Genomic DNA, 68,256 nt, shown 5'->3' with positions numbered 1-68,256 from the left:
TCTCTCTCTTCCAATCACCCTGTCTAGCTCCTCTGTTGCCTTCTTGAAAACCTCCGGCTTCCTTAGCAGCTCTGAAATTGCCCATTCGACGGTCACCGCTGAGCTCTCAGTTCCACCGGCAATTAGGTCCTAATAGAATCCATCAATCAACAAAAGCGTGAGTAAGATAAGTAAAACCAAAGTAAACCAAAAAGTTTTCAAATCCCAAATAAGCGAGTAATTGTGAGCCGTTAATGCATATAAGACTCGCTCGCTGTCATTGACTCAAGAGTAGAGTTTGGGAAAATTTTACTGCTTCTATCATTATTGCATAAATGAATCAATCATACCTGGGTAAAGGCCTTTATTCCATGTCTTTCAAGCTTAACTTCAAGGTTAGGATCATCAGCAAGTTGCAGAAGCACATCAACCATATCTTTTGCAACAAAGTCTTCACCACCTGCCTTCCTCTTTGCAATATGTACATCCAACACATGCTCCAAGAACCTATCCAACTTCTTGCTCAAAGTCTTCATTCTCTTTATGTACCCTTGCAAGTCCAAGAAATCAAGCCACGGTATTGAGTCACCAATATTCAACACCCCGCTCAGCAAGAAGAGCTCATCCAACATCTTCTTGAACTCATCGGGGCTCACGATCGAGTCTTTCGACTCGTCCGTGTACTTCTTTCCGAGCACCATGCGGCTTATAACATTAAGACTCACAGTTGAAAGGTGATCTTTCAGCAAAATGTTGGTGTTGGAGGACTCAAATAAGCCTCTGAGCAATGCGTTCATTTCCTCCTTTCTGATATATTCATATGATTCTAGGCGTCTGGCACTGAAAAGCTCCATTACGCACATTTTACGGGCCTGGCGCCAATATGAGCCGTAAGGGGACCAAGTAATGTCCGAGTAGTTGTATGTGGTGTGCTTACCGGCTGCGAATTTGGGTCGTCCGGCGAAGATAACGTCGTGGGTTTTCAGGAAGGCCTTAGCCATGTCAACTGAAGAGCCCACGACGACCGGATGGGACCCAAACTTGAGCTGCATGATGGGCCCATATTTTTGGGCGAGTGCATGGATAGACCGGTGGGGAAGTTGGTTTATGAGGTTGAGGTTTCCAATGATGGGCCAGGGTTTTGGACCGGGCGGCAAATTGAGCTTGCGGTGGCGGAGGCGGCGGGAGAGGAGGATGAGAGCGAGTGCTCCCAGCCATGCGGCAGCGTATGCAACCCAAGAAATGGATTCCATCATTGTGGAACTTGTTGTGCAGTGGGTTTGTGTGGTGAAGTGGTTGATGTGTGTTTTGAGGTGGTGGGAGGGGGAATTTATAATTGAAAGAAGTCAGGGCACAAGTCGACCCAATTTGAATATTTTAATATCAAACAGTTTTTTATCGTCAATATCCTCGATTTCAATTACACCAACTTGATTCATGCTTTAGTTCAATTATAAACTGACCATGTTGTCCTTATGCATCTTTGGTCTTTGTATTAAAGAAAGACCCGTTAGTCAATGGTTACTAGTTTCATACGGCAAGTTAAGCGTTTTCGCGTGAAACTTATAATTCGAGTGATTAAACATTTATTCACATCACATCCAAAATTAGAATTTGATAGTGGCCTTGCGGTTGAATCAAAATAATATTGATAACTAACTTAGTCGTTGGTGGTTGTTTAAGGCCAACTTGATAATTTGAATTAAATTTACTTGAAAATAAAGGGCATTTTGCAGAGGACTATACTTGGTCAATGATCAATATGCTTAGTTTAAAACAAAGAAAAAAAAGACCCTCTCTTAGTCTTGGTGAAATTAGTAGGAAACCCACCAAAAGCAAAACAAGAAAAAGAAAAAAGGAAAAAGGAAAAAGTATTTTCTGAGTTGGTTGTTGGGAAAAGTTTGAAGGACTTGACCATTGACTTGCCTTGGAAAATCACTATAATTTCTTCTGAATTTCCTCGGAAATTTTAGAAATATTTTTGCTCATCACAGATGCATGCACATTATTTTTTAAAAATATTTGATATGTGTTCATAGTATAATTATGGTTAATTTTTTACTTTAATTTATATAACTATGGTTATATTTATAGACATGTGTCAAATGTTGAAAAAGATAATAAACATACATATTTAATTAAAGTGATAAATAAAAATACTCCCGAAAAATTTGATATCATTAGATGCAAAGCACAATTGAATAACGGGTTTTTAATTTTTATTTATTTATAAAGTAGACATTTCAATCAATGGTTAGTAGACTCAATCAAAACAATATTAAATGTGCCACGTCAAACAATATTGAATGTTATACATTTTTGTACTCACTCGTTTTTCTTGAGCTCTCTTTTTTTCTTTATTCTTTTTTGGAGCTCCATGCATAATAATTCAGATTTTATACAGTAAGTTGAAAGTTGCAGCGAACAATTATATAGAATTAAGTACATCAAGATCAAAGGCAAATCAAGTAACACATAGCGTGTGTCATGTGTACAAATAAGATATTATATGAATGATATTACTTTTGTCCATAAAAAAATCTCGGCAAAACGCTATTTCTAATCGATGTGGTTTACCATTGTGATTTCAATTTGGTCATTTTTGTCAAAGTGGTTTTTAATTTGAAACAATTCAAGAAAAATCTTCAATTTATGTTACTTATTAAGGGGCATTTCGGTCCAAGCTGGCAGCTCTTCCCCAACCACCCCGCATCCCTGCCCACAACCACCCAAGAAGTCTACTGGTTCAGGCTCAGCCTCCAGGTTCTTAATCTTCAAGGTTTTTGGCCCAAACGTGGTCCCTTGGATACTGTCCGACGGCTGTGGTAACTTGCAGCTTTGAAAGGGAAAAAGAAATCAGGGGGAGATGAGTAGTGTTTCTAGCTGCAAGAAATTGGACCACTAGAAGAACTCGTCTTCCAACAGCATCCCCTCCCTTGGTCGAGAAGAGAGAAGCTTGGAAGCTTGGAAGCTTGGAAATAAAAAACTTACCAATCACATTTGGTGCATCTCTATCTCTATCTGAAAGTCTTATGATCATAAAGATAGAGAAATAATTTATAAGTGCCACTTGAAAGAGAAATAATTTATAAGTGCCACTTGAGAGTAAGGACTATAGCATGTGATGTGAGTGGAAAAGAAGCTCCATGACTTAAGCATATCTAGCATGCATAAACAATGTGAGTCAATAGAAAGCTTAGATGCAAGATATCTTATCAAAATTTAGGCGGCATATGCTCCGATGTACTAACATTTGCACATATTCCTGACAGTCAGAGTGTGTGTGGCCCTAGTGATTCAGTGAGTTGGAGGAAGCAATTTGGTTGTTAAAGGGAATAAAAAGGAATTTGAATTTTCCAGATTTATTTGGCTCTATGCAGTGAATGATTTACAAGAAAAAGCTGTTTGCTTTATCTGAGTGGGGTGAACTTGTTTCTTATAATTTGAAAGGAAAGTTCGAGGACAGATAATTGAAGGTACGAACGTGTTGCGTGTCTGCCCATACTTTTGAGGACCAATAATGATTCCCAGGAAAATTTACAACCCACAAACTCCAATAGTATTTCTGATTTTTACGATTTGGTTTTTGAGTGAATCTGAACTGCATATTCAGTTTATGAATCAACTTAATCAATACTTCGAATTCTAGTCTCATATATGAACATCGAGGTTTACAACAACTTCTCTAACGTGACTCTTCCGTTGTGATAGGTAAAAGGGCGTTCTCTTTAAGGGCGGCACTAATAATATAATTTAGCCCATAAAAACTTAGTAGTACACCAAATGTAACCTAGTAATTCATTGTTCACTCAACTTTGTAGGCCTATAATCATCTTATTAGATTAATTTGTTTGCTCAATTAAGAGACATAATCCCTTAGTAAATATTCACGACTTTTAACTCTCTACATTTTCATATGCAATAACAAAATATTTCAATTCTCTCAAGAATCGTAGGGCACAACATGAATGGGTACAATTTCAATTTTTTGGTGTTGAACAAATTTTGATTTTGTTAATGTGCTTTTTGGTTGCATCTAATATGTATTTGTTAAATGTTAAAGCTTATTAGGAATTAGTCAAATGAGCTATGAACTAGCGTGATTTATAACTTGACGACATATAAGGTGATGTCGTCTTGTTCACCTCTTTCTTTAGCTTTTGGATACTATCTGAATTTTTTTTTTTTTTTTTTTTATACAAGGGATGATTTACTTTAGTTTAGTCTAAACTATGAAAATGGATATTCGAATTCAGGTGCAGAGTGGCTTGCATATATGTTCAATGGCAGATCCATAAATTTTTCAGAAAAAAAATAATATTTAAAAGCCTAAAATCTTCAACAACAAAAAAATTACATACATAGATAGATCATAAATTATCAAGCAAGTCAATTAAAAATATAGGAACAAGCAATACAAATGGTTAAAATGGTCTACTATCCATTAGAGAATTGCATACAAAAACCAGTGAAAAAGTTGGAATTTGAATACTAGTGTGGCAAACCAAATCATTATAATTTGAAAACACACCTATACCATTATAACTTTAGTGAACTGACATATCTCTCCATTGAAAAAGTGACAACATTTAGAATCTGGCCATCATGATTTGTTGACATTGCTCGGACAGCCCCACCAACGACAAGAAGATCCTCCACTTGGTGAAAGACGAGGAATTACAGAATTTCCCAAATTGACTTTAACCCAATTGGTGGGCTCAAAATTAGAAGGATGGGCCGCAGCCCATTAGGTCCTGTTAAAAGAGGAGACTGGAACCCAGGCAGAAGACAGTGTTGATGAAGGACCAAAGGATGAATTTAACACAAGTTACAAAAACTCTTTGCTTTTGATTCCATACTTCTCCTTCTAGCTCTCTCTTCTTTCTTCTGTTTATTTTCACCCTAATATTTCTGTCTATTGTTCTACTTTGTCTTTGTCCATGATCAATCTGGTATTAGAGAAATTTTACTATACATACATAGGTGCCGAAATTTGAGCTCATTTTGAGTATAGGGTTGAGTTTCATGTGTTGGTTTCATATTTTGCATATGAAATATCAGTTGTTTTGTATACTGCTTGCCTCCTTTTCTGGAAGGAGTCCCTACAAATTACATTTTGACACATGTGCAAAAATAATTTATCAAAACTACAAAAGTAAAAAAAAATTCTACACATTTATCATATTATTATTGACATAAATGTAAAAGTTTCTACTGTACAGAAGAATGAAGTATTTTCCTTTATTTTTTTTATAGTTTGGGTAAGATGTTTTTGAGATTCCCATATTCTTCTAGAATAAAAAAAAAAAAAGCAACATTTTTTTGAGAAAAATGTCAATGACAAAGTCAGAATAGACAGAAGATGAGACCAATTTGAAGAACATATTAATTCATTACGATTAGCTGTAGGCGCCCAAGTTTGAATCTCATGTGTTGGTATCGTATTTTGCATCTGAAATAACGTTTTTTTGGGTAATTCATGATCTGTACTGGTAAAGTGGAGACTATACCATTAAGCCAACTCATGATTAACGCATTCGCAGTGTCTTTATGCCATGTTTCATATGGAGGATTATATTAGACCAGTAAAATGCTTAAATTTCATGTGGAATCAACAAGGAATAATATGGGTGTTGTCTTTTAATTTGGATGATTAGAATGAACTATTCATAAGAGGTTGATGTCTAAAATTTATCCCTACTAATCCAATCATTTTCAAGGGAATTAGTGAGGATAAGTTTTAGACATCAACTTCATATAAATAGTTCACCTTAATCCTTTAAGTTAGAAGACAACATCTATATTCTTCCTTCATTGCACATGAAATCTAGTCATTTTACTAGTCCAAGCTAGTCCAATCCAATTCTCCATACCAAACATGGCCTCAGAGCATCTCCAATAGCCTCTTCAACCACTTTGGGACTCTCAAATAAGTGTGCGATCATAAAAAATCTTTCCAACAGCCTTGTCAAACTTAGTTATCAAAGCTGCAACATTTTTCTCTCGTTTCAGGATTGGTAAGTTGACTTTGGCTCTTCAAAACATTTAATAAAACTTTGGAAAAATAAAACCTACCTTGAAAATGTTAAAAACATGCATTTTTTTTCTTTTCAGATAATAAATGTATGGACATTTTTCACATGTTTTCATATTTTTCATATTTTTTTCATGATATTACATTAATTGAATTGAAGAGTCTATTTAAGAAAAAATTATTCAAGTAGCAAATAAACATTTTCAAATTGCCACATAGGTCAACAAACTTTAATTTGAAAAGTTTAATTTGCTATTGCTATTGGAGATGCTCTTATTGTTTTGATAATAAACTAACACCTTAAAACGATGTAATTATAAAGATATTCGGATTCTAATTTGCTCTAGCAAAAGTAAGGACCAATAAACCAATGAGTCTAGCCTAGTGGAAGGGCCTTGACTTGTAGACCAGTGGTCTCTGGTTCGAACTTCTATGGAATCTTGGTAGTGTGCGTATGAGAAACCTATTTTCTCTTTATATATTTTTTGGATTAATTACAGTTTAGTACCCTGTACTTACAACGTTAAGGTATGTTAGTACCTCACTTTTCAATTTTTACAATCGCATACCCTGAGCTTGTAAATTTGTTACAATCCGATTCCACCATTAGAGTTTCTGTCAAATCTCTCTGTTAGTTGTCTACGCAGCATTGTGGGTTCCACATGTTTCACTTTTTTTAATTTTAAATTGATTTAAATATGAATAAATATTTAAAACCAAAAAACCAAAAAAATAATAATAATAATCTCTCTCTCTCTCTCTCTCTCTGTTCTCCCGATCAAGCTCCAACACCCAACCTTCAAACACATGCCACAGCCACCCTCCACCGCATTGCAACCTCCCAGCGCCCCCTTCCCCATGACCACCGCCTTCCAACCCCCAACGAACCCAGTACCCCAACTGTCGGTCTTCATCTCTCTCTCTCTCTCTCTCTCTCTCTCTCTCTCTCTCTCTCTCTCTCTCTTATCTATGCTTTCTACCCCATGCACCACCACCTGCAAACTATACCACGAACCCAGAAACCCAGACCCAATTTCTTCCCCCCAACCTAGATTTCTTCTCCCCCTCAATTTCTTCCCCCCTCCCCCCCTTCGATTTCTTCTTCCCCACCCTCATCCCAGATTTAAAAATATTAGAAAAAATTAAAAATAAATGAAAATGGAAATGAACACCAAAACCCACAAACACCCACCTTGTATCTAATCCGTCCTCATCAGCCAATTCCTCTCTTCAATTTGATCAGCGCATCCGCAAATATCTACGGACTATGGCACCCGCAAATATATATTTTAGACTGACTTTTTATCAATTTTCCCTTTTTTATTTTTATTTTTTTCGGTTTTCGGTGTCTAAACAGACCATGGCATGGATCTTAGATGAGTACCCAAAATTTCATGGCTACTCATGAGTGGAAACAAGCAAAACCAAAGAAAGATAAGCTAAAACGTAGAAAAAAAAGAGAGACTGAGTGAGATGTATAAGAACATATCCCAAATGGATGTTCTGGCATACGATAAGACAGTGAGTAATAACTATTACAAATTCAAGCTCAGCTCATTCAGAGTTGACAAATAGAGGATCAAGAAGACTCTTTACAGCACCAGTTCCACAGAGAAACCATGAGAACAAATGATTATACATGAACACGGAACAAAAGCACCAAAAGTGAAAGGACCTTACCGTTCAACATCCACTTGGCCAAAGAAGTTCACAACACCTCCAGCATCCCACACAAGGGCGAAGCCAGGAATTTTTCGATAGGTAAAACTAGCTAAATTTTTTTAATTCAAATAAAAGTATACATTAAATCATATGTTCAAAAATAATTAAAAGTATACCTATTGAAGTACTTTATAAAGAGTAAATGAATAAAAAAATTAACTTTCACATATATATATATATATATATATATTAGTTGTAAACACAAATACAATGGAGTCAATTGAATGAAAAAGATTAAATTGAAGAATTATGGCTAAGAATTGTACCTTTATTATGCATTTGAACAATGAATTAGACTTTGGTAGCACGGAATACAAAACGTTGTAGATATCCTTTTGGGACTGCTAGGGCTATTTCACAAATATCGTTTTTTCTTTTGTTGAAGATTGACTAGGATACTCATTGCGAAGGACAAACTAGGCTAGGATACTTTCATCATGTCACACTAGGATCCTTAATTAAATGGGAAACTGGCAAGAGAGACATTTTAAAAAAAGAATAAAAAAGAAAGCAGGACTCACACCCATATTCCCAGAATGAGGGCCGAGCAAGAAAGGTGTGCTCAAAGTGAGAAAGTTGTGTTGATGGGCTATAGCTATAGGTCTATTCTTTAAATTTCCGACCAAAGAAATTTTTTTAAATAAATATTAAATCTACCATAGCTATATGTCTATTCTTTAAGGGGAAAAAAAAATCCTACCTAGGCTACAAGGTTGTAGCCTAGCCTTGTAAGTAGTTCCGTTTTTTTTAATCTCAAATGATCTCACAAGAGCCAGTATGAAAGATCCATTTGGACAAACTAGGGAGAAGCAAAACCTAGCATAAAATTAGGGAGGAAAATCTCTATAACATGACGGAAGAGACAGTAGCCTGATTTATTAGTCGAAGGGGTTGGTTCCAGGGGAAAATTCCTGGAATCAAAGGAGGTTGCAGGAGACCAAAAACAAACGTGCAGGGCCACACTAGCTCTTATCACATTTAGCCCATAAAGGTGAGTAGAGATTTCCATATTGTTCTAGAATACAAAAAGTAAGATGTTTTTATATAAAAAAAATGTCAGTGAGATAGTCAGAGAATAGACAGAAGATGTGACCAATTTGAAGAAGATCCATTAATTACGATTAGCTGTAGTATTTAACATATTCATCATCCGCTAGATACCAAAAGACAAATTACATTATGATATAAATTATAATTACAAAATAATAAACTAATTCATGAGCCCTCTATTTTGGACTCAAATAGAAACACTATTAGGCACACCCCTACAAGTGATCCCAGGTTCAGAACTTGGAGCAAGCAGCTCATAAGGCAAAACACCAGCCCCACACCTGTGCTTAAGCTCTGGATCACTGTTCCTCCTTTCGATCTCCTTCTCAATCTCCATCATCTCTGCAGAAAACTTGTAAAATGCCTCAACAATTTCTGCATCCCCTGACCACGTAGAGGGCTGCTGCCTCTCCCCAAGGTACTCTTCATCTGGTGAATGTGTGGACAATATATCCACAACAGCCATGTACTTGATGGCTTGTAGGACACTAGGCAGTGAAGAGAGGAAGTACTTTTGTGGGTCTGATATGAAACTTGCATATTCAGGGTCATTTTCTTCTGGTATCAGCCTTCTCATTAGGGGTGGCCTGTTGGGCACATACCCTCCGTAAGGGTACTGGCCAAAGTTGAGTGCAGCATGTTGTGCTGATGCTAGCCAAATTAGAGTGCTGAGGATTGAGACTAGGTCATCTGCTGAGGACAATGAGGGCCACCAGTTTTCGTGGCGGAGATCCGCGTGGCCTACATTGATGGACTCTGAGTACCAATTTTGTAGCTCTCTGTCGTTTCGTATCAGGCTCGAGTCTGGGTAGTAATGGTGCACATAGGTTCGAACCCAGTTCTCAATTGCACCCCAGATTAGCAAACCATCACTGCCATATGGGTAATCTTCGAGCACAAGTCTCACACCATGGGGTTGTGTTGGGTCAGGCACTGCCATGCCCCTGCATCACAAAAATCATGCACCAAATAAGATTAGCCAGAGAACCCAGAAAGACAACACACAAAATGGGAAAAAAATTTTTGAGAAAAAAATAAAAATAAAATAATAAAGCTTATTGGGGGAAGGACTTTCTTGCCCCATGACCTGACAAAGTACCATCGAGTTAAAACATAACATGTGTAAAAGAATCTTGCTAAGCTCTTGGTATCGTACCTTTGTATGAGATCTGCGGGAAGGCTTTCACGGTCGAAGCGCCAGTTTTTGTATGCAGAAGAACTAATTTCCATGGCATATCGGCCGGGAGTGAAGCATGACTCAATAACACCATCAGCGTTGATTAAGATCTGGCGAGCCAATGCATTGATCTCTAGTGTATATCTCATGTGAGGATCCAAAAGCTTGTAGATTGGGTGCATTGCACTCAATTGTCTATGTGCTGCCAATATAAATGGTTCTAGGGTAGCATGGGTACGTAGCCTGCAACCAATGAAACAAATATTCAGTATAATAAAAAACTTATATATTATACAAGAGTTAAGCAAGAATATCAACTGACACATAATGTGGTCAACTAATATTATCGCGACAACTTTACTTACCAATGGTGTACGAGTTGGTGGACCCCGGCATCGTTGGCGCAGACATGCGCCTTAGCAAGCTGCCATATCCAATTGGAAGTAGCATCAGTTGCAGGTGTCAAAACACGCTTTGATCTCGAACTTGGTCCTGAATTTGGGAGGCTAAGCTCTATGGCAATGGGCTTAAGAGCTCCGGTTGGTGTCAAGAAATAAAGGGTACGAGTTGCATATGCTTTTCTCCCATCCAGAGCATTAATTCGATCAAGAAATGGAAGGTAAACGTCGTGGTAATCCACTATGTACAACTTGTTCTCATCCAATGCCTGCACAAAATATAAAACCAAAATGAGAAACGGAAGAAAACACAGTTGATGATTATTTTATATTTTCCGAGTGTAGTAGATTTACAAACTCGGAAGTGTGAATAGCAGTTCTTAGAAAACATCAAAAGTATTAAAATAGAAAATGGTGTAATTGGTGGTACCTGTTGCACAGTCATGCCATGGATATTAGGTGTAATGTGCTCTTCTTTGAGTGCAGACTCTAAAGGCCCATAGATTTCAGGATCAAGTTTGCTCACTGGTGGGAAAACTTTGAGCCTCTCAATGCTCGATGGGTTAACCCCTGCTACTGCTTGACGGGCAAATTCGTCATCTCTCAACCAAGCTAGCTTGTCCTCTGCACATGGAATCAGATCTTAGTTAATTAAAAACCTAATCAAATGATTTAAATTAAATAATTACTTAAGGCTAATTATATTCCCACACACAATGACTTCGCACTGCATGGTGGTAGTGGGCACATGGTGGGATTATAATTTTTATAATAATGTATAGTGATTAATTAAAAACATGATGAAACTCACTGCTTAGAATCTTGGGGGTGTCATATTTGAGAATGCCCTGGTTATAGTCTTGGAACTTGCTGACCATATTTGGCAATGGAAGCTTCTTTAGGAGCTCATCTTGCAGCCCCAATTTAAGGAGGATTCCTTCACTGTAGAGGCTGTCGATGTCGCCGAATACCCGGAAATCTTTGTCACCCTTGAAACTAGACTTCAAGGAAGGGATCAAGTTATGAAGAACACCCTTGAGCCTCCCAAAAGAAAATGTGTCCATTTTTGACTCCTCAAACTGTTCATCTCTAGGAACATACATTGGGAGTGGCTTCTCAACCCTGCTCTCTGCTGACATATCTGTGCCACAAACAAAGCAGAACAAAAATTAGTTACATCTTACAATAATAGATTTTCAGATCCTCTGACAAGAGAACATGTATTAAAATATTTGAGCATAATTTACCAGTATCAGTTGGGAGGCGACCAGTGCGACATCTTCTTGGATAGGGTAATTTTTGACCACCAACTGTAGGCCTAGCTAAGTCAATTCCCTTATCAGGGTTTCCCAAATCATTATACAAAGCATAGTCATAGATCCTATCAGATAATTTTCTGACTCCATTTCCATCACCCCTCAAATTCTTCAGCTCTTTCTGTCTCAGTTCTCTGAGCCCCTCAGGAGTCTGGTTTGGCAAATATGGCTGCTCAAAACAAAAAATTACGAAAAGTCAATATTTATTTAAACTTGCTGCCAAAAATATTAGTTCTGTAATATACAAGTATAAAACAAAAGGACGGAATGATATCATGGTAGGTAGTCGGTAGGCTTTAAATATGGGGCCCATGACCTAAACCAACTAATGACTGGCTCGTCAAGGGAGAAGACAGACAGAAACTCAGTTCATGACAGAAGGGGAATAGACCAGGTAATTAAGTTAATAATAACAATAATATTAAGCTGCTAGCCATGAACCATTCAACTTTTCTGACGTACCAACTTAATTATCGGTCACTTGCAGATATTCAAAACCTAAAAAATTTGACGGTTTGACTTCCCCATCTAGGCAAACCATGATCAATGGAAAATGGAAAAAATGAAATCTAATCTACCTTGTTGCAGAAGACTATTCTTTTCTCAGGGTGATCTTTCTTAGATTGCATCCAAGAATTAACAGGGAAATGTAATGGACCGCAGGCAAAACCTTCAAGGGTTATAGTTTCCAAAAAAAACTCTTTTTGATGCTTGTTTGTAACTGTGATTGCTCCTGGGATGCCAAAATTTGAGTCCACCATAAACTCAGCTGTGTAATTAACCCTCTCTGCTTTGAGATTAGATTTCTTTGACCAGTCCTTGAGAACACCTTCACTGCTTTTCTTGGGTGCCTTGGTTCCTATAAAAATTTGAGGAAGAACCCAATTAGCAACAATTTAAAAAAAGTACTAAAATTCTCAGTTGGGTCCAAAATATTAGCAAAGTATTTCATTTGTGACAACCCCAAATAAAAGAAAGTTGCTTACTTGGGTCTATTTCAGTGCTGATGAGCTCCAAAGCAACATTTCTACCAATTTTGTCAGTGAGAGCATCCAAGTGTTTGGAGATGGTCTCTTTCAAGTCCTCCTTGATCTTGTTCCTCACAGTCACAACAGCTCTCACCTTGAACTTGACAGGCTTCTCTGCAGAAAAAACAGGCACAATCTTCACCAAATCTTCACTGATGGCAGCCACAGTACGCCTGTTAGCCTTCCTCAAATGCTCCCTCCTCCTCTGTGAAGGAACCAAACTTGGTCTGGCCAAAAACTGGTTCTGACTCAAAAACAATTTAGATGGTGATGAAACAAATTGAGACTTGTCCATCAAAGAATTACCCATGATTTGTTTAGTCAATGCCATCTTTTCTGCCTTAGTTCTCTACACAAACAGAGTCACTCTGAACCTTAATTAGTTCAGAAAGTTTGAGTCTTTTTGCTTTGTGGTTTGTGCAGAGAAAGAAAAAAAAGAAAGAATGGTGGTTGTAAAAGAAGTGAGTGCAGAATATGTTGGTGTTTGTGCTTCGTAGTGTATATATACAAACAGAATATCATCATGGCAGAGAAAAAGTTGGGGTACTGTTGATCTCACCGTCCACACGTTTTTAAGAAATTGTGCTTGTGAAAAACACTTGGGTTTTACTTTTTAATGTTGGCTTTCTTTGTTTTTTGTATTTTTGGTTTGGGGAAACATATTTTTCATTTGGGACTTTGGAGAAGTTCAAAGGGAGGTCCCGAGTCAAAGCGAGTTCGTGAGTTTCCGAGTAAACACGCGGTGTGCGGGAAGGCAAAGAGAAACTGGGATATGTTGGGTTCAAAGGACATGTGTCCCCTTGTCTTCTCCAAAAATGGCAACTGTGTCCCTGTTCATTGGAAAGTTTCATGAGTGAAATCGTGTAAAAGCGATCAACTTTACTAGTCTACGGTCCATAATCCATGGTTGATTTGACCAAATTTGAAGTCTTTGAAAAATATTTTAAATTGAAGGTTCATTCTTTCATTGAAGTTTGCTTCTTGTTTAAAATTTCCTCAAAACAAAAGGTTTTTTTGGGTATATGTGAAATTTTTATTTCATTTTATAGTCAATTTATAGTTTTTATTCCTTTTCCAAAAGTTTCTATATGCAAAATCCTATAAGATAATTAGACAGAAAAATTATCATATAAGCGTTAATCAATTCTTGAGAATTAAATAACTATTAATTTAATGGTATTTTCTTCTCAATATTCAAATATATCACAATTTTAAATATCCCCTCTCTCAATAATAAATGAATTGTGAGAATGTAAGGAGACAAGATTCAATTTAATATTAGTACCTTGTTAATGATATGAATGAAAGCACGGCCTCATTTGAACGGAAGAGATTGAGGGCACTACCTAGTGTCATAGTCTCCGAAAGAAAAACGAGATATTGCATTTATAATTTAAGTTTAATGAATTTGGATAACTGAGGCTGTTGGACAAAGATTTTCTAATGTGGCTCACCTATTTTAGAATTTCAAAAATATTGAAGAAGTTGTTGAAGATACTCTAATAATCGGATGAATTCAAAACAATAAGCATCACTTTGAAATGGTGATGACCATATTTAATTAGTAGCTCAAAAATTTGATACAAATATGTAACATAGTATAGGTATGTAAATATTATCCAACATATGTTATGGGGATCCAATGAAAAACAATATTGAATTGAAGTTTGCACTTCCAATTTAATGAGCGGATGGGATTTGTGAATAAGATTTGCTAGTGGGGATATGGACCACAGTTCCAACTCAAACCCAAGCCATGTGAACTTTTGGGTGGTTCCATAATCTTATGAATTAAAAAAAAAAAAAAAATATATATATATATATATATATATATATATATATATACAAAATAAAAACTTTTACAAAATGCAGGGACATGGTGATGGGTGTTATTAATGTTTTGGACTGCCACTCGAGCTACCGAGAAGTTGCTAAAGAGAATGAGCCTCAATTGACTATGACCACATTGACCACCATGACATTTCCAAGTGGAATAGAGGACTACTTTGGTCACTTACCAGATTTATTTCTATTCTGCTTCTATATTTTAATCTTTTATTATGAATAGTTCTCATTCATCCTTTAAGTTAGACAGCAATATTCATATTAATTATATATTGATTGCACGTGATATGTAAGTATTTTGCTGGTCTAATTCAGTCTTATCCAGTTTTCCCTAACAAATGAGGCCCTGAAGACTAGGAAAAAAAATCATAATTTGGGAAGCTGCCATAATTAGAGTTTTTTTTAAATCTTTTTCTTTTGGTTACCAAATATAGGTTCATATGTGTGTTTGTCCATGTGCACGCATGCACACAATCACATCGATCGTGTTTAGGGTGATAATGTGTCATTATCTTAATGTTAATGATGCACTAATACGCATCCCAAAGTTAATCCTCATATGTTTAAGTAGTGATTAAAATAATTAGCCACGGACAGGGACATATATATATTGCCACTAAAAGTGCATGGGCAGTGGGGGCATCTAATTAGTGGGTTGTAATGGAAATTGGCAAATTCATATCGTGCTGCAATTGTGACATTTTGTGTATAAAGGTCACTTGCCGCCAGTTTGGCAACTATTCCTAACTCGAACCTTCCTCTCTACTGCTCCTCAAAAGAGAAGGGGTCTAATCTAAAATATCATACCAGATGAATACATGGCATGGCAGCCCAATTGACTCAAATTCCAAATCAACTTCAAATTATCTTCCTACTTATGAGACGTGCATTGATTTTAAGGATTGTTTTAATTTTCTGAGAAACTTTAGTAGATGGCTGCATTTTCGTTTTGACTTGAGGCTGCAGATATTTCTTTAATTATTGGGAACAATTAAATTTCTATAAATATTGATATCAAGTATATAAATTGATCCCACAGCTTTCCAATCCACTACTAGTCTAATAATTCCTACGTCTATGATGACTTATTGTGAATCTCTTGAGATCTTTTTCCTCCTTTGTTAGTACAAAATGTTTTGCCTTTTCAAACCACTTTTCCGGGAGAGCAAGTAAAGCTATAAACTTACATCATTGTAAGCATACACTATTGTGTATATATATTAACAAACAATAATCTATTTTAAGGGCATTTCCACCCGTTGGGATTGTCAAGGCAGAAGGCCCCTTGGTAGATGGTGGGCTCCAAGACTAGGCAAGCTCGAAGGCAAAAACAACTCCAGCAGTTGCATGGGGGGCACTGATGTCAGCGCTGACATCGGCGAAGAATTTTTTTTATAAAATAAATGGAAAAAATACCAAAAAATTCTCATACGTATAAATAAAATTAATTCCATGTGAATAGTAATTGTCTTTTGGTTGTCATGGCAACGGGTGGAAAAGCAAAAAAAAATAAAATGATATGGCAGATACTATTCATGTGAATAGTGACCACCTTTATTAATCCTAAAACGTGCATAGCATAAAATAAAGGAACACGCAGAAAATTATTTTGCGTGATAAAACCCCACCTCTGGGAAAGTCTACGTCCACGGAACTCCTCAGTACAAAACAAATCCACTATAGAACGATGATTACAAGAAGTATTCACACACTTATCCTAGAAACATTCTAGATAATGTTTACCGATTTGTAACTCAACTTTTGTCACGGGATGATCTTTCAACACTCCTAATGTTAAATGCAATATTGGTCACGATTGCTTCAAGCTCGTTGGGGTTCTTCCAACTCTCCTTATGTTGAATCCAATAAGGGTCACGATTGATTCAAATTCACTGGAGAAAAACCGCCAACGGTCTTGGTGTCCTTAACTGTATGAGTCATCAAACATCTAAATGAATGCAATATGAATGATAAAAGTATTTAATAAATCACCAAGTGAACATAGAATACTTAATAATTTATCTCAAATAAAAACTCAACTTTCGAAAATTTATAGACTGAAAATATTAGCGTGAAAGCTCTACAAAGAAAGAAGACAAAGTTCTAGTTTTATATGAGTTTTTCTTCATAAGAAGGAAAACCCGCGTTTAAATCAAAATCTCCACATTTTAACTTTTGACAAAAATCACAAAGATAGTTTTCCTATTCTAGAGTTTAGAAAAGTGAAGCCAACGAATAGGAAAATAAAAGGGAATCAAGAAAGTAAGATATTGATAATCACACAATTAAAAACTTATTTTTATTCAGCATGATCTTTTCCAATTACCAACGTGATTTTCAATCAAAAATACGTGAGAGACAAAAAGAATTTAACAATAAAAGAAAACAAAGAATAAACAAAAAATATTAAAAAAAATATATCTAAATGAGATACACTCCTAAAGAGATTCTAATTAATTAAAATCACGGAAGATAAAGGAAATAAAATCATATTAGATTCCAAAAAATGTTATTATTATGAGTGCATGAAAAATGACATGTCTTACCCTTTAGATCAAATGTTTCATACGTGTTAAGTTATAATTCTTTAATTTGGGGATTGCTAAGCTATTTTAATTCTATAGTTTCTGAAAATCAAATACAACAATTTTACTTCAACCCTCTAGCTAAATGACACTTCCAAATCTATACTATATTCTTAAAATTGCCAACATAATTTCATATTAACATCTTCCCATGCAGAAATTTCGATTTTCAAATGTCAACATATTAAATGACCAAAACGCAGGCCAAAACAGACGAATTGGGTCATAGAATTGTAGAGTAGTAAACCGTGGATTTCATTTCACACACTTTGAGATTGAGTGTCATAGCTAGCGATTGACCACATACCACCCCCATTGAAGTTTGACTACGACCAAAATGAGAAGGCCAAAATAGAAAAGTAACCAAAATAAGAAATATAAAAGACAGAATTTTGTTTTTTTTTTATGGGGTTTGGTCAAATTAATGGTAATTAATATTAAGTATAAATCAGAATCCAACCAAGAGAAAAATTCAATCTGGTTATCGCGTGGAAATAAAACTAAAAAATTGGGAGGAAACAAGAGAGTTGTATTTACTTCCTTAAACGTTGTTGCTTTTTATTTATAAACAGGTCAACTTTGGTTTTTCCTCAGGTCAACAAAGTATTCATCCCATTGACTTTTTTTTAGGGTTAGAAAAATAAAATGCGTACCTCCTGCCCTTCTCTGTAATTTATATATTGTTTTAATTCTGGCTAATTAATGCATGCCAACCACGCTAATTAGAACTAGTAGTAGTATGATCTCTTATTATATATGAGAAAAATTCCCACAAGTTGTAAAAATGAGCTACACAAGTTTTTGTATTCCCATAAGATATATGAATTTGACCCTACATACATAGCGGAATTCAAAGTTTCCATATCACAACAATGAAAGGTCACAACTCATTGGTTTTGACTTTATGCATTACTAAAATACGTTTTGGCCGGTGCGTCATGGTGCCGGACATATAGGTCTTTAAAATCATGCTCTCTATTTTTAAGTTAAAATTTAGCTAAAAACATATAAAAGTTATTAAATGAGTTCTTTATAAAAATTTAACTCCGATCATACTCTCTAATTTAGAGATTCCTAAATGCTATAAAAAAATATATTATAAAAAATAGTTAACATTAATTAAAGGGTTTTAAATACTTATAAAACAAAGTGGCATTAAATTATAAAGAGTAACTATGAGTTTTTTTTTTTCTCTCTTCAGATTTAGGAGCTTTTAGAAGTCTTCATATTTTAGGAGGTGGATAGAGAGCATAATTGAAGTTGTATTTTTTCAAATTCTCTCTAAAATTTAAGAAAATGGTTTAAAAAGCTTATTTTTAAACCGTGAATTTGAATTACTAATCAAGTTGATTTTTGTTTGCAATTGACAATAAAAATACATCTGAACCGTTTATGACAAGACTACCATACCATGCATTGCAAAGATGTACGTGGATCCATATATATATATTTACACATCTTACAAGAATTGTGTGGTGCAGACCAAATTGTGGGCACGTAGTACATATAAGAAGTTGCAAAATCTTTTGTGGTCTGGTTTCCCAAACTTGCCACAATCCCATTGGTCTAGGGTACCTTCCAAAATACCAAATCTTGACCCAGAGTTCCCGATATAATTGAGAAAATCAAAGTCTACCCAACACAGCATCTAAAGTTGCACCGCCCAAGAAGCATAGGTGAAAATCCTACACAAAGTCCTGCCGTTTTTTGGGATGCAACGTTGAAAAATTTCATGGCCATTGTTTTTATGATAAAATTAGATAGGAAGAAGAAGACGAATTTAATTTTACTATTTTTCCCATGGAGAAAGTTATATTTAGCTTGCTCTCTACATGGAAAACATGTTCTTAATTTACAAAAAAAGCAGCTGGTGGTGCTCAGTGCTTGGAATAGGACCAATCTGCTTCGAATCTTTAGGTGCCATTTGATGTGTCATCTTTCGGCACCTTCCTATGTATTATGACACTCTCTTCTTCCTGTATAATGTTTGGTAGACCCAGCCAGCTAGGTTATAATGAATAGCGAAAAATCTTTAGTCCGGCAATCGACAATACATATGGTCCAATCACTTTCACAAAAAGTCTAAGCTCTTATATATTTGGGTCCACCGGACTCTACAATAATCCCACACTTTTGACTAAGTTGCCGTGTACTACAGTCGCACTCAAGAATCTCTCTCCACGGGCTTCCCAAGTAAATCAACCCCTTAATTAGCAGATGCCTAAATAGAAGCTTGATTGCATGACTTAATTATACACCATTTTATCTTTTGGTTAAGTGGCTACAATGTTGATTGACAAATAGTAAAGAAACATGATTTAAAGAGAAATTGATGTTAGTCAACCTTGCTCATCTAGCGATTCTGCCCAATCCAATTTTTTCAGTTATTCATAATTTCATTTTGATTGTAGGCTGTTGGGGTACGTAGTTCGTCAAGCTAAAGAAGACACATCACATTGGATCAACAGGCTATATGTTCAAGCCCATCTAATTCAGATCCTTTTTTGGGCCCAAGATGGTCCCAATTGGACCAACCAACTGTAATTTTGATAGTGTGCATGGGTATGTATCGTGGTTCTTTTATTTCTTAAGATAATCTTTTGGGTTCGATAAAAAGAAGGGAGATTCACTATTATACCCAATATGGGGGCCCAAATTATAAAAATACCCTATATAAAATGGACTTTAGAAACACACCCAAAATCCATTTACAACATAACAAAAAAGCTTTTAACTTCTTATAAATTACAAAACTGCCATCAATTTCTTAAAACAAGCCCAACCCCAAAATCTCATAAAAATACCCAAAGCACTCAATAGGGCATCAAAGTAATTTAATAATCAATATTAAATTCAATAAGGCTAGCTATCATTTTTTGGGTTTTTTTTTGGGTTTGTTTATAGGAATTCAATTGTGTAGGGTTTATTTATAATATTAGTGCTAGAAATGGGTATATCACTAAATATCTCTAAAAAGAAACACTACCAAAAAAAAATTGGCAACAGTTACCATTTTGTCACCAATTTTGATGATTGTTATGGGGGTTACTAAAGACTTAAGTCACCTTTTTTGACTTTTTTGGTTTAGTCACTTTTTTTGCTTTTTTTAGTGACTAAAGCCTTTAGTAACCCCCACAATAGTCATCAAAGTTGGTGACAAAATGATAACGGTTGTCTTTTTTTTTTTTTGTAGTGAAAAAAGAAAGATAATACATATATCATATCATTAAAAGCACTCTGTTAAATACATATAACCCTATGTGCGTATCTAACCCAAAATATTGTATAGGTGTAACTACGTATAAGAATTTAAACAATTCACTTGGGACATTTCTCAAATAATACTATTTGACAGACATGGATTGTGGGGATGATACTTAAATGAAGATTTTTAAAAATGGAAAATTTGAAACGTTTGAATCATTGAACTACAACGCGGATTGAGTTCTACAATATATTCGTAAACTCGTGTTATTTGAGAAATCTCCCTACCGAAGTTCACTGAATCTGAACACATACATATATGTTTATCAATCATTAATAAAATTAATTGAATAAAATTAAACTTTTAACTTAAGTGATAGACTAACAACATAATACTATATATTAAAATGTCTGGTAAGCAAATATTTTTGTATATATATAAAATATATCAGTGGGTTTGCAATTTGCCATTGAACGCATCAATTACTTGCAAAATATTGTTCTTGACCTTTTCGTGTAGCTGCTGCAGGGTTGAGATTCTTGAGAATATATACTTTGTGCTCGACTTAATCCAGTCAACTGGTTAACCTGTTGACCTGAGTCTGAGAATTCATTGAATCATTGACCATGTCATTTGCCTGGAAATTCATGGGGTGGATATAGTGTCTAGAGTTTACCATCATTTCAATCACTTCTTATTTCGTGAGTAGATGGAGATATTTGCGTGAACTTATCAGAATTGACAAAGGACATTCGATCCAACAACTACTTTAATTAACCATTTAACAAGTCAATGACAAAGTATTATCTGATAAGCAAATTGTTTTCAGAGCAAGTCCAGCAGTTAAGGTTGGACTCGGACTGGGAGGGTTTGGGAGAAAAAGGCGTTTCCAGCAGTAAAAGGCAGCTCGGGCAAGAGGTGGGGGCCACCAGACTGGGCTGGCCCGAGGTGGAGTTTGGCCCGAGCGCGAGCGCGAGGGCTGGTGATGTCATCGCTGGAGTCAACCTCGCGCTACAGTAGCCTCCAACGACTAGCTTCCACGTGTCGGCGTCTAGGCTCTCCGATCTGATTTTTTTCCTTCAATCCAACGGCAACCAATTTTTCTGCAATAAAAAAATGAAAAAAAATCGTAAAAACTTTTTAAAAAATACCAAAAAAATTACTGTTTTTTTTTTCTCTCTATATCTTATTTCCATTTTCAACATTTAAACGTCTTTGTCCTTTTACTTTCATTTATTTTTATATTACTCCATTTACTTAAGTTTACAATGTAAATAAGAAAATACCCCCCATTTGGATTCAAATAAAAATACTAGAAAATCAAATTCCAACCAAATCAAAATATGAAAAATCGATTTTAGTGCAAAATACGATTTATGCTAAAAATGATGGCTCATTAAGTCAATATATACTTCATATTAAAATCCCATAAAATTAAATTTTCTTATTTGATGTGTAAGGAATAAAAGCCGCCAAAAATTATCTTGAGAAAATGATTATTTCGAAAAACATATTGCACCTCCACTAAAAAAATTATGGGTCCGCCCATGTCTATAAATACCAACCAATACTCTTCACTTTTAACAACAAATCCTCATACTTTTTTTTATTATTTAATAAATACCAACCAATACAACTAATAAAATAAAATCTTATCCGATATGAATAGTATTGACACGTAGGAACCCAAAAATCTTATTCGAAAATATTATCCAAATTAATTATTTAAGTAAAAAAAAAGTTGTGAAAAAACAAAAAAATGAATAGTAATTGCTCTTAGCCATGACAATGGGTGGAAACACAAAATACTATTTGCAACCCTAGCTCCCCTCTTGCCATAGCTAAGGGCAAATGGGTGGAATTGCTCTCACACCAATGCATATTTAGATTATTGTGGTCTAGCTTTGAGCTTAATTGTTGCATGATTATAAGTAATTAAATTAAAAGTTTTAGTTTCAACCCGTAACCTTGCCGTCTTATCCGACCGGTGAATCTTTCAGAGCCATCTTAAATAGTACTGATCAATTGCATCCCCGTGCAAGTTATGAATAAACTATCAATCTTTTTATAATAAAAGATTAATGTGTATGTGCATAACCTGTGCATAAACTATCAATCTTTTACTTAAACAGATGAAGCAGGTGGTAAAGAGAAATATATCCTGCTACGTACAAAAATATGAAAACAACAAGTGGCAATAATTTAAATATAGAGCGAGATTAGTCACATGGTGGAGCACAAAAGAAGACAACATCAAAGCTATGACTTGGCTAGGCATTGCCAAACTTTGGCATATCGTGACAGCTTCATGTCATATCAGCTCACACCTGTTGGCCATGCAATGGGGTACTCAATTCAATAATGCATTCATTAATAATATTTGCTTCTAAGATTTCATTTTATTTTGGTCCTTCCTTTTTGTCTACAGAATTCTTATTAATGGTCAAATCAAGCCATGAAAGTGAAATATATTTTTGTACTATTTGTGTGTATATATACATGTATATATAGTAAATTCCCATTTCAGACAGAGACAAAGCATGAAATGCTGTTGCTAGCTGCACCCTAATCATCAAAGAAGATGAAAAATTATTGAAGATCTCATTGGATCCCCATGCCGTCCTTCTATGTGAGCACTAGACACCAATCTAATTTTTAAGTTTTCAACATCATGTTACCTATATTTTGCATGCTCCCTCTGTCAGCTATTGTCAGCTATAGGTTTTTGGAATGACTTATGCAAGAGCAAGAACAGCTATTGCTTTTAGGCTTCCAAAGAAAAACTTGCTTGTAATTGGCATATGATTTCCTCTCGTAATAAGTGATCACGTGTTAAACACAATATATCTCTTCTTCTCATAATAACTAATCACATGTTAAGCACGATACGATTCATCAATTTATCAATTTTCTCTCATAATATGTGATCACGTTTTCCCTCTCATAATGAGATGATATATAATAGTGTTCAAGAAAAAGAGTGTATATAGTAACGGACTTTTAGTTTGGCAAATCTGGGCTATAGCCTAGGTGGCTTCTTTTTTCCAGCCAAAAAAATAAAATACTAGCTCACTTAGGGATGGACCTTTAGTTTGGCAAACCTGGTCTATAGCCAAGGTGGCTTCTTTTTTCCAGTCAAAAAAATAAAATCCTAGCTCACCCAATTTGAATAACCTAACCTCATTTATTTCTCCTCTTTGCATAACATGTAGTCAATAAAAAGAGAGGGAGGGAAGAACTCACACACAGCACAACAAAAGAAAAAAAAAAATTATAAATAACTCACACACACATCATGTAGAGAAGAAAAGAAAATATATAGCACCACCCTACCCTTGCATGTAGAGAGAAAAAAAAATGCTCTTGTTGCTGCCGCACTTACTTTCAAGTCTTAATTCAAGTGAACCAAGTTTCTATATTCATCATGTAATCTTCTTTCAATTTCTTGATGCTTTAATTTGAGGATTTATTTGGAGTTTATGAAGTATCAATTAGGATTTACAATTGACATTTATGAATTATCAATTAGGATTTGCAATTGAGGCATCAGTTTCAGTTTATGAATTATCAAATAGGATTTGTAACTGATTTTATTGTTCTTGCTGTTTTTTTTTTTTTTTTTTTTTTTTGTCATCAATGAAATCACATGGTATTTTTGAGTTTTCTATTTACTTAATACCTAAATTTAGCCCATCCTATTTTAAAATCCTGAATCCGTCCCTAAGTGTATAGATTCATGCAAGTTTCTCTCCTTGCATGGATGGCCTGCTAAAATTTTCTTCTGCTTTTGATTCCCAAACCAGTCAGATCGCAGCACCCAAGATGCTTAATGCATTGATAATTTTATAAAGCGATCTTTACACTTCATGCGCATTTAAGCCCAATTAAAAACATTGACATAAAGTAACTCCAAACTCTTCAATGGGCTATCCTACGGTACGAGTAAAGTCTTCACTTGTAACTGAGAATGCCAAGTGCCAAACTTGCTTGCACCCCCCAAATTCTGACCGCTGGAAATTTATGTTGGTTTCTGACTTATCTTGACCAGGATTTTATATGCTTGATTTTCTTGCCTCCACCACTGAATAATTCTACACACAAAAATATCCCACTATTCATGCTTGAAATGAGATGCATACGGTTTTGTGCCCAATGCTATTGCAAACACCGATCTGTTTGGTTGCAAAGAAATCACATGCAAGAAAACAGAGAAAATTCAGAAATCAATCTACTCCAAACCTCAAACTAAGATTTTGAGACTTAATTAAGTCATCTCCTTTCTTTTCCCGTACAATATAATTCCCACAATAACAAATCCTACAAAAGCCTGCAACCATCAAACTTTATATGAATCTACATTTCCAGGAAATAAATTGTTCATTTCCTTTACACGGAGAGAGAAAGAGAGAGAGAATAAAATAAAATATTTTTCATAACGTACAAAACGAAACAGCAAAAGGGTGACATTTTTTTTTTTTTTTTTTTAATTTTCAAGAGATTCAAAGTTGATGAGATTTGACAAAGAGAACAAGTACTTCTTCTACATGAAAAGGGTTCGAGGCCGATCTGATCCAGCAACAGAAGGGTAGCTGGAAAGAGAAACTCCCAGTGGGATGGCGAAAGAAGTCTCCATGAAAATCCTCTGGTGGAAGGTCTCCAAGCTCGCGCCAGCTTCCATTAGGTCCTTCATCATGTTCTTGTAAGACTCCTTGAGCTTCTTCAACATGCACAAGTACTGAAGCTTCAGCCACCTCATCCTGATCCTCTTGAGCATTTTAACAAACACAAGTCCCCGCTTCGGCTTCGGTCCGCCGAGGCGGGCAACGGGCAGTTTCCGGCTGCGGCGGAGAGGAAAACCGCGCCTCACCAGCGGCTGATTTTGGCGGTGGAGATCATGATCTTGAGCCATGTGTTTGTGTTTGGGGTGTGAAGAAGGTGAGAGAGAGAGAGAGAGAGAGAGAGAGAGAGGAACAGAGAGAAGGGAGGATATAGTGATAAAATTTTATATAAGTTACAAAAAAAAGAAGAGAAAGTTGACCAAATGAGAACAAAAGCATCACGCTTTGAGACAAAAGCATCACGCTTTGAGTGGGGTATATTGGGGCATGTGGGGCCCTCAAATTGATTAATTAAGGTTTGAGATTTGGAAATCATAACTGTGGATGTGGAGAAACCTGCTTAATTTAAAGGGGATGATCAGATTCACATCATAACTTCCATAATTATGAGGATTGATACTGACCATTAGATCGGATTAATGAATGACTAGAACAACATGCATAGTAGACTTTGTTTTATGAGGTCAGAAGTTTAGGGTTTAGTCTCCCTTTTGATTGTTTTTCAGAAAGTGATGAAATTCTACGTGCAGTTAGTGAAATTTACCTGCAACACAGCAAGGGGGATCTGTACTCATTTCGCTCGATTTCTCTGTACGAGAGTGTTGAGTCACAAGAAAAGATCGCGTTACATGCAAGTTCATATAATTCAACTCAAATATATGTACATATATACTTTACAAACATGCAATGTTCTAAATTTCCAAACAAGAGAAAAATAGAGCGTGGAAAATTGAAAATATATAAATACTAGTATGGATAGAGAAATTTTATTTAAATAGTAGTGTGGATAGGGTTGAAGATCAATTGAACAAGTATTTTTATTTTATTTTATTTTTTAACTTTTGGATTCGTAATTTGACCAAAGCTCTTAAATGTCAAAAGCGTACACACACAAATATATACGTAGTCAGGTAGGTGGTGAAGTTGAGTTCATATATATATATATATATGATTGGTAAATTCCAATTCCCAATTCCAATACTATCCACAAGCATAGCTTCCATATAAATAAAAATATTGTTGGATTTGGACTTTGTCTCACGTTGGTTTGGTGAACTTTGAGTTGTTCTTTTGTACTTTATTATATGTCATCTTGCGCCTCATACTTACTCAAGAGTGTTTTCACATTTTTATATTATAAAGTATAAATAAAAATCAAATTTGACATTGAAGAAGAATATAAAACAAATTTTTTATTTTTTTTAAAAAAAACTTTTTAAAAAATTAATTAATCAACTTCCTTGTATAATAATGTGTATTACTTCCATGCACTAATTTTAAAAGCAACCTCCTAATAATACAATTAGTCTTACGTAGGTGATGACTGTGGTCTGTAGTATCATTATCAAATTCCGGCTCTATTTTATGCGGAAAATACTTCTCTTCTTATTATGTAAGTAGGAGCAGGGACGGAGTCACTCCTAGGCTAGGAGTGGCCTTGGCGCCCCCAATTTTTTTACCACCCCCTCTACTATATTATATACACTTAATAATAATATATTAGACATGATTATATACACTTAATAATTGACAACTTATAATTTAAGTTAACGGTCTCTTTAAAATAAATTAAATATGATTAAGTTTGAAATATTTTACTCTAACATGTAAGTTTTAAATAACATGTATTTGATATACTGTATTTTCTACATTCGTATGAATAACAGTGTGACATGTGTGTATAAATTTTTCTTTTTGTGTTTATATATATATGTCAAATTGTGATGTGCAAGAATGAGTATCTCCTTACAGGGAAAGAGGTAAGCAGTATCCATTTTATATTGCAGCTCTCACTTCAAAATAAAAGGGGAAGATTCTCTTATTATTATATGTGCCTCTTCATCTGTGTTTTTTCTTTTTATTGTACTAAACCATGTGGCATATAATAATTTAGATTAATCAAATGACCCTAGGCTTTCTAAATTATTCTCATCAAACTAACTCAATCTTTATTATAAAAAGATTTATAAAAATAAATAAATTAAAAACTAAGTCAAGTTTTATTTTTTATGTTGGGTTTTTGGGCATAGATTTGAGCTCTAAATCAAACTTAGCCCATGTTATTCGCTTCCCTAAAAAAAAGGTTTGGGTTCTTTAGGCTGCCACTTTTGGAGCCCAAATTGGTTTTCCTTGATCATTTTGTTCATGTGGGTTTTATATAAACAAAAAAAATTTACCAAAAAATAAAAAGATTGTAAAAAGTTATTTCGACGCCTGAGAGATTCGAACTCTCGCGGGGAAACCCCATGTACTTAGCAGGCACACGCCTTAACCACTCGGCCAAAGCGTCGTTGTTGTTAACGTCTCTGAAAACACTTAATTTAACTGCTTCGTAAGGCACGTGCACATGGAACACAACAATGATTCTTATATCAATGTCCAAATCTACACGCTAGGATCCTCGTTTTGATGCCTTGACCTGCACATTATCTATTCTATTGAGTGTTTCATTTGTTACATTAATTGATCTCTCGATCATTTTTTAGAAGACTTAACAACTAGACGTTAGATTATTAGAAAATTGAAAAACGTGACGCATGCATACTGCAAATGCCTGTTAAGTCTTCCCTTCCACCAATTCAGCTGTGAAGTTTCTTAACTAATCGGGTATCAGTTGGATTGGCCCCGGCTTTTGGTGTTGTGCTCCTGTTTTCAAGCCCTCACAGTACCCGTGTGTGTGAGTTTCCCCCCTCCCCTTTCCTAACTTTGGCCAAAAAATAAAAGTTTCTTTTACTGCACACAATAAATTACAGGATGTGCTGCATTTGCATATCAAATTGGGGATATTTTTGCATATCTAAAGACGAGCTTTATTGATTAACCAAAAGACACATCAATGTGGAACTGAACAAGGCCCTCTCTAGCCAAAGCATACATGTATTTGTTATATCTCATTTTCATGACAGACAATTATAAAAGAGGCATAATGTGATTGAATTTATTGCTTAGGTAAGTTCTCAAGTTTCGATTTTGCAACAACAATGGAACGTATTCACATAATCAGGGCCTACCCATAACAATTCAAAAGCCCTTCAACTTTACACAAGAGGCTGATTAATAAGTTAAAACAAAGCAAGCGACTATGCTCTCGTTGATCTTTGCCCAGAAGAACACCACCCATTGCAATGGCGGCTGTTCAAACTGCTAAAACTCACATGGAAGCTAAGGATCTAGCACTGCTCCACCTCACAGCAACTGGACTTCTCACCAGATGCCTGCCATCCGTCCACTCAATCGAACCATATCTCTCCCCGCCATCGTACCCAACACCTCTTTTGAATGTAACCTCATAACTCTGGGTCTGATTTTCTGCACTGAACACCAGCTTTCTTGGCTCAACACTGATCTCCACACCAGCTGGAGCATTCACTGTCACCTCATAAACCGCATCAGCGTCTCCCCCAACATTCGTGGCGATTCTCTTATACTTAATCAGCCCTTGATCCGAACTCAAAACCACTGAAAACGAAGGGTAATTTAGATCACCAGGGCTAGCCAAACTGTTTCTTGTGCACACATCGGAACCAGTCGGCTTCCCCACAAATACAGCTATTTGCCTTGGACTGTACCCAATTGAGCACAAAAACGCCACATAGTCGTTGACATTGAGATCATAAATTAACCCAGGATTAAGAGCTCTGTTAGGATCAACATGCCCTGCTCCATGAACAAAAGGAGTTGACTCTTCCCCAGTTCCAAGGTCCTTAATTTTCTTCCCGGCATTGTCCAAAGTGTAAGCCGTTGTAATCAGAGCAGATTTTATAGCAGCAATCGACCAATTCGGGAAAGCCTTTCGAAGCAGAGCAGCAATGCCACTCACATGTGGGCAAGACATGGATGTGCCTGAAATGATATTGAACTCAACTCTTCTAGGATCGATGTCCAAATCAGTGGGGGCAGTAGCCCCAGTCCAACCAGCCAAAATGTTCACCCCAGGAGCAATCACATCTGGCTTGAGAATCTCTGGTGTGAGAGAGTTTGGTCCTCGGCTCGAAAAAGCTGCGACCTGTGGAGAAGATGGCGAAGACCCAATTACAGTTCCGCGAAACACAATGGTGGCTGTTGGGTATTGGCTCAATCTGATGTACTCTCTTATCTGATTAGCAGCGATCTCACCCACCTCTGTTGCAGGTATGAGGTGACCATCAGCAAGAAGCTCTTCTCCACTCTCCTCTGTATTGGCCAATATCATCCCAAGCCCACCTGCAAGCTTCACCGCGCCTCCCTTTGCCACTCTCGCATTTCCTCCGCGATCACACACCACAATCTTCCCTTGAACTTTCGATGGCTGAAGAGCCCCTTCATAACAGTACCGACTTCCACAGTCTCCACCATACACTAACGGAAGCTTGTAGTCCACAAGAGGCTCGCCGGAGTACAACGAAACCCCACTAATAACCCGATTGTCGCCGAGAACAACGTCGGCCGGGAACTCTCTGTCAATGGTGGATGCACCCACTGTTAAAATCCACGGAGCTATGTTGGTGGCGGTAAATGGATTAGGTCCAGAATTCCCAGCCGAGGCAGAAACAAGAACACCATGCTGGGCAGCCCCAAAAGCTCCGATGGCTATGGAGTCTCGATCGTACGGCGGAGCATTACCGCTGGCTCCGACAGAGAGCGAGATGATATCAACACCGTCAGCAATGGCTTGATCCATTGCGGCCAAGATGTCAGAATCGAAACACCCAAAAGACCAGCAGATTTTATAGACGGCGATTCTGGCCTTGGTGGCCATTCCTCTGGCATCGCCTTGAGCATACGAAAAGAAGCTGGCGTTAGCGACGACGGCGCCCGCGGCGGTGGAGGCCGTGTGGGTCCCGTGGCCTTCGGTGTCTCTCGGCGACTTCGCCTCCGTCGTCTCGTCCATCAACCTTCCGATGTGGGATTCGTAGCCGTTGAAATAGGCGCGAGCGCCGATAATCTTGCGGTTGCAGGCGGAGGAAGGGAAGTCCGCGGTGGTGACGCACGTGCCCTTCCATCGGGTCGGGACCGGGCCGATACCCGAGTCCGAGAAGCTGGGGCGCTCGGGCCAGATCCCGGTGTCGAGGACGCCGATAACGACGTCGTCGGCGTAGTCGGAGTTGGGCCAGAGGCCGAAGGAGTCGGCGAGGCCCAGGAAGTTTGGGGTGTGAGTTGTGTGGAGCTGACGTGGCTGGTCAGGCGTGACGGAGAGTACGGACGGGTGGCTGAGGAGCTGTGTGGCCTGAGAGGAAGTGAGGGTGGCGGAGAAGCCGTGGACGGAGCGGTCGTAGGTGTAGAGGAGCTTGGTGGGGTGAGGGGAAGGGAGATTTTGGATGATGGAGGTGTACCAGCTCCGGTGGGAGGAGAAGAGGGAGGGCTTCTGGGATTTGGACACGTGGACGATGAAGGTTTTTGGGCGGTCGGACAGATCGGGCGGGATTGAGAGTGTTGCAGGAAGGAGAAGAGAAAGGAGGAAGAGGAAGAGGGAGAGAGTGGAAGTGGCCATGAGTGTTGTGTTTGGTTCCTGAGAAACTGGAGGAATCAACAAATGGTTTGTTTGGCTGGTTTTTTTAAGCCCACTTGTCTCTCCACAAATTTTTTTGGCCTTAATTTGTGCATGAATTTTGGTCAGGTTCATCCGATTAATAAGAGCCCAAGGGAAAATAAATATTTATGGGATTTAATCAAAGAATATTTTATTTTATTGGATAAAATATTTTATGGGTGTTTCTTGTTATGTGGGGATTTTTGGACCAATAATAATGGACAATATGAATGATAGGTTTAAGGAATGTACATCGGTTCGAAACTAATACAATTTAGTTAATTCACGTACAATACAATATAGATTGGATTGTAAATTTTTTCAATCCGATCCAATCATATTAGATGTTTAAATTTATTCTGATAATTGAATTGGATTGAATTGGATGATCGGTTTTGATAATAAAAAAAGAATATAATGAAATATTAAACATTTATCTTTAAGTTTAATCTAATCAAACATATTAATAGATGTAAATGTAAAATATAAATGAAATACTAGAAAAAATTACTTTGATTATATCATATATTAAACATAACTTCATTAAATGACTTAAAATATTCATAATATTTCCAACTACAAATACCTACAAGAGTAAAATAAATATAAAATTAATTATATTGAATTGGATTCTCATAAATAAATTCGTTATCTAATCCAAATTCAATCATGTTGGTTTTGAAAATTACAGATTCAAATCAATTCACCAAATTATCAAAATTGAAATAAAACTGGATCCCTAACGAATTGAATTGAATCTTGTACGCGCCGCTTATAGTACAAAATGTGGGACCAAGAGGTTTAAGGGGTAGATGGCAACCAATTGGTAAATGACAAATCAATGAATGTGGGCTTTTGAAGAAAACGACATGAAATGGGTGGATAATCAAGTGGAGTGGTCCGTGCCTATGGGACTGGGCAATGGTATGGGTTCGATTTTATTCTACGCATCTACGAATTCAAACAAAAATGCCCATCTACGACAAGACAAGCTTTGTGAGAATAACAGCCATAATTTAGCAAAATTCCCATCTACTCAAGTAATCTTCGTGTATCAAAAGAGTTGGGGTACTCTCAAACTATGAGGACTTTCAACTCTTAGAACAAATAACTTGCTCTATTATTTTCATGTTCAATAGGTATTCATTTGGCTTCGTGTGCTAATGAGGTTTAGAGTTCTAGACCTCGATGGCATATAAGTTACGGTGTTTCGTGTTCTAAAGGGGTTTTTTTTTTTTAATTTTTGCGCTTCACCACATTAATAAAAACAACAATAGTTATTAAGAATTCGGATTCTATTTATTATTTGTTTGTTTGTTTGTTTTTTTCATTTTAATGACAGACAATGATAAATAGTTGATAGGAAGGTTTGCTTCTTACAATGATTTTGTTAACCATTCATTCATGTTTGTGAGACTCACACATCAAAGATCAAGGACTTTTAAGTGTACAAGTGAAATACAGCTCCAATTCATTAATGATGATAGTTTTGTTTGCTACAATTTCTTATGGCATGCATTTCAACACGCAACCAAGGGGAAGTTTCCTAACTACATTATTTCCTACATTTTTTTTTGTCTCATATTCACACAATTTCTGACACAAAAAGGGAGTGGGGTTGTGAGGAAGTTGATCTATATTCAATCAAATCATGTGAAGTCGGGATACGAATTTGAAACCTGAATATATCATAAGTGTATTTGGTATTTATAAACCAAATCTTATGAGGCGATTCGAATTTAAAATCTAAATATGGCTGAATTAAGATTTAATTTCACTTAATTTTTCATTATCTCCTAACTATACTATTCAATGGTGTTTCCAATGCTTCCAGCAACTCTGCTATATGCTTTTTGGAAACAAATTTAACACATCCATATTCATATAATGCCAAGTGGACCTCCTACCAAAAAAAAGAAGAAAAGATTTAAGTGGAGTTTGGTGGGTGACGCTTAGATCCACTTTTCATGTGTATGCATCACGCATGAGTGCTCTTCCATGCTTTCTTCTCCTTTCAAAGCAAGGCACATCTCTCTTCCTCACTCATTCATTTCTCTCGCTATCACTAATTTCAGAAGAAGAAGAAGAAGAAGAATATTAAAAACTGAGCACATGAAATGGTCCCTGTGGCTGAAACCACAAATTTTGTATTTTGGGTCAATCTTAAATTAGGCGCAGACCACAAAACGTGGACCAGCTCATGGGCTTGTGGTTTAGCCCAGTAAAAGCAAATAACCAATGCCTAGCCAAATCCAATTTTAGGCATATGCCCAGGCTCAATTTCAGGCTGGAACAGTTATTTATTATTATTATTATTATTATTTTGTGCGTGTGGATAAAACCTATATTATATTTTAATCTAATCTAAACTACGTGAAGGGGAGTTTGAATTCGTGTGTAGACGCAGAGTGGAGAGCACATCTAGACTTTCTCCTTAAGCCATCCACACTCGTCGCGTTTCTTCTCCGCAATATTTTTAGCATTTTAATCTTAAATTTATATTGATAATTGAAGCCATGTTAATTGCGAGGCAAGAGAGGGCTGTGGATTGTGGAGGAAGGTACATATTCCTCTGGTTGAAAAGACTTTAAGGCACAAGATATTTTGGGGTTAAAAACAGAAAACCACACCCAAGTCAACGAAAATCCTTCAAAACTAATCTCCAATGATCTTATTGAGATGAAGACAAGAAAGAATGAATCATGTGACTATTTAAATACCACATTAAACAAGAGATCAATGATTGAGTCTAGACATAAACTACACACAAGTGCAAGATATTAGATATATCTTATTGTGGAATTAGGTAAATGAGCCTAAAATAATTGAGCAAGCTAGGCTTATAATTGGTGCAAGAGTTTAGATGCTAATTAGATGCTAATTAGGGTGGTTTCTACTGCTGGTGTTTTTCTCACAAGTTAGCCACCATTTTCCAAAGAAAAAGACACTTGATTTCGTCTTTTCTTTTTTTATAAAATTTTTCTGTCAGTCTGGTTGGTGAGCGCATCTAATAATTTTGACCTCCTCCATTAGAAATTAGTGAGCAATTTGGATATGCTAATTGTTGCTATGATGTATGTGTTTGGAGCGATAAAGTATTATTTCGAGCCACTTAATCTATTATTCTGAAAGAGCAATGTACTAGGGTTGGGCTTTCACACGTGGACAATCCGCTCCGATATTATAAAGAAAATTGAGATTCCACCCCAAAATTAATTGGCAATGGGATGAGTAGCTCAATTCCTTATAAGTTCTTACAAGGTTTTCTAACTTTTCAATTTGGAACTCTCTATCTTCACACAATGAATGTACTAGACCGATAATGTGAAAATGCGTTTGCACAATCCGAAGAGAAGAAAAACCGCCCTGCATAAACTGCACCCTGAAAATCAATTGCCAAGCTGTGTATACTGCTTTACACGTTTTGGATTGGAGCTACAAGCAGGAATCGAGTAAAATTGTGCTGTTAATCAATGATTGAGAGTTAGAGATACTGAAGAATATATATTGATGTGCCATTATTTAATCAAACCCTGAGCCTCTGAGGCCTGAATATATATTGTGGGCAGGGCAGCCATTCATGCAATGCAATGCACCAGATCCGATTCCCATAGGCATCAATCCATAGCCTTCTAAATCCAGCAGAGACTCCACGCAACAGAATTAAGACAAGCACTGCTGTCTGTCTCGCACTGATTCTCATGTTCACTATCTTATTAGTTGTCAATGCATTTTTGAGATTTTCTATTTAAACTCCGTATTTTTCTTTGTTCATCTTAATACTTAAATCATTAAGCTGTAAGTTTTATTATTGTGTAAAAAAAATAAAAAAAGTCATCCAACTTAATACTTATGAGACCCTTTATGAGTGTCTTACTATTTTCATCAATTTTATTAACTTTCTTGATCACGTAGGATAATTGGTACATTGTCTCACTTCCGTTTTTGGCCACCATTTTTACTCTTAATTTTCCTCCTCACACCAATCTTTTTCATCCTAGGCATATACAATATCTTCTTCCTTTTTTGGCTAAGCGCGTGCGTGATATTTTTGATATTTTTAAATTAAATATTTCATTTACGGGTTCTTACTAATTATACTATGTCATATTTCTCACGTTTGAAGAATTCTCATAATTTATCGGAGCAATTGAGCACTGAGGGGATTATCAAAAGTAGGTTTGTACTACAATTATAGTGTGTTTATCATTTGAAATCACAGAAGAAGAATGAGAAAAAAAAAAATTTGGAAGGGAACAATCTAAATAAGGCGTTGTCTAAAATTGAAATCAGAATGAGGTTGATTGCAAGTGAAAAAGAAAACACAAGTCCAATCCTATGGCATTTTCAATGTTATAGAAAAAGTTGTAGATCAGTAGGTGATCACTTCTTCACAAGTCCTTATTTTAGAAATTCGATGGCCATGCATGTAGGTTCCACATTTCTCTTGATTCCTTTGCAGAATGATCCTTCCATTCTCATTAGTTAGTTATATATGCCTAGAAATTCTTGCCAAAACAAGATCATCTTTAATGGTTCTGAATCACTCCAGAACATAATTAGTTGGCTAGCCAAGATCACCATTAAATTTTACAAATATTTATTTCATACCAAATTGGTAAAATCTAAACTCTTTAATCTAAATTGTTGGAAGATTGTATTTCTAGGGGTCAGGCTGTTATGTCCCCCGGTGTTCGTTTTGACACTATTCAATAAATTTTCCTTATTCCGTCAAGGTTTCTTATAATCTTAAATTGAAGAGTTGAACTGTATTTTTTTAATTTTGAACCAGAATGCATTAGTGATATTAAATCTCATGAATTGCTAAAAAATAAAATAAAATAAAAGCTCATTAATCATGACAGCTAAAAAATGTGCAAGAAAGAAAAAGCTTTGATCAGAAAGAGAGATTGAATTTCTAGCAACAGAAGGAACAAAAAAGAATGAAGAGGAAAAGAAAAAGGCTCTGTATTCAATACTAAGTACAACCTAAGTTAAACATCTACCCTTAAAAATTAAATTTCTCCTTTTGTTTTTTCCTTTCTGGGTTTTTATTTTCAGCAAATGAAATTGTAAATTTGCCAAACTTCTTCCCACTTTGATTCTTATTCCCATAGTTCCAACACCGCCAGATCAATCTCAACCAGTGAGAGTTGGAAAGCAACTCTCAGACCTTTTAAGCCCCTTGCCATTGATCTTTGTTGGGCTAGTTGGAGTTGATCTCAAAACCCTTGGAGAATCCAAACTGCGCCTAAGAATCTGCCTCATGGCAGATATCAAGTGAACCGTTGGGTCTGGAGGGGGCCCTGACGCCTTAAACTTCTTGCAGAAGTTCATGTGGGTAGCCATGGCTTCTTCTGTGCTTATAAGCCTCTCAGACCTCACAATCTCATCTTTGATGGCCTCTGCACACAACCCACATATCCAATGGCCCTGATATCGTTCCCGAACATGTTGAATGTAGGCCGGGGTGCATTCCTCCGACAGGCCGCAGCAGTCACATTTAACAAACTCGATTTCGATTTGAGCAATGAGTTTTGTGGCTTGCGGTTGTTGGGTTTCTGGGGCTGGTGGCAGAACCATTGGGTCGCTGAGAATAGTTGCAGACAATGCCATTACAAACCCTGCAAACAATACAAACAATCCAAACAAGATTGCCAAAATCATGAGTACTCTGACTGCAAATGGAATTGGTTGATGGCAAGAAGCAAAATCTTGTGTTCTTTTTTTATGCTGCTCTGTTTGGTGAGGAAAAACGGAAAGCTTAAGTGTCTACTTGGTTGTCACAAAAACAGAAAACTGAAATTATTTATGTTTCTTAATGTTGACAACGACAAAAGAAGCACATAAATTTGTGTTTGTGTGTGTGGGTTTTAGGTTGTACAGTTACACTTCCCGAAAGAAAACAGAATTATGGTTTGGATAACAAAGGGATGAGCTTCTTAGCAAAACCTAAAAAAAAACACAGAGGTGAGCTGGAAACCGCATTTGGAACAAGCTGTACTTCCAACCGTGCTCTTCAATTAGCTTTGTTGGTTGTAAAAAATTATCAAAAGATATAAAATATAAAAATTTTGGGTTCTGAAATAAATAAAAAAACACCTCTTTTCTTTGGAAATCAATCCAATCAGACCCTTTACTTTTGTGAAACTCCACTATCTTTCAAAAGTGAGAACAGAGCAGAAGCACAAAAACAAGTCAAGAGAATTACCAGTAGAAGAAGCAGATCAAAATTGAATCCCAACGTTTTTGTTTTGTTTTTGTTTATAGCTTTTTCTCTCAACTTTCTGCTAATTTGGGTTTGTTTATGCGTATCCTTTATCGCTCTTTCTCCCAAGCTCCTTCTTCCACCTTCTCTTCCGCAGCAAAGAAAATGTCAGACATGAAAACCATTTCCAAGAAGTCTTCAAACCTCCAAACAAGCCCTTTTCTAGCTTTCTCAAACTTGCCAAAGCTAGCTCCTCCCTGATGATCAAGACTCAAACTTTGATCTCTTTTCTTCTTTTGTCTATGTTTTCTGCAAGAACCCAACTCTTGTTCCGAGCAAAGAAAGAGATTGCTTTTTGTTTCTCCTACACAAAATCTGCTATTAAATCATATGTGAATAGTAGAGAACTAGAGATGTAGAGAGAAAAACACATACACTTTCTAGAGAGTAGAGAGAGAAGACCCAATGATTGAAGGCTTAAGGGGCTGGACTACAAGCCCACAAAGTATAATCCACGTCAGCGACATTTGCTGTCCCGGTATTCTGACCGTTGATTATTGGATTGCCAGCTAAGCATTATCATGTTTTCAGACTATTCTTCTTTCCTTAGCCAATATGTGCTGTTTGAAGGCTTTTCTAATTTCTTTCCTGCTATTTCAAACCAATAAATGGCATCCACGTGTAAATTAAAAACGTGTAAGCGATTGTCTGCTTCCTTCCACAAGTCTTTTTTTTATAAATTAATTAATTTTTCCAGGTTTTCTGCTAGACTCTCCAGAAGTCTTTCCAAATCAAATTACTGCAAAGCTTTCGTACTGTCTGCGTACAAAACACAGCCTAATTAGGTCTTCCAGGCTTACACTACTTTTGGTCATTTCAAATTTGAGCTAACAAACAATTTTGTTTTCAGACTGTCTGTTTCTTCACTATGGGGAGATAAATGAGTAATTAGCATGTGAGGGGTGGGATGGGAAGTCAGAGATTAGTTTTAGATACCTAACTAATATAAATTTTTAAAATAAAACTTAGAGAAGATGTAGAGTTAGAGTCGGAACTCTGTTACGCTATCGGAATTATAAAGCCGTACGTATTTTCCTCACAGTAACAAGAAGAAGTACAAGTCTAGACTATAAGGTTTAGTGATTAATCCTACATCGAAATAAATCCTACGTGACAGTAAAATTGAAATCTATTAGATATTCATTCAAAAAGAAAAAAAATATTAAACTAGGGTATGATATATAGTGTATTGAAATGGAAACTTAGATTTATTTTTTTTATTTTTTTTATTTTGATGTGGTTGATGGCTGGCCTTTAGATCTACTGAAGTTAAAATAATAAAGATAAAAAGTAAGATCATTGCAATTCCCTTTATATAATTTCTAATTAACAATTTATAGAAACAACATGAAAATGAATATGCGATGTTAAATTGTACAAATCTTATCGTGAGACTTATATCTATTCAGTATTGATTCATATATGTTTATGATTTACAACCATCCATTTGCGCGTGAGCTATCACGTGTCTAAATTGTAAGTGAATAAGAATTAAGAGGTGGGGCTTTTGAATATGATGTGCACAGTGATATAATCACGCCTTTAATTATTGGAGTTTCACATTTAACAGAAGTGCATCTTACGCAACCCCCTCTTTAGTCCCCACTCCCTTAATTTTTGAAGCACGAGGGTATACCTATATTACCTGGTTGGCCCTTATTCATGATCAATTTGACAATCTGATTGTTTTGGTAATCAAAGACCAACCAATCGCGATCAAAATTACATCTAATTTTGCTTTCACAATAATGAATGGACCAAGCTCTGCCAAACCTCAAAATTTTTTAAAAGAGACTCGTGAAATTATTGCTGATATCGATCACGAAAGAGAACTTCTTCTTTTTTCTTTTTTCTTTTTTTTCCTTTTTCCCAAGTGATTATTATTATGACACCTTGCAAGAATAGATAGGCAACCCACCAAATGATCTGTTCCTATCACAAAACACAAGGACCTTATTTGTTGCTCCTCTTAATGCCTCATTTGAAGCACACAGAGGAACTGCATCTGCATGCATGTCCACAAGTATGCATGCATGCTTCACATGCTAGCATAGGACAATTTGGCATCAATATACATTTATCCAAAGTAGGAAGTATATGTATCTTTGAATGAATATCTAAACGAATAAATAAACGCTTTGAATGATTGAAATACAATATAGAATAAAAAGAAATATTAGATTGGGCATCAACATATGTGATGTCTAGCTAGCTGTCTGGGTTTTGTTGAATGGGCAACCAGAGCCAATTGCCTTGGCATCCATAATTATCCAAGACATACAACGAAATATTCTTGTGGGTGACGTGGTGACTAATTGAAAGGAAATTCTGACATGGCATCTGAGTCACTACTTACGTGTTGCACACTAATCAGGTTGGTTAAATTATCCAAGTGGGTCATTAACATCATTTTAATTGCCCTTTTTTTCTTCTTTCTTTTTGATTTCTCATCATTTTACCATTCTAATTGTTTTTTTTGTTTTTTGCATGAATTTTTTAAATATTTATTTGAGTTCTATGATTGTCTAAAATATGTCAAAAGGGTGTCTTAGTCTTCACTGCTTGCAGATAATACTCTTGTGAATTTTCTTTTTCCTTTCTTCATCCTTTTGCTTTTCTTTTGCGAATAAAAAATTTGTTTTTGGATGATACTTGACCTTACCATAATCTTTGATTAAAAAGAAAAGCAAATGATACTAGTATTAGCTATAAGATGCTGAAATAGGAATGACACCTAGCCTATTGTTTTTTTGTTTGATTTAGAATTTCTGCTTTCAACAACAAAACAAATAAACTTGGCCATCCATCCTTTTACAAAATTACAAGGAGGCATATGAGTATTTTTTTTAAAGGTAAGTGACCTTTTTCTTCCGTCGTCGAAATCAAATTTCATTAATATAGGAAGCTAAAGCCGATTACAACACAAAATGCATACAGTATTTTGATACTCGTTTATAAATGCATGAAGGAGGCTAGAAAGTCAAAAGTATAATAGGAAGAAAAACTATGCATCAGTAAAATAAAAGAAATAAAACTCCCATAATGTGGTTTCATTGCATCACCATCATCCCACAAAAAGTCATTAGCCTTTAAGTTTTCTTTCGGCGTGTTTGTTTCATTTCATGGGGTAGAAGAAGACCTTTGTTTTGTTCCTTTGGCAAAGTGGCAAGTTGTGATCGATCTCGACAAAGAAATCACCAAAAGCATCATCACATATAAATTACATCCCTATTAATATATAATAATAAAAGCTCAAAGATTTATTGAGTTAATTAAAGTTCGGTCGACCATCACTTCCATATTTAACTGTTGTGTAGGAATAAATGAAGAAAAATATTTAGGCAAATATTAATGAATGAAGATCTTCAAACGATCGAATGATGTGAGCATAGACAGTGACTCATCATATATTAACAATCACACAAATTTCAATAGAGATACAAAATTCTCTACTACTCTTTTCTGTGTTGATGTCTAAAATATGAAATAGTTGCTTCATATATAAATCAAGTATTTGTGATAATTACTATGAGTTATGGTCAACAAGTTCAAAATCATGATTGTGTGTGTGTGTGTTTTTTTTAATTAATGGAGAGCGGAAGATTCGAATTCAGGATTTCTTTTAGTATTAGGAACATAAGTACCATAAGATCATGAACTAGTTCGTAAACCAAAATTGTTTTTTGAATTTGTAATACTTAATTATAGAAAAATTTTGTTTAACATTGACTCTTATTTTCTTTTTGTTTTTTTAATTATTTGTATTTTTCGAGGAAACTTTGTTACATATTTGTGCCTTTCAAATGAAGTTATATTTTTATTTTTATTTTCTTAATTGCGGTTTTGGGTTATTTATAGATAAATATAGATATATAAATATATAAATCAACGTTGGCTTGGTACAATGCATTAAATATAAACCTGTAAATATCGGCGAAAACAAACAAGCTAATTAATTGATTAATAAAATTTCTGGTGGAAGTCGGCATGATATTTGGACTTTTTCTCTTAAAGAGTTGGATTTGACGTGGAACACCAAATCCTCATTCAGCTTTTACAAGTGGATTTCCTTTCTGGGATTCTTGGTCTATGATTAATTTAAATTATTGTCCGATTAGTGCATCAATTATTCAATCCTGATGTGCAAATAAATAAATAAATAAATGTCAATCCTGATGTATTCGAATATTTGCAAAAACATTAACAAATAAATATTTACATTCCCATATTGCCTACTTCTAAAATCATAAAGAAGATGTTTCAACAACAAAATCAAGATGGTAAACCTCTGAGTGCGTTTCCCTGGCTGAAAATAAGTAGAGCCCAACAGGGCAACCACAAAGAGGACATGGTATATAATCCACAAGTTCAACAGAGAAATACTAAAAATTGCCTGCCAACTAATTAAAGGAAAAAAATGAACCAATTTACAGAAGACGAGGATTTTGGAAACTGTATACAGGTTTAAGTGATAAAGAGGCAGCCAAATGAATGTTTTTATCCCTAGACAGCGGCACGTATCACTGTTCTTCCTACACTGCGGCAAAGAAATGAAAGATGGTTAGCGTCTCTATGCAGCTCAGATTCAAAATCAATGGGGTCAAAATTCCAAGTCCGGTGCAATGCGTATGCACAGTATAATTCCAATCTCCCTCTCCCTAAAACACTACATCTCCAGTTGACGCTATTTCTTCCTCAAGTTCTTTAATTAGTTTCTCAATCTGTCTTCTATAAACTGGCATGAAGTGATCACTAATCATGGTTTGTGACAACCTCAGTTTACTGTACAGAGATCTTGGAGTGAGGAAAATACCAACCCTAGTCTCTTCTGGCTGCTCATTACCCGATGCACTCGAGCTAGGGCTACCACTTTCACACTCAGGGCCACCATGGTGAAGCGTAACAATATGCATGATTTTCCCTGCAGGAAAAAATCTGTGCGCTTCTTTCATATCAGGGGCAGAGCTCTCTGGCTGACCATCACTTACCTCTGCAATTGCTGCTTCTTCCTCTTCCCTTATTTCATTTTCCACATTCCTTATTTCATTTGCCACATCAGTCTCCTCACTTTCTGTTCTATCATAAAGCTCATGCTCAAGGTGCTGCCACAATTCAACTTCAGTCATGCGGTCTTCATGTCTATCATGGTCCATAAGCCTCTCACCTTCATTACCGACATCACCATCAGTGTCTGGACGCATTCCATCAGAATAAGAACAACCAACCTCTGAAGTCCATTCCATTCCTACAGATGAAGATACAGGAAGATCAATGGTTTCAATGCCAGTTGAGCTTGTCATTCTCTTTGGGGATGTAAGAAGAAGCTCAGAAGTCTCTTTGTTTCTGCCAGAGGATCCTGGAGAACTTCCCTCATCATTTGAGTTTGAATGAACAGCTGAGGCTCGGTGACGAGGGGCCATGCATGACCATGATGACAAATTAAGGGAAGGACGAGTCCATGCTGCTTGAGCCATGCTCTGGGCTCTTCTCATAACAACCTGTGAAATTAGAAAGTTTCACAACCAACCAAATGATTAGATAGAAGAGGAATATAGGTTTCAACCACCAAATAACAAGGTTGATAGCTTCTATAACAAGAATTTCACAAGACACGATAAAGACGAAAAATAATATTCGATTTCTTACAAGAAGGTTCAGAAAGGAAAAGAAGATGGTGCGTAGCAAAATTACATTAGAAAGACAAAAGGCTACCTGTGTGCCATTGGAAACAGGGCGCAGAATTGCCCCTGCCCCAGCAACTTTTGCTTTAGCACTGGCAATGGACGGAAGCCGCGAACCCAAAGCTGAGGCAGAGCGATAGACAGTGCTAAGGATTCTTGTCTGCTCGATCTGATTTCTCAAATCATTTAACCAAGCAGATGCTGTCACCTGTAAAAAGAAATAAATTGAATAAAAGAATATATTAGAAAGAAACACATATTAGAAGCATGACAGGAATATCAGCATCAGCAATGTTCCACAAGAACTATAGCAAGTATGCAAGCCTGTCAAGTACCAACAAGCCAGAGATCCAACTACTAGCACAGGATGGCTGTGTAGGAAAACTTATTGAAGCTAATAAGATTTCGTGTGAAAAATAATAATAACAAAAATAATAAATTGGGTATACTTGACAAATATAATATCTCCATGTATTATAAATGAGAAAAGAGCATGCTAGGAGTAAAAGGAATTCCTGCATGCATTTTTTTTCAACTTCATGGTCGTAATCTGACTAAAATCACAAGTTAGAGCAAAAAATATTTAGAACCAAAAAAGTACAGTAAAAAAGCTTCTATCAGCAGCAACAATATAAGTTCAGTACTACACACTTTTTCCAAATCAATTATACGGAAAACATGGTAATTGCTCAAGAAGCACTCTCTCATCAAAATCAACATGATTTAATTAACCAGAGTTTAGAACATAACCTCAGCACGTAAATCATCCACCGATGCAGCAGAGAATGTGGGCACCAAGTCAGCTCCATTAATAACGGAAGTAATAAAATCACCACCTGATTCTGCCAACTCCCATGTCATGCAGGCAGCTGCAATGTATATCAAGTCATCACTAATAGAAATACTCAACCAAACAATTTACACCATGCTAAACAAAACAAACATCAGGATTCAGAACAAAATAATACAAGACAGAACTTAAGAAAGGAACTAGACTTGATGAGTAGCACTGAAATTAATATTAGGCCATGGCATGTAAGGAACACAAACCTGGAGCAAATGTCACACAGGTGGTTGTCGAAAGTTCTTTCTGCTCTCGCAATATATATGTTAGAAGTGCTGCTGTGCCTCCACCCAAAGAATGCCCTACAATCTGTCAGAAACCATTACTTTTGATAAATTTCTTAATCTTATGGACCATAATATTGTTGGAAGCCACCAAAGCGATTAAGAAGAGACAACGATAGTAAGTTCAATCAAGTTCCAAGAAAGAACAGTAGCTGGTCATATGGTATATATAATTTACGTAAAGAATGAAACAGTTTTTTTTTTTTTTTTTTTTTTTCCGGACGAAAAAGAATGATACAGTTACCAGTAGAAGACTCTGCTGAAAATAACTAATCAACCAATCAACAAATTCTCCACCGAGATCTGCATCAGCAAGGCTGCTACAGGGACACAGATTACAGATGCCAAGAAAATATATGATACTGAAAAGTTTAAGAACCAAGAAGACTCCTACAAAAGTATACTTTCTAGAAACTACTACATCACACAAAAGATATATTGACACAAAGATAAGAAATATAAAGCACAGTATCGTATATGAAAACAAGAAATTAAGTAGTCAATTAATTTATCTTCATAAACTGTCTACTAATTTGAGTAGTAGCATAAAGAACATCCCATCAATACCATTACCTTAAGTTCATAACCAGGATATTGGTCAAGTGCTTCTAGAAGGCAGGGTTTCGCAAGCTTAGCAATCCATCTAGCAGCCGCAACCATTCCACAATGCGCATAACCCAAAACTAAATTACTGACTCCTCCCTCATGTACAACACTGTGATGGAATGGTACAACAGCTCCCGTTGCAGCCGTCAGAGTGTCCTTAATACTATGGGTTCCACGAATCAGCAAGAGAAAACATTTTTCATTATGATCAACAAGAATTGTAAAAGCAGGCTTCAAGATCTGCAGCGTAAAGTATATAGAGGATTTGATATTAATGGATAGATACGGCTCAACTATTTTCCAATACCGTTGACAGTAAAATCAAGCATAAAGGCACTGGCAAACAATCAGTACAACAGTAACACTATTTAAATTAACATCCTTACTCCTGCTTTGGGTTCCTGAAGAAGAACATTCTCTTCGGAATAGCCTGTCTCCTCTAAAAACAAAGGAAAAGGTTTCTTTGAAAAATGCCAACACAGTGTCAGCAAGTTTAAGAGGTATTTGAGTTCAGCAATGATTTGAGATCCTTTTAGCTGTTGACTGTCTATTCCACCAAATACACCATCAACATGCAAGTTTCCCTGCAAAGTACAGACAGTAAAGTATCAAATATTATTCATCCAAACCAAAAAATTAAAATAAAATAAATTCACTCGCCTGGTATAAACATGAAAAACTAATTTAACAATTTGGAACAAACAATAAAATCTGTCATCTCCAGATTGGCAAACAACATTTGAACTCAAAAATGCCAGTTTCATTGTCATTGATCTCCTACAGAAGAATGGAGTAATGATTTTTAAAGCTGCAAAATATAACGTCACATTTTTCACCAATTCTATTTCTAACTCTCAGTTAGAATGAAGCTTTTCATAAATCAACCACCTTTTTTTCCATCTCTAGATTGAGTATTATATTCAGAATATAGATATATGTAAATGAGTTGTGCAAAAGCAATAACCATCTATAATCATGAAAAAGACCAACAAAGTAGTGCAGAACCCACAACGATAATCATGAAATCAACATAACCACTGAATTCAGCACATTAACAGAGAACCCCACAAGCAATAAACATGAAATCTAAGCAAACACTGAATTCAGCACAGTAACGAAACGATGGCCATGAAAGCATTTTACCTGCCTCTTCAGAAGAAAGCTGATTCCAAATGCCAAATCCCCTATAGGCCACTTCCCCAAAGTCTCGGAGTAAGTAAACCTAAGAGTCTCTGACAAGGTCGAGATGGTCTCCAACCATGTAGCCGGGGCTTGAATTAACCTATGCGAAACCCGTTCAATTCCCAAAGGAGCCTGATTTGGCACACTATCACCCCCATTTTCGTCATCATCACCGCCAGTCGTGGGGGACTGTAACTTACGGTTCAATGTATAATACAACAAGGCAGCTGCACCGGCTGCGGTGGCCATAGTTGCAGTTGCCATTAGCTTACTATCCCTATAAACATTGAAATCCAAACAGCAATTAACAAATATATTATCAAGACTCGTGTTTTACTCAACCTTTCAAGCTAAAAACACCAAATAAATTAAAATTGCATTACTTTCTTGTGCTTTTGCACCTAATTTCCGCTTAATTACCCAAAGATCAAAGTTTTTCCTCAAGAAAAGTATACAGAAGCGGAAAATAAAAACGTTAGAGACAAAATTGCACCGAACCTGATTAAATTGATAAATTGGGTTAACGGAAAACCCCTAAAAATCCGAAATTTGAGAGACATTTGGGAGAGCAGGAAGATTTGATGCTATAAGGAAGAGTAAGCGAAAGCGTACCTGAAGAGATCGATTTTGGCGTAAATTATTGGGAATTAATATCTCTTCGTCTGTAAAGCATCAAAAATATTATTCTCTGTGGCAAAGAGAACGAGACCCCGCTTATTCTTCGGTTTTCCTTTTGTTTGTGAAAGGACTCGAGAGAGCTTTTGCGCAGTTTTGAAGCAAAACGCCCAGGCAACGACGTAGTTTTGTAGGGGTTGGGGTGAGGGGGACACGTGGCGGGCAGGGAAAGAGGCTGAGTGGGAGAGATGTGGCAAGTAGAAACCGACCTCAACTGAGATGGTCCGCGCGAATGAATCAGATGATCAGGTGGAGATCTGCAGGCAGCCGCAGATCCGCACACGCTGGCTTCTACTTTTACTCTCAAGTAGAAGAAAATGAATTTACCAAAAAGAATTTCTTTATTTTGCTAGAATATGATGATAAATTAATTCTAAAGTTTTCATGCTCACTTATTGAATATTGGATAGTGGGAGTAAGGAGTTTGTAGCTTAAGTGGTTAAACACATTTATTCTTGTATCCAATTTCCTATATTCGATTCCTTCTTCCCCAATATCACTTGTATAAATTTATAAATAAATAAATAAAATAGTGAAAATGTTTAACATCACTAGAAATGGAACGCATTTTTAAAATTCTAATGCAAATAATTACTCATCAGAATCAATTACCATGGTCTGTAGTTGTTCAAATAATTGTATTTGGTTTAGTAATTTCCCTTTGGATGTGTTACTTAGATTTGAATTTGACAGGTATGGTTATAAGATCCTTAGAGGATTTACTCTGTAATATTAATCTATGTTAAGAAATTATAAAATAGGGTGTTCTACTTCAACCACTCATGTCAAAATAAAATTCAGACTTTAAAACAATTTAGGAAAATTAACATAACAGTTATTTGTCTCTAAGTTATAATAGCTCTTTATTAGTATTTTTCCTTGGGACATGAAAAGAACACCCAATCTAATCTAATTTAAGTAATGGTGTTGATCTTTAATATGGATAAGGTGTGGATTCGGAGTGAATTATGTTATAATTTTCCTTTTCTTTTCTTTCTTTTTTAGGACACTGGATAGTGTCCAAAAGTAGAGATCCTTCCCTCATATCAACATCCAAAGAACACAGAAGAGACCAAGAGGAATTTTGAGGTTTCAAGTTTATCAACTCAACTACTAATTCTGGAAAAGGATACAAATCATGAAAACATATGAAGTTGACAATCATTCAATAATTCAACAACAGCAACTTCAACTAACAAAAGTTACAGAAGGTGGAGTAAATGTCCCGGCCAAATTGCGTAAGCACTTGCTAAAGGGTTTAAGTTAACATATGATACTCCAAAAGGGAAAGAAAAATGTCCAGCATTTTATCAAATCCAAACATTGCCCCAGACAGTATCAGGTTTCCCAAGGACTCAGTCTCGCTCGCTTATAGCAGTCAAGTGCTCATCAATCTCGTCGGTCGACAACACTCTAAAGACAGGATTCTCCTTTACCACCACTCCAACCTAACAAATGATTATGGAAAATTAACATAAATTTTATCTGATGAAAGCCATTACTGCTGCAGTTTGAGATATAAAAGCATAAAACATAGGATATGGAAAGCAACTGTGGAAAGCAATTTTGAGACATGGTAAAACTTATGTGGAAATCAAATACGGTCACATCATACAAGCAATAAAAAGTTTATGAACAATATGCCACGAACAATGCATTAAGGGTTCCCATCACAAAACAGTATAAAATTTCAAAAACTAAAAGGGGGTTTCAAATACCTCAATTTCATTGGCCTTGAAATCCTCTTGCAGAACTGATTGCAGGGCAGAAATTGCAGTCTAACAATGAAAGATATGTGGGAGGTCAGAGAAGGAATCAAACGAGTGGATTAACATTCCTATTTTCATAAGTCTAAAATAATCATAATTCATTATTTAACAGCCACTAAAATCTCCAGAAAGAAATTTAGTCTAAAAGTTAATTCACAAACGTGCAAAATATCTTATGCACCGGTTTAACAAATTGGGCCCTAATAACTCAAGATCACAGCTTTATATTAATCAAAGGATAAGAAATGTCTACCTGCACAGTCTCGTCATAGGTAAATAATGGATCATTCTTCATTTTCTTCTCCAAGAAATTGATTGCCTCTTGTTCTTTCAATCCAGCACTTGTGGCCTAAGATGCATAATAGTTGATCAGTGGGGACAAGCACCATACATTGATGCTCCAACAAAGATAGATATAGAACTATGGCAGAGTAGAGCTCATAGTGATGTCTCAAGATGAACAGACTTTTCATTCTTTGTTGAAACGATCTACATATTGTAGTGGTGCAAGTTAACCTTAAGTGCTTTTATAAATGGAAAAACTCGCTCTAAAGAGGGATGAAAGAAAACTGCAGGAGTGTCTGTTGATGAGTAAAATAATGGTTGATGCATAGATGAAAGTTGTAAACAAGTGTGGGAAGGTTTTTCAGTGATATTGTGCATTTTGAGTTCATAATAAGTTACACAAGAAGAAATATACCTTGTGACCAAAGTAATGGCCAGCTGGGTCACACTTATAGAGTTGAGGTCCAAACTCTTCATCAATACCCAAAACCATAGCAACTTTTGAAACAAACATAAATGGAAAGGATCAGTAAATATGCATACACAAATTAATCAAGCAATAATTGTCGCATGATGTAGTTCTTCACAAGAAGAAAAGGTTATTGACTGATGTAGAAAGGAGTAGAAACAAACCTACTCCAAGTGGTCTCATATAAGCATGTTGAGTATAGATTTGTGATTTGTCTGCAATCCTGTCATACAAATGATATTAAGGTGAAGAAAAAACCATTTGAACCGTTTAAATTGGGCAAACCAAATCAACTTGAGTGGTTCAGTTCGTTTTACACCAAAAAATATGATCTTATGTGGAATCAAACCAAATCACAATTGTTTGATTTAATTCGGTTCAATCTATGTCAAAGAATACAACATGAATTTCTATTTGAAATGTACTAGAGGAACTACAATTGATTGTTTAATCAAATGACTGAATCAAATCAGTTACTAAATAGGTTGGTTTGATTTGATTATACTTCTAGTATGAGGATAAAGTGTATAATTCGAACCGTAATATTACACAAATTTATTATGCTCTTTAGATCTAAATTGAATCAAATCAGACCGAATCCTAATACAGTTACTAAATTGACAAAATTAAAATTTAGTGGGGTCTGCTATTTCCACCATGTGTCCTATTTTCACACCCACCTTATCTTCAAAAAAATTTAAGTCAAATTTACCCCTCTGTAAAATGACTTCTCATGAGGGGGTGGAAACAAGCCCATTCATTTTTGTTTTGCTCTCTTGAAAGATAAAAGAAATTGTCTTCAGTTCCCACAGAGAGAGAGAGAGAGAGAGAGAGAGAGAGAGAGAGAGAGAGAGAGAGGAGTCATTTAAAATTATCACTACACAAGTCCAAGATTCCATGTCATCCCATTATAGAGTCCATCATTCTACATATCCAAATAAGGGGAAGGGGTGAAAAATCTTTTTGAACAGTTAAAATCAGCAACTGCACTGGCCCAAAATAAAAAAGCCTCAACAAGCGCACATCATAAATGGGATGCAATTAAACACTTTTAACTTCAAATATAATACATCATAGGAGTACTTTAAAACTGCAAGCTAAAAGTTCAGTTGTATTATAGAGTAAAATAATATCGTAAAAACAGTTAAAGTAATTACCATCTAGCCAGTACGTCTACCGGCATCTCGTATCCATATTTGAATCGAAACTCAGCTGCTTCATTCCTTGCTTGCTGAACTAGGGTCCTTGCATCAGCTAGAAAATTACATGCCAAAAGAATGAACCAAATGTGAGCTTTTGAACAACAAAAGCACATAAGTATCTAAATTTGTCAAACGAACTGTTTGAGTTAGCCCTTCCAATAAGCTTCCAGAAGGAGCAAAAAAGAAACCTGTCATGCCAGTAGCCAGCAACCCTAGGAACTTTGTGATGGGGAAAAGATGTGTGACACTTGTCTGATCCAAAAGCTTGTCCTGCATTAATTTCACAATTTATTTATAACCCGCACAAATTCCATCCATACTAAAGTAAAGACTCAGTTAAATCAACCAATACTACTCACCGGGACTTTCTTCTGAGTCACAACACATACGGAATCCTTTCCCCGGACACCAATTGAGGTGATCCCAGCAGCCTTAACAGCCTTAAATGCATACTCTATCAATCATAAAAAAAGCGAACTCAGAACAGAAGAGCCCTTATGTGCTACTCAACATTAACACAAAAACATATTCTATTCTTACCCCCATTCCAACCTGAAATTCTTTTCTTCTTTTTTTAAACATTTTGTTTTGGTAATATGAAAAATGATATTTAAATTTGTAATAGCTGCTATTTCCCTCAGATTTCTCTGCATCAAAACAAGGGATCAAGTTCAACCATCGAAATTAAGTGGGCTTTCAGCCGATGAGCCCGAGAAACCATAAATCTGGATAAATTGAGCAACTTCATTTTACTGATATGTAAATTGAGCTAGCTAGTATTACACACCAACGTGAAACTAAAACAAACAAATTAAACATTCGATTTTCTCCTTTTTCCTTTCAACTTGTATTAGACAGAATAAGATTCATAATCGTGATTATTCCCCTCTTCTCCTCAGATTTCATCATTAAAACAAAACAAACAAACAAAAATTGAAATGGGCTTTAATCTCATTGAACCATAAAACCCTAAAATACCCAAAACCCACAAATCAGTTCTCTTTGAGGCGCTGTTCGAGATTGAGACTGGAGAAACATGAATGGAGGTATTGGGATATTGTCACTTACCGACTTGAAATAGACGGCCTTCGGGCGAGAAAATGGTGATGTGACGATCGTATCCGCCTCCACTTCCACGACTCATGTTTGAAATGCTTCGATTTCTGAGCTTCTGCCTCTTCTTCTCTGCTTAGGGCTTTCTGGGTCTTCCTTCTACCTTTGTGTATATCAGAATCGGACTATAGTGGGCTACTGCGATGGATTTATTAGAAGAGGAAAAACGAAAGCTTTTTTCCCAAGCTAGCTGAAAGCTGAAACTCTGATTCGCTAATACGACGTCGTTGTATTTGGCGGGTCAGGTTTGGCCTTCGGGTTTGATTTATGGATCTCAGGGTGGGCTGGGCCAATGGTTTGGCCCACGTTTAAAATCATGGCACATCATAAAATGTAGTTCCATCTCACGAATCTCCACAACCATCCAACGGTGAATAACATTCTTTCATCGCTGCCCTTTCTGTTTCTCTTGTCAGTCGAACTCCAATCTTTCTCTTCTCCGGTGAGCCCTCTTGCGCCGGTGCCGTCGACCACTTTCTCAGTTTTCAGCTCATTTTTTTGGGTATTTATCTGATTTGTGTTTGGTAGATTTCAGAGATCTGTGAATGTATCTGAGTTTCTGTTTTGTTTCATCGATCTACATATGTTTTCTGGATTGAAGGGGTTTGCTTGATTTCTAGGGTTTCTGGATTGAAGGTTCTATTGTTTGAATCTCTGTTTTTGGAATTGTGTAATCTGTATGCTTGGAAAGTCTGTTTCTGTTCAGTTTTGAGGATGCCTAATTTGATGGCAAGATGATATATGGGTACATTATGCTATAGGATGCCTAATTTGAATCGGTTTTTTTTTTTTTTTCCCCTTCCAGAAAGTATGGCATCCAACAGGGGTCAAGGTGGAATTCAACAATTGCTGACTGCAGAGCAAGAAGCTCAACACATCGTCAATGCTGCCAGAAGTGGTATTTTTTTTTTCCTTTTAGATTTACTTTTTGATTGGGGTATTTTGTATATGAATCTATTATCTGTTTGTTTCTGCACTTTGTTCACTAACGTGATGCATGAATTTCTGGGTTTGCATTTTGCAAACAAAAGGGACTATGTTGCATTGTTTATGAATTGGCCTCTTGCGAAGTTGTGTCGAAGCATGAATTCTTGCTTTTAATTGGAGAAGCGGAATGCCTCCAACTTCCCCATTGGAAGGGATGTTCCTTTTGTCCATGATTTTATATATAGTGTAATTTTCTCTTGTGGACAGTCAAGCATATGGTGGTGTCAAAATATGAATCAAGACCGTTATTTAGGTGAAATCTTGTATGAAATGTGCAGTCCTAATGTGCTCTTTTAAAGGGTTTTAGATTTTATGCCATAATTTAGAGTTTTCTTCTAATTGCTTTGGTGGTTGGTTTTCTGCTTGTAGCAAAAATGGCTAGACTGAAACAAGCCAAAGATGAAGCTGAAAGGGAGATTGCTGAAACCCGTTCCCAAGTGGAGCTTCAGTTCCAGAAGAAAGTTGCAGCGGTATGTAGATGTTAGTGAAAGCTATGCACTGAATGTTCATTAGGTCTGGCATTCTCAGTTTTCTAATGGCTTGCCCGTGTCATTTTCATTTGTGCCTTGCAATTTCTAGAAAATGAGTATACCAACTATAAGTATATCCCCCATTGTTTTTTATATCTGAAGCTGTCCCTTGACTTTTGTTGTGGATACAACTGTGTTAATTCTGGCATTTTGCCCCCATGTTTTCATATGGCCACCAAGCAGAGCAGTGGAGATTCAGGGGCTAATGTGAAGCGTCTTGAACATGAAACTGAGCACAAGATCAATCACCTCTCTTCCGAGGCCTCAAGGATTTCAAGTGATGTTGTGCAAATGCTTCTGAAGCAGGTGACAACAGTGAAAGTTTAATCCCATTGAGGGTAGAATTGTGATTTCAGACTCTTGCAAGTATTGTATTCTTTTTGCCTGATTCATCCGGGTCCTTAGACTTGTGGCGTTGCGGTTAGTTGCTATCCGAATATCGGTTATTAGTATGTTGTGGAGCACTTTGATCAGCAAATAAGCTTTATGATATGTATCATGTTCATAAAACAATAATGTTACAAAAATTGTTTGGCCAATTGAGTTGAACTTGGTACTAGTTGCATCCTGTTTTAGTCATTGAAGTAGGGCTTCATCTGGCTTTGGCCCAATTCTTGTTACACATCCTCAAGATTTTTCTGGGAGTGATGCAATATTGACAATTGTTTATGTAGAGTTTGCCGCAAACCTTTTATAAATATTCAAATGCATCTTTCTTCTACCTCAATATCGCTTATTAAAAAATAAAAAAAAAGTCCGAGCCATACAGAACAAAGGATTATGAATTGACCAATACCTTAGGTATTGGTCAATTCATAATCCTTTGTTCTGTATGGCTCGGACTGATATTAAAAAATAAAAAAAAAGTTCGAGCCATACAGAACAAAGGATTATGAATTGACCAATACCTTATGTTATTGGTCAATTCATAATCCTTTGTTCTGTATGGCTCGGACTTTTATTTTATTTTTAATAAGCAATATTAAGGGAGAGGAAATTGAATATAGAACTTATAATAAAAGAATAAATGCTTGTAACTACTTGTAAAAGTCCTTGCAAGGTCTGTCTTTCTTTCGGCGTTGGTATCCAAATGTCCAAGACAATAAATTATGGTTGATAAAAATGTCATTCATGTCACATCTGTTCATGTACCAAAATATAGAAAGCTACTTGCTTGAATCTAATTGGTCTCGTCACTAGTGGTTCTCCTCTCTAGTCAATGCCACATTTTCCCTCCGCACAAAATAAAAACAAAAACAAAAAAAGTCTGTTTCACATTGTAAAACTGTCGGTCCAAAATTCGATCCTCAAAGCAAATTTGGAATGCCTTTTAGCTTTATGAATTGCTCTCAAAGCAACAACAAAAAGTGTCAAATGGCTTGGCCCACGTTTAATAAAATCATGAGTGATGACAAAGTCCTAAAATTATAATTTCATCTCGCGAATCTCCACAACCATCCAACGGTGAATTAAAAACAAAGTCATTTCACACATGTTTATCTTGGCAAAATTTCCAAGTGATGGACACATAGTAGGTCATATGGACCACGGTGGTCCTCTTCGTACATGATTAGTAGCTGCATTTATTTTAGTAAACGTGGCCGACAAATATTTAGGTCTTCCACGCAAAGACTAAAAAGCAACTTATCAAGTAATAATCACCCTCCTTAATTAGCGGTTTTGTTTGGAAAGGGGATTTTTAAAAAATATAACGATAGAGACAACCGTGAGAAGAGAACGCAGGTCTAGACCCGGTTGAATTTTTATTTTTATTTTCCTAGCTAGTGTTTGTCTAGCTAGGAAAATAAAAATGAGGTCCTTTTCATATTTTTAAAGGTGAGGCTTTGTGGCATTTTCACAACCATGTATTATATGATTATTCTTTAATGTGTGATTGACACATACAAAATTTTTATTTAAAAAAACATGGTTTGGATGAATAAGCATATAAAAATGATCATGAAAGAAGAAAGCTTTTGACAAGTTTTTAGTCATGGTTAAGTTTGTTGGGTTGAAGAAATTTTAATCCCACTACAAAACCATAATGGTTTTTAATTTTACATAATTTTAAAAGCAAAATTTAAAATAATAATAATTGGTTTGGTGGCTCCCATTTAATAAGTTTAGTCTAATCAACACATTTTTCCATTTTCATATAAACTAATATCTTTATTTTATTTTATGTTCATGGCAAGAGTTCAAGTGCATAACAAAATAGCATAGAATCAAAGGTATACCCTTCTAACCAACTAAGCCATTAATCTCCACCACAAACATGCTTCCCTTTCGTGTAAGGCAAAGAAGCTCAAGGCCTCTAATCTAAACAATTCTCTCCAATTCCACAATCACCTTACTCAAAACATCATTTAAAATTCAAGTCTTCCCCAAAAGTCATTCACTTTTAAATATGATGTTTTTACCATCTTCACCAAGAATCTTCAAATCTGCTCTTTGGAGCTCTAAAAAAACAAAGGTGATTGATGGGGCACCACAATATCAATTTGTCTCCCCCAATTACGTTACAAGTTACAATTATGAGATTTAGGTAAATTGTGTCATTTGATTTGATAGTTTATGTGACACTTTGCCCTGTATCATTTACTTAATAAAAAGTTTATTATTATAAGCGATGCGTCAAATGGTTAGAACAAATCACTTTATTAATAATCTGCATATATGTCATGTTCTACGGTTGCCTTACTTCTAACCTAATTCATTCGAGAGGCTAAAAATTGATGTGGGCAGAGTGAGTTTCTTTTCCATTTGCCTTGTTATTTAAAAATGTTCTTAAGTTAGGCTCATTAGTAAATGATTCAAAAGTGTCATAAAATTCAAACCTGAAATTACTGGTGTATAAGTTATTGTCCTTTTTCATTGGCCACCAACAAAAAAAAGTTTTAAGAAAGTAATTACCTTTTAAAACAATTGAAGCTGAAAATATTGAAATTATTACCCAGTTGTTCATAAATAAATAAAAGTATTAACACAGTTGGCAGTTGTTGGCTGGCGCCCTGGCTGCATAGTAGGTAGGTAGGGTCCCTGTAGGGAGCACAGGACTTCCTCATCGAACGTCGCCGCACATGATCCCACCCTCCACGTAAATGACCTGTCCACTTCGAATTTGTCTTTATCTGGTGAAAAGCTATGCACGAGATAATTCCACCACGTGGCATCCGCCCATTCGTCATTTCACCATTAAATAATCCATTAATTTCACAGTTAATAAAAAAATTAATTTTCCCTCCAGCTCTGCGTTCGTCCCTCTTCGCCTTCACTCTCTTCATCTATACTAACTGCCCTTCAAAAGCCAAAAGGCCTCAGCTATTTAAATTTAAAATGGCCTTCGCCTTCCTCTCACACTCACATCCCCTTCAAAACCATCGCCACCTCTAGCTGCAAGGACTTCACCGTCGCCGAAAAACCTTCGCAGGCGATATGGCTGCCGAGTTCTCCAGCTGCGTCGAGTACGGCCTCGGACTCTCGAAGCGGGTGTTCTACGGCAAAGAGTCGGTTCCAGACCCGTCGGCGATGACCAGGTCGTCTGAGTCGTACTTGCCGGAGGCTCCGATGGTGTACGCAGTCGTACCCGACCCCTCAATCGTGGATAATCCGGACATTCCGAGCTACCAGCCGTACGTTCACGGCATGTGTGAGCCGCCGGCTTTGATACCTCTGCATATGCATGGGATAGCTATGGAAATCGAGAGCTATTTGGACACTGCGTTCGTTACTGTGAACGGCACGTGGCGCGTGCATTGTGTTTCCGCGGGAAAGAGGTGCGATTGTCGCGTCGCGGTACCGATGGGCGATAAGGTAGTTCGAATTTTCTTGACGAATTGGATTGTATAGAACTAAAAACTGTGTATTTATTTGGTCCATAAAAAAAAAAAGAGTGAATTGATGAAGAGTGTTGTAGTTTCATTGATGTTGAAGAGAAAGTGATGGGCTGTGCTAATAGTTAATCCAAATTAAGAAAGTTGAAGAGATTAGTAATTGGAATTGGAATGAGATACGAGTAGAATATATGGTACATGGTAAATTTCTAATTGTCTTGTTAATATTAGAAAGATTGGTTGGTTATTTCATGCTATATAGATGTTTGTGAATTTACTTTTCCTCTGAGGGATGAAGCTATATTTTTTTAAATTCTCAAGAAAGACATCATGTGGCTAACAGGGTTCACTTCTAGGTGTTGAGGCTGAAATTACCGGAAGATCATATAGTACTCAACTAATCACAGCAGAAGATACAACAGATAAGGAGAAAGTGGCCAAAGATGGGTACTTTCTGAAACGCCAGATATACACCCTAAAAGTCCCACAGGTTAGATTTCAACTTGCGGTGACCAGCAGTGACTTTTGTAACTTTTATTGAATATGTTCTTACAAATATATCGTATATTTCAGGTTGACGGAGGCTCCTTCCTTTCATTCAAAATTCGATGGTCTCAGAAATTGTTGTATCACGCTGGCCAGTTTTCCCTCAGTATACCTTTTAGTTTTCCAGCATGTGTCAATCCAGTGTCGAAAAAAAATTTGAAAGGAGAAAAGATTTTGTTGAATGTGAATACGGGTATTGACGCAGAAGTTTTATGCCAAAGTACCAGCCATCCTCTTAAGGTAAATCATTTTCATAAGTCCCACTTAGGCCTTGGATACACTTGAACTGATATTGATTTATTATTTCCAGGAAGTTAGGCGCCAAAGTGGTAGATTGAGTTTTTCATATGAAGCAGAGGTATCATCATGGTCAAGTGCAGGCTTCAGCTTTTCATACACTGTAAGACTTTGAATTTTTGTTTGTGTTGTGAATGGATCTTTAAATATTCACCATTTCTGAATAGTGTTTTGGGAAAATGATGGTTATAAAGCAGTAATGATACATGTGTAATTAATCTCTGTTGGTGGCTGTATTTACAGGTTTGTTCAAGTGACTTATTTGGTGGTGTACTTTTGCAATCCCCATCACTTCGTGATTTTGATGATAGAGAGATGTTTTGCTTCTATCTATTCCCCGGAAATAGCCAGACTAGGAAGGTTCGTTAGCTCTAATATACTACCCATTCATTGCATAAGAAAACAGAGGAAATCCCAATTAAAGGGAGGGTGGGAGGGAAGGGCAAGAGTGAGTCCACGGGTGAATATGCGGGGGAGGAATGCATCTTGATCATGTTACGTTGAGTCTTTATTGGCATTGTCACTCCTAAAAGATGGTCAAATTGCCAGTTCCATTCTGTTAATTATCTTGCCCCAGAGTCCCAAACCCTTTTTGATTTTTGAACAGGGGCTTTGCAGTCTTTTTCGCAAATGTGTAATCCTAGTTTTAATTTTATATAGGTTTTCAAAAAGGAAGTTATATTTATTATTGATATAAGTGGAAGCATGCTGGGAGACCCTCTTGAAAATGCAAAGAATGCACTATTGGCGTCACTCTCTAATCTCAACCGAGATGATACTTTCAACATTATAGCTTTCAATGGAGAGGTTCACTTATTCTCATCATCAATGGAGCTGGCAACAAATGAAGCAATGCTAAAAGCTAAGGAGTGGGCTAGCACTAATCTTACTGCAAATGGTGGTACAAATATCTTGCTTCCCCTCAAACAGGTATGCTAACACCTCTTCCCAGTGACCACTGACCAATCAATTGTATTCAAATGATTTGTCTGTTTGAGTTAAACAATAATCTTTAATTGGTTATAATAAAAATCAGAGATCTTTATATTTCTGTTGAGCTTTCGTTTTTACATCTCTGTACTCACTATATGCCATGCATAACATGTTGAGTTTTACATGTCCAATATTCAACTGTGCACACACACACACACTCTTCGAATAGTATCTGATTTTGTATCCTGTGATCTGGTTTACTTTAGGCTATGCAGTTGTTGGCCAAAACCAGTGATTCAATTCCTTTCATTTTCCTCATTACTGATGGGGCTGTTGAAGATGAAAGGGAGATTTGCACTATTATGAAAGGTTACCTTACAAGTGCTGGTTCGGTTTGTCCTCGCATATCTACTTTTGGCATAGGTAAATAATCCTTTAGCTGTTTCGATAACTGTTGTAATCTTGACAAATCTTCTTGCTATCTTTATTTTAGAGTTTTAGAATTTAATGTTTCTGAAATTTCTTGCCAGGTTTATATTGTAATCATTACTTCCTGCAAATGCTTGCCCAAATTGGGAGGGGTTACTATGATGCTGCTTATGATGCAGGTGAGTTTCGTTCCCCCTTTATTTTACTGTGATTTCATCATCGTTCACCGCGTAACAAGTCATCTATACAAAAGTACGTAATTTTTCTTTTGAAAGTAAAGTACTGATTTTAATATTGTTTGATGATATAAAAATTATGAAGTCTTGGTTAGGAGCATTACAAGAATCTCTCTCTCTCTCTCTCGCATCTATGTACAAGTAGATACTTCTATATATATATATATATATTATTTTTGGGGTTTGACATTTTGGTAGACGCTCTTGTCCACTGACCTAGTTGTAGACTTGCAATATTGTATTGTAATGAACCTCAGTCTACCTCAAGAGAGGTTCTTAACAAAGTGTTTGTGAAAAAGTTTGTTGTCACAGGCAAACTAAATGCTAAATAAAGTTATTTTCAATCTGCAAATTTGTTATTTACTGTTGAAATAGGGATCTCTTATTATATGATTCATTTTATTTTTCCAGATTCAATTGACTATAAAATGCAAAGGCTATTCACAAGTGCTTTATCAGTGATTCTTGCCAATATAACCGTCGACACTTTAGAATGTCTCGATTCGCTTGAGGTATGCTAGATTTGGACCTCTGTTCAAATTTTGTGTTCCATGTTTGTCTTTTGAGGATTATTGATATTATTGTCTATTTTACTTGGAGGACTTTGTATATTCCTATTTGTTTCTTTTATTAATAAAAATTGTATATTCCAATTTCTAATTGCATAGTGGTACGTTGTACTTCTTCTTTGATCCTCCTTGCAGCTGTTTCCATCTCATATCCCAGACCTTTCATCTGGAAGTCCATTGATCATATCAGGCAGATATGAGGGAAGCTTTCCCGACTCCATCAAAGTTCGTGGTACCTTGGCTGATATGAGTAATTTTGTCATAGACTTGAAAGTACAAAGATCTAAGGAATTTCCACTTGATCGGGTACCGACCTCGTACCTTATATGTGATGTGAAATTGAAAAATGTTGTGTAGAACCATAGTATTCAATAATTTGCTGCCCTTCCCTGCACGTACTATTGATATTAGTGAACTTACCATTTTTTCTCTTCTTTTCTCTTCAAATAAGTGAACATACCTGTTTTTTTCTGGAACAGGTGCTTGCAAGAAGGCACATTGACATGCTTACAGCTCATGCATGGTTATTGGGAAGTAAAGAGCTGGAAGAGAAGGTTCGTTGCTAAGCAAAGACCATAACCCTTATTGTTTTCCTATTCAAATTTCATATTATCTCTGAATATAGTTTAACGGTCCTTTGGTAGATGCGTTATTAAGTGTTAACGCCAATGATGATGTTCATATTTTTGTAGCCGAGTCCTGACTTGTGTATTCATTTGACATCAATCACAATTGTCCAACCTGCTTTGGCTGTAGGTTTCCAAAATGAGCAAACAAACCGGGGTCCCATCTGAGTACACTTGCATGATACTAGTGCAGAGTCTGCAGACTGATACTGGGAAGAGAGTGCCGGAATCCGTTACGATACAAGGGGTATGCATCTTCAGCTCTTCCCATGTCTTTTAAATCTTAGCTAGCCACTCATACCTTGTAATTTTCTAGGTCCTTTTACCAGTTAGCTCTCACATCAAATCTAAGTAATCTCTTATTGGCCAACTATCTATTGGTCTAATTTTAAGATCGAATGCCCCTTCCCCTAATTGATCAAAAAAGTAATATCTTATTGCTTAGCAACAACAAAACGTAATCACATTGTTCCTACTTCCCAAGTAGGTCTACAACAAATTTACCCAGCTGAGCAAGATGGAGTCAAATCGCCAGAAGGTCATAGTCCTCGGAAACCTGGGTGTTGGGTTCGGTAACTTGAAGGCAACGGTTGAGAATAAAGCACCGGCAAGCGAAGAAGCAAAGCCAGCTGATCCAACAGAGCTCTTGTTTAAGGCTGCTTCCAACTGCTGTAGCCAAGTACTTGATCGCGTCTGTTGCATGTGTTTCATTAGGACTTGTTCACACATGAACAACCAGTGTGCAATTCTTCTCACACAAGTCTGCGCTGCCCTTGCTTGTTTTGAGTGCATCAATTGTTGCTTTGAATTATTTTCAGGATGAAATGTAACTGAAAACAGTAGGGCACAAACAAGAATCTAATGTTTGTATATATAACCTTTGTGTTGTATTTTCAATGTTTAATATATTTTCTCATTTGAATTGCTCCATTAAGAGTGTCTTTTAATGAGATATTTAGTCATATATTCATTTTTAGCACTAATAATATAGATAAACTCTATATTAACAAACCCAAAAATGACAGCTGGTTTTATTTAATTTAATTTTGATTATTAAATTACTTTGATAACCTATCGAGTGTTTTAGGCCTTTTTACGAGGTTTTGGGTTGGGTTCGTTTTAAGAAATCAATAGCAGTTTTGTAATTTAAAAAAAGTTAAAAGTTTTTTTGTTATGTTGTAAATGGACTTTGGATGTGTTTCTAAAGTTCATTTAATACAAGGTTTTTTATAATTTGGGTTCCTATATTGAGTATAATAGTGAATCTCCCTTTTTTATATTTAAATTAGGACAAACTATAGTAAACCCCCCAACCTTCATACTCGATTTTTGGGACATTCATCAGTACATACTCAATGTCGCGAAAACCCTACGATTTGCCCTCTCCGTTAGCTAAACTGTTAGTGAGTCTGTTAAATGCTGACGTGTCAAAAGTGGGACTCATTTTTTGATGACTTTGACTTCCACATGGACAAAAAAACTAATAAAAAATTATGTACATGTTAAAAATAAATTTTAAATCATATTAAAATCATTAAAAATTGAAAAAAAAAAATATTTCCCATCTCTCTTCTCCAACCCAGCCAACCCTCTCTCCCTCCCAACTCAACCCTACCTCTCAGCCACCAAGAGTTGCCTCCCAAAGAACCACCCAACCATCTCCCAAAACCCACCAATCCAGCCACCGCCCAAAAAATCCAGTGCCAATTCAAATGATGAAGATGAATTAGAAGGGAAAATTTGCAGACCCATGTCCGCCATCTTCTCCTCCTTCCATTCACCATGAATACCGAAAAACCAAAAACAAAAAACCCATAAATAAAAAAGCTGCACGAGGAGTGAGGCCGTTGAGGAGCCAACCCCCTATCTTCCTCCCGACTCAACCCCACATATCAGCCACCCCTTTCCCGTCGCCCACCCCAAAACCCATTAGGAAAAAAAACCATCAGACCCACCCTCCCTCCCTACCCAGCGACCTGAAATCTCTTAGCCCACCCCATCCTAACACCACCCCTAAGTCTTTAAGCCCCGACATCCAACACCCACCCTCCTCTAGGAACCCATGCTACACACCCAGCCAACCCCATGAACTTCGCTGACCCCATCTTCCCCTACCAAGAAAAAAAAAAAAAAAAAAAAAAAACCAGTCGCCATAACCCACCAAACTCAAATCGATTTCAAAACCTAATATGTACTTTGTCAATTAATTGATCAAATTCGAATTTGAATTCAAACCCTAGGTTGCAGAACACTAAAAAGCCCCAATTTCAGGCTTCGTTCAATCAAAGGAGGAGCTTTATGTGGCTTCGCTCGATCTGAACAAGAAATTTTCTTCTTCTTTAGGGCACGAATAAGACGACCATCCAATCCGAGGCTTTTGAACGTCTGCTCCTCTTCATCATCGCTTTCAATATCCTTGGGTGACTTCTCCGTAGTTTCAGCCATGGGAGAGTATGTAGAATCCGAAGTTTTGATTTTTGGTGCGACCAAAAAAACCGAAATGGTTTTGTTTTCTGCTTGGGTGGGGGGAAGAAAGAGTTTTTATCAAAAATAGTCAAAATTGACCCCATACTTTCATAAATGTCAGTTTTTATAAAAACTTTCAAAAATAGCCAAAAACTCACTTAAATAGACTTAAATACCCTCAAAATTAAAAACAAATAAAAAAAGGAATGAAGCCTGAATTCATGATTAGAATATAAAATTTATCAATACCACATTAAACGAGATAAACTACTGCATAATTATAATAAATGAAAATCAGGAACATAAAAAACAGAGAACAACTAAGTAGTTGAAACTCAACAACTTCTCTCTAGCACTACGAGCCTACGATACATGAGTATAAGAACGTATATCAATTAGCACCAGAGGGCATCAGAACACAAAGAACCCGGAAAGCAATCAATAATATATAATTAACAATTGTTTCATCAGAAAAATCCTGTGCAATAAAGTACCCATAAAGCTATTCCCAATAATTTGAAATTCAATTTACCAGCAATAACAAAGAAAGAGAATTATATTACTTGAAGAGTTAAAAAAATTTAAAAGGAGAAGAAGAACGAAATAACCATACCATTCTCAAATTATCTATAATCTTGGTCTCTTGTTCTTCTGAGGAAGTTCAGTGTTTGAATCTGGGTTTGGCTTGCTGCCATCTTAATGTCTTCTCTTTAATGAAAGACAGATTTGGACCAAAAATAAAAAATAAAAAAATTTCTTTTATATAAACTCTGTCTGCTTATTTTTTGCTACATTTTTTTTCTCTCCTAGTAATAGAATTATCAATCTGTTTTATTATAATTGAACTGAATTTCATTTATAGTTGGTGAATTGAATTTCAGATGATTGAAAACGGCTTTTGGGAAGGGGAAGCTGAAGTGAGGTCCGGGAGGGTGGGGAAAGGGGATGGTGATATGAGAGAGAGATTCCTCCCTTTTCTCCCCCCCTTTCAAACAACAAACCATTTCTATCTCTTTCTCTTTGAACTACAATGCAGATGGTATGAATCCATTTTAACTCTTAGATGCAAATTGTTTTTAACTTTGAGGGCACTTAAGTCTATTTAAGTGGGTTTTTTTGCTATATTTGAAAGTTTTTATAAAAATTGACATTTATGAAAATATGGGGTAAATTTTGGCTATTTTTGATAAAAACTCGGGAAGAAATTGGGAGGAAGATGGAAGAAATCGGGAGAGAGAGAGAGAATCTGGGTAGGGTTTTTAATTTTTAATTTTTTATAAAATTTTTAATTTAATATGTTTAATTTTTTTAAATAATTTAAAAAGTAAAATTTTTATTAGTTTTTGTCCACGTGGGGTTCCAAGTCAATTAAAAAATAGATCCCACAAATGCCACATAGATAGATAACGAATTTTCTAATGATCTCGCTAATGGAGGGGGCAAATTGTAGAGTTTTCGCGACGTTAAGTATGTACTAGTAAATGTCCCCAAAATCGGGTATGAACTCGTAAATGACCCTATAGGTTGGGGGGTATACTGTAGTTTGTCCTTTAAATTATCATTGGAAAAATAGGTAAATACTAAAATGTAGTGCAAGATGCGTTGAATTCCTCCAATTTCGATTACAAATTAGTAAATATGTCATCAATTCATATCCAATGACTATTCGATAAAAGCCAAAATCTAAGTCCAATTTTATTATTATTTTTCCTCATTAATAAAATCTTGAGGGCTCGTTTGGTACATCGGATTATACTGACTAATTTCTGTCTTATAATATTAATTTGTTTCGGAGAGTATTGACGGTTTATCCATAATATTATAAGGCGTTTGTTGCTGTTCCGGATGAATAGTCTAACTAAGTTATATTGTGTTTGGTGTTGTTCCAGATAATATCGGATCGAACTATTTTTTCACAAATTTTTTTTTGATGATTTAAGTGGAAATATAGACAATATGAGAATATATTGAAGCCCAACAAAAGAAGGCAAGAAGAGAATCAATAGCCAACAGTAGCAACACGGAAATAACCAAAAAACAAACCAAAAAAGCACCAAAAGTAGAAAGAAAAAAAATAGCTGCATATATTGTTCTAATCGCTGACTTGGGATGATAATTTGATTATTGAGTTGGATATCTGGAGAAGATGAAATACATAAGGAAAAAAACGCAAGAAAAACTCAGCAACATGTATTGAGTTGGATACACAACCGCATGATGATTATTTGATTATTTGATTACTGAGTTGGATACACAACCGCATGTATTGTTTCAATACAGCAAGAAAAAAAAGGTCAAAAAGGAAAAACTCATAACCTAATTTCCACAAAGATTTAATAAAATAGGAAATATATAAAGAACAAGAAGATGAAGAAAGAAGAAGCATATTGGGGAGAGAGAGAGGAGTGAAGAGAATAACCTTAGAGAAGATAGCAGAGAAGAACCCTAGGGAAAAGAAGAAGAAAATAGCGTCGTCGGATTTTTCACGTGAACATGTATGTTCTTTTTCTCTACTGTATAATTAAGTGTGAGTTGTATTAGCAGTCCCGATCTCTTGGACTACAGGGGTCCAAGAGATTTGTGGTCACTCACCGTTGGATGTAAATTCAACGGTTCACTCACTCTTGCACTTCTTTTAAGAAATTTTTTTGAACCGTTGGATGTTACATCAAACGGTGGGTGACCACGATCTCTTGGACCCCTGTGGTCCAAGAGCGGGACTGATTGTATTAGTTAGTCAGGTAGAGCATTAAAAGTCAAATCCGTATAAAATAGTCATATAATTAAATAATATAAGTTGACACCAAACACTTAATAAGGACTATTTACTCTTATCCAAAAACTAATATGATGTACCAAACAAGCCTGAGTATTCAGTGGTAATGCCACAATTTGGTTGTGCGCCGAGTTCACACTCTCAGCCTTGAGTTCAGCGCTTTCGAAGTTGTCATTTTCTGGTTTGTCCATTTTTTTCCCTTTCCCGCGCATCTTTTTATTTTCCTATTCAATTATGAATTTCTGTTTGGTTACCGAGAAAACGTAATCTCTCTCTCACAGATCGAAAAGTATCAATCTTCATGGCAATTTGGGCAACCAAACAGTCAATTATCTGATTCTGCGATTTCTAATTGTTGCTAATCTGGTAAATTTATTGCTTTTACAGTGAATCTACTGCCACGCGATGCTCCCCAGAGTTCCGTTCCTCTCCATCTTTCTCTTCGTCGTCGTCCTTGTGGTCTCTCTGTCTCTCCCTTGCAGGTAATTAAAGCAAAGGCTTCAACTTTCTCTTTTGATTACTAAAAGTAAAAACCCCCTTTTTGGTGGCTGAAACAAAACCAGAAAATGAAAGAAAGTTTATGATTTGATATCGAGATAATATCCCACATCGGATAAATATCGATAGCATATTTCAAAATTGAAAATTTCTTGCTTTTCCGTACATTTATTGTTACATTTTCCTCACAACCAAACAGAATATGAGTCTACTCCTATCTTCTTGTATTTAATGTTTCAAACAAAATATAGGTCTGATGGGTTTGCAGAGAAGGAAAAAACATTAGCAATAATAAAGCCAGATGGGTTGTATGATAACTGCACTGATAAAATAAAGAATGCTATCTTTGATTCGGGTTTTACAATCGTCAAGGAAATGCTCATTCAACTTGATGAGGAGGCTGCAATGAGCTTCTATGCCGAACATTCTTCGAGGAGCTTCTTTTCTAGCCTAGTCAAGTACATGACAAGGTATCCATTAAACTCACGGAAATGTTTCTTAGTTTCCTTGGCTAACTTCTGGACCAATATGTTTGGATGGTTGCTCTTTGCAAGCTTCATGTCAATTACTTTTTTGTATGCATAGTACATCTTTGATGGTTTTTCTTTGATTGTGTTTCCTTTTTTGCTTTCACATCTTTCTTATTCTATAACATGCATTTTACATGTCAACTTTTATCTTTCTTAATATCTTTGCATCTATGCCATACACACATAGATCATAGATGCATGCTTTGCCTATGCACAAATGCATGCCAATGGAAGTTGCAAAGTGCAAAACTTGTGTATAAGCATAGATATGTATTTTCTTCACTTCGTCACAACTAATCAAAAAAACAAGGCATCTTTTTTCACTCAGTGCTTTACTGATGGCAATTCAAATGCATCTTACGCATAAGCTATTTATGCATGTACAAGAATTATCTGAAGCTTAATAGAACTAGTTATTTGGAGGGTTGAGGTTCTCCCCAAGTTCTCAATTATGAGAAGTCTTTACTGCGAGGTCTTGTTTAAAAGCCTTTGTCCTACAATGCACTGCTGTTGGAGCAAATATTTCCTTCTTTTAATCAGAAGATTGACATATTATGAGGGTAGCATTCTCCCCTGGGTTTCTTTCTAGCTCTCATCCTATTGATGCTTGAATGAGCTTCAATTCACAACACATATTCGGGTAGTTTCTGTGATGTTTTTATGTTGTTACATTATATTGGGACTATGCTCTCTCTCTCTCTCTCCCTCCAACTCAGTACTTTTATCAGTGGACCAGTATTGATTATGATTTTGGAGAAGGAAAACGCTGTTGCGGATTGGCGTGCTTTAATTGGCCCAACTGATGCGAGTAAAGCAAAGATTACTCATCCTAACAGGTCTTATGTCATTATTTAATCCTTAATTTTTGCGTGTTGATTCTTTCTTTCAAATAGTTTCATACTACCGTACAACGTCACCTGGTATCCATTTCCTTGAATTTCCTCGTGATTAGTTCCTTTTTTTATTCCCCAGCATCAGAGCCATGTGTGGGCTGGATATACAAAAGAATTGTGTTCATGGGTCAGATTCTCCTCAATCGGCTCAACGAGAGATCTCATTTTTCTTTAAAGAAAAGTCTTCAGGTATAATCTTTTTATGTTGTGATGTTAGCTTTGGAATTCAGCATACCTACAAATGGTTTCCATACAAGAAAATGGTCTAACAACTCAACTACAGACTCAAAAATGTTATTTCAATATGTTAAATGAAATGCTAAACTGAGTTGTGAAGGGAAAAGGAAAAGTTTCTCTTGCTAACCTCAAGTGTCATAAACGCATGTTGCTTATTTATTTTGACAGGCAGCGCAGTTACAGAACATGACGAATTGTAGCTGGTGAAAACTCGCAGACCTACAAGTCTTCGAGAAGCCTTTTTACACTCAATTGTCCCACACCATGTCTAGAAGGGCAAGGACAACTTTTGTACCAATCCCTTATGACAGTTAGGCAATTGCTATCTTGTAAAAATCTCCTTATTCTTAACTCTCACGTGTTGTCAATCCCGCTCTTTTCTCATTTTCTTCTTTGTTTTTGCTTTTGGATATCCCAAAAAGACTCATATGTGATCTTATCTATTAGATATAGTAAAGTATCACAGGCTGGAAATCACACAGTACATCAGGTGGTAATTTGTATCCAATGGGTACATATGTATAAAAGGGGAATGTCTTCTTGTTAAATTGTCTGACATGTTATTAGGAGACTCCAATATAAACCATTGATTGAATGTATGATCTAGATTGACAATCAAACAACATACGTAATAGATGCAACAAAAAATGATAAGTGTGTGATAAGTTCCAATTTCTTTCGTGATTTGAATCCGAGTGTAGCTGCTGACAACATTTTATTTTTCAGAACCGCTCACAACATATGGAGAGTGAGAGGTTCTGTGCATAAGCAAGAAAAGGTTTTGTTCCTGAAATCTAATAAATTCT

General features: G+C 36.2%; 10 protein-coding genes and 1 non-coding gene across 15 annotated transcripts in view; 3 read left to right on the top strand and 8 right to left on the bottom strand.

Annotated features, from left to right (window-relative positions):
* Positions 1-1,363, bottom strand: part of LOC117623464 (trimethyltridecatetraene synthase-like) — a 2,021-nt gene extending 658 nt beyond the window's left edge. Inside the window, exons 1-2 of one of the 2 annotated variants that reach the window (XR_004585133.1) lie at positions 330-1,363; positions 1-129 (exon numbers count right to left, since the gene is read on the bottom strand). The exon at positions 1-129 is cut by the window's left edge and continues 560 nt beyond it. Coding sequence is in view for 1 of the 2 variants with exons in the window: in XM_034354457.1 (XP_034210348.1) it covers positions 1-129; positions 330-1,235 (1,035 nt within the window). In the remaining variant the exon portion in view is untranslated. The remainder of the gene's footprint in view (positions 130-329) is intronic. The other variant, XM_034354457.1, reaches the window with a different exon arrangement.
* Positions 1,364-8,824: 7,461 nt separating this feature from the next.
* On the bottom strand, positions 8,825-13,400 carry LOC117621049 (linoleate 13S-lipoxygenase 3-1, chloroplastic-like). Its single transcript, XM_034351308.1, has 8 exons — positions 12,663-13,400; positions 12,255-12,535; positions 11,608-11,845; positions 11,172-11,501; positions 10,791-10,984; positions 10,328-10,629; positions 9,942-10,205; positions 8,825-9,729 (listed from the first exon to the last, which is right to left on the bottom strand). The coding sequence occupies exons 1-8, from the start codon at positions 13,033-13,035 to the stop codon at positions 8,973-8,975; spliced, it is 2,739 nt and encodes a 912-aa protein (XP_034207199.1). The 5' UTR covers positions 13,036-13,400; the 3' UTR covers positions 8,825-8,972.
* Positions 13,401-24,568: 11,168 nt separating this feature from the next.
* Positions 24,569-25,305, bottom strand: LOC117622582. The gene has a single exon (XM_034353314.1). The coding sequence runs from the start codon at positions 25,246-25,248 to the stop codon at positions 24,880-24,882; it is 369 nt and encodes a 122-aa protein (XP_034209205.1). The 5' UTR covers positions 25,249-25,305; the 3' UTR covers positions 24,569-24,879.
* A 2,080-nt stretch (positions 25,306-27,385) lies between these two features.
* Positions 27,386-27,467, bottom strand: TRNAS-GCU. The gene has a single exon. It is a non-coding gene; the product is annotated as a tRNA-Ser (tRNA).
* Positions 27,468-28,090: 623 nt separating this feature from the next.
* Positions 28,091-30,923, bottom strand: LOC117621546 (subtilisin-like protease SBT1.4). The gene has a single exon (XM_034352094.1). It carries the CDS (start codon positions 30,777-30,779, stop codon positions 28,329-28,331), a length of 2,451 nt encoding a protein of 816 aa, XP_034207985.1. The 5' UTR covers positions 30,780-30,923; the 3' UTR covers positions 28,091-28,328.
* Positions 30,924-35,578: 4,655 nt separating this feature from the next.
* Positions 35,579-37,353, bottom strand: LOC117623431. Its single transcript, XM_034354409.1, has 2 exons — positions 36,898-37,353; positions 35,579-36,310 (listed from the first exon to the last, which is right to left on the bottom strand). Exon 2 carries the CDS (start codon positions 36,300-36,302, stop codon positions 35,826-35,828), a length of 477 nt encoding a protein of 158 aa, XP_034210300.1. The 5' UTR covers positions 36,303-36,310; positions 36,898-37,353; the 3' UTR covers positions 35,579-35,825.
* A 3,757-nt stretch (positions 37,354-41,110) lies between these two features.
* LOC117622616 lies at positions 41,111-46,517 on the bottom strand. The gene is made up of 8 exons (XM_034353358.1): positions 46,164-46,517; positions 45,513-45,828; positions 44,756-44,953; positions 44,337-44,609; positions 43,686-43,788; positions 43,386-43,504; positions 42,667-42,843; positions 41,111-42,452 (listed from the first exon to the last, which is right to left on the bottom strand). Exons 2-8 carry the CDS (start codon positions 45,813-45,815, stop codon positions 41,613-41,615), a joined length of 2,013 nt encoding a protein of 670 aa, XP_034209249.1. The 5' UTR covers positions 45,816-45,828; positions 46,164-46,517; the 3' UTR covers positions 41,111-41,612.
* A 787-nt stretch (positions 46,518-47,304) lies between these two features.
* Positions 47,305-51,377, bottom strand: LOC117620769 (proteasome subunit alpha type-6). Its single transcript, XM_034350969.1, has 9 exons — positions 51,020-51,377; positions 50,311-50,405; positions 50,140-50,221; positions 49,907-50,003; positions 48,914-48,972; positions 48,696-48,778; positions 48,249-48,344; positions 47,945-48,004; positions 47,305-47,674 (listed from the first exon to the last, which is right to left on the bottom strand). Exons 1-9 carry the CDS (start codon positions 51,093-51,095, stop codon positions 47,582-47,584), a joined length of 741 nt encoding a protein of 246 aa, XP_034206860.1. The 5' UTR covers positions 51,096-51,377; the 3' UTR covers positions 47,305-47,581.
* Positions 51,378-51,404: 27 nt separating this feature from the next.
* LOC117620770 (V-type proton ATPase subunit G-like) lies at positions 51,405-53,149 on the top strand. Of its 2 annotated transcripts, none has more exons than XM_034350971.1 (4): positions 51,405-51,506; positions 51,870-51,962; positions 52,421-52,521; positions 52,765-53,149. In XM_034350971.1, exons 2-4 carry the CDS (start codon positions 51,875-51,877, stop codon positions 52,906-52,908), a joined length of 333 nt encoding a protein of 110 aa, XP_034206862.1. In that variant the 5' UTR covers positions 51,405-51,506; positions 51,870-51,874; the 3' UTR covers positions 52,909-53,149. The 2 variants fall into 2 exon arrangements, with proteins under 2 accessions (XP_034206862.1, XP_034206861.1); XM_034350970.1 differs by having other exon boundaries at positions 51,414-51,566.
* A 2,679-nt stretch (positions 53,150-55,828) lies between these two features.
* Positions 55,829-60,980, top strand: LOC117621197 (inter-alpha-trypsin inhibitor heavy chain H3). Its single transcript, XM_034351536.1, has 13 exons — positions 55,829-56,394; positions 56,758-56,904; positions 56,988-57,200; positions 57,271-57,360; positions 57,501-57,617; positions 57,918-58,187; positions 58,457-58,613; positions 58,721-58,798; positions 59,267-59,367; positions 59,560-59,730; positions 59,904-59,978; positions 60,181-60,297; positions 60,538-60,980. Exons 1-13 carry the CDS (start codon positions 56,017-56,019, stop codon positions 60,871-60,873), a joined length of 2,250 nt encoding a protein of 749 aa, XP_034207427.1. The 5' UTR covers positions 55,829-56,016; the 3' UTR covers positions 60,874-60,980.
* Positions 60,981-65,422: 4,442 nt separating this feature from the next.
* On the top strand, positions 65,423-67,992 carry LOC117621198 (probable nucleoside diphosphate kinase 5). 3 transcript variants are annotated; one of them, XM_034351540.1, is made up of 6 exons: positions 65,423-65,473; positions 65,680-65,774; positions 66,042-66,260; positions 67,049-67,156; positions 67,293-67,402; positions 67,619-67,992. In XM_034351540.1, exons 2-6 carry the CDS (start codon positions 65,698-65,700, stop codon positions 67,648-67,650), a joined length of 546 nt encoding a protein of 181 aa, XP_034207431.1. In that variant the 5' UTR covers positions 65,423-65,473; positions 65,680-65,697; the 3' UTR covers positions 67,651-67,992. The 3 variants fall into 3 exon arrangements, with proteins under 3 accessions (XP_034207431.1, XP_034207428.1, XP_034207429.1); XM_034351537.1 differs by having other exon boundaries at positions 67,037-67,156; XM_034351538.1 differs by lacking the exon at positions 65,423-65,473 and adding an exon at positions 65,498-65,555 and having other exon boundaries at positions 67,037-67,156.
* Positions 67,993-68,256: the final 264 nt, after the last annotated feature.

Source organism: Prunus dulcis, chromosome 3 (genome assembly GCF_902201215.1).
Source record: "Prunus dulcis chromosome 3, ALMONDv2, whole genome shotgun sequence".
NCBI lineage: Eukaryota > Viridiplantae > Streptophyta > Magnoliopsida > Rosales > Rosaceae > Prunus > Prunus dulcis.
The sequence above is the reverse complement of the archived record's forward strand: the minus strand, read 5'-3'. Positions and strand labels throughout refer to the sequence as shown.

Coding starts and splice junctions, on each gene's coding strand:
- LOC117621546 (XM_034352094.1), bottom strand. CDS start 30,779: ATGAACCTGACCAAAATTCATGCACAAATTAAGGCCAAAAAAATTTGT.
- LOC117621197 (XM_034351536.1), top strand. CDS start 56,017: ATGGCTGCCGAGTTCTCCAGCTGCGTCGAGTACGGCCTCGGACTCTCG. Junction 57,361..57,500: donor GCTTCAGCTTTTCATACACT/GTAAGACTTTGA, acceptor CTGTATTTACAG/GTTTGTTCAAGTGACTTATT. Junction 58,799..59,266: donor TGATGCTGCTTATGATGCAG/GTGAGTTTCGTT, acceptor TTATTTTTCCAG/ATTCAATTGACTATAAAATG.
- LOC117622582 (XM_034353314.1), bottom strand. CDS start 25,248: ATGGCTCAAGATCATGATCTCCACCGCCAAAATCAGCCGCTGGTGAGG.
- LOC117620769 (XM_034350969.1), bottom strand. CDS start 51,095: ATGAGTCGTGGAAGTGGAGGCGGATACGATCGTCACATCACCATTTTC. Junction 48,779..48,913: donor TATGAGACCACTTGGAGTAG/GTTTGTTTCTAC, acceptor TTGTTTCAAAAG/TTGCTATGGTTTTGGGTATT. Junction 47,675..47,944: donor TCAAGGCCAATGAAATTGAG/GTATTTGAAACC, acceptor ATCATTTGTTAG/GTTGGAGTGGTGGTAAAGGA.
- LOC117620770 (XM_034350971.1), top strand. CDS start 51,875: ATGGCATCCAACAGGGGTCAAGGTGGAATTCAACAATTGCTGACTGCA. Junction 51,963..52,420: donor CGTCAATGCTGCCAGAAGTG/GTATTTTTTTTT, acceptor TTCTGCTTGTAG/CAAAAATGGCTAGACTGAAA. Junction 52,522..52,764: donor TCCAGAAGAAAGTTGCAGCG/GTATGTAGATGT, acceptor GCCACCAAGCAG/AGCAGTGGAGATTCAGGGGC.
- LOC117621198 (XM_034351537.1), top strand. CDS start 65,698: ATGCTCCCCAGAGTTCCGTTCCTCTCCATCTTTCTCTTCGTCGTCGTC. Junction 67,157..67,292: donor AAGATTACTCATCCTAACAG/GTCTTATGTCAT, acceptor TTTATTCCCCAG/CATCAGAGCCATGTGTGGGC. Junction 67,403..67,618: donor CTTTAAAGAAAAGTCTTCAG/GTATAATCTTTT, acceptor TTATTTTGACAG/GCAGCGCAGTTACAGAACAT.
- LOC117621049 (XM_034351308.1), bottom strand. CDS start 13,035: ATGGCATTGACTAAACAAATCATGGGTAATTCTTTGATGGACAAGTCT. Junction 10,985..11,171: donor CACCCCCAAGATTCTAAGCA/GTGAGTTTCATC, acceptor TTCCATGTGCAG/AGGACAAGCTAGCTTGGTTG. Junction 10,630..10,790: donor ATGGCATGACTGTGCAACAG/GTACCACCAATT, acceptor TATTTTGTGCAG/GCATTGGATGAGAACAAGTT.
- LOC117622616 (XM_034353358.1), bottom strand. CDS start 45,815: ATGGCAACTGCAACTATGGCCACCGCAGCCGGTGCAGCTGCCTTGTTG. Junction 44,610..44,755: donor TTCAGGAACCCAAAGCAGGA/GTAAGGATGTTA, acceptor TTTACGCTGCAG/ATCTTGAAGCCTGCTTTTAC. Junction 42,453..42,666: donor CTGTTTCCAATGGCACACAG/GTAGCCTTTTGT, acceptor CTAATTTCACAG/GTTGTTATGAGAAGAGCCCA.
- LOC117623431 (XM_034354409.1), bottom strand. CDS start 36,302: ATGGCATTGTCTGCAACTATTCTCAGCGACCCAATGGTTCTGCCACCA.